The following is a 67,096-nucleotide window of genomic DNA, read 5'->3' on the forward strand; positions in this document are numbered from 1 at the left end:
CCGCCACCTTACCTCAGTGTATTCTCTGCTTTTTTGGGGGGGCCTTCCAACTCCTTTCTCTTCCATGGTCTTCTCTAGCTTCTCTTTCCCTTGAACTTCTTCAACTATAGCTCAAAGTTCACAAGCAAAAAGACTTTCTGGTGATTGCATTGTTAAATAAAAAGAGAAGATCTCTAAATAAGAATAAACCCCTTCATCAAACCTGCATTGAATCATTTAATGAACACTTAAGGTTTTTTTTTCCCTTAAAAAATTTTTGAGGCAACACACCCATCACCCATAAAATGGACTTGTGGATTGGGGCTCTCTCTACTCTCTACAGATGTACTTTGAATTGACAGATTTGATACCTTATAACAACTTATTCCCCAATGATTTGGCAATGTAGGACATTTTATAGTCCATGAATAATTACGATTGTTTTATTAAAAAACATTATCATTGATAAAAAAAAAGTTCAAATACCTTATTCCTATTAGATCTCTAATTTTGAGTTTTAGTAACATTCGTTAGGATTACACTTCTTTTCTTTATAATTATCTATCAAACAACATTAATCTCTCCTGCATCTTCATTATATTTGTGTAATTTTATTGGCCACAATCTTATACAAACTCAATATCAAAACACTTATAATCCCATTTAAATACTACTACATGAGAATTTTATTAAACTCCTAATACTATATGTAGAGTTTTTTCAATTATTTTCTTTATTTTTTTAATTTTATTATATTTTTATTTTATTATATTTTTATTTTATTTAAGATACATTAATTGTCAATAATCAATTAAATTTAGTTTTTCATTAATTTTTAATAATTTATTATTGCATAACAAGAATTTATTTTTAATATTAAATAATAGTAGTATATAACGGACTATTAAAAAGACAATTTTTTTGGTAATTATTTTTAAATATTAAGATAAGATTATAGAATTGTAGGAATTTTTTCTTTCTTTTTAATAACAAAACTTAAATTATTTTTTTGAATAATATAGTAAACGGATTTTCAAAATAAAATTTGAATTGAAAAAGGATTTATTTTGAGATTTTTTTCTAAATGAAATTAGGTACAAAAGATTGCCAAGGCAAGGCAGGAAAAGGAAAAAAAAAAAATCTATTTTCTATCTCCTTTCTTTTTTTCTAATTTATTTTAAATTTTTGTTTTAAAAAATTTATTTTAAACTTAGGCTTCTATTCAAATAGAAATTTGTAAATATTTAATAATTTATAAAGAATAATAAGATTTTATATTTCAATAAAAAAAATTATCCATTTATCAAAACTTTTAGCTTTTTTTAATTTAATATTTGAGAATATATTTATATTACTTTTCAAATTTTAATGGAATCATATTATAAAAATAAAACTTCAATCTATTATTTTTCTTTTTGTTTTAATTTTAGGATTTTCTTATTTTGTTTAAAATATATTAATTGAATTATATTTAGTCCTTCATTGTTATAATGCAAAAAAATAGGATTAAAAATTTTAAATTTATATAAATTATAAAATTAATTTAAAAATAAAAAATATAATTATAAATAATATAAATAATGAAAAGTACTTTTAGCAAGACTAATGTTCTCCATGATCCCACACTGATATATAGTATTTATAGATAAATTATAGATTAATTATATTTTTTATTTTTCACATACTAATTTCTTATTTTAGTTAATTACTTATTATAAAATTTTATATTTAATTAAAGTATAATACGACTAAAAATTTTAAATTTATATAAAATTTAAAATTAAAAATTTTTAATTTATATAATATTAAAATTAATTTAAATAATAAAAATATAATTATAATTAATTAAAAAATAAAAAATATTTTTAACAAAACTAATGTTCCCTTTCCCACATTTAGTATAGATAATCAATAACATTGACAACCCCAACATGGCACTAACTACAAGTTAATTGGACATTCCAAGTGAGTAATTATAAGAGCTCGTTATAATGCTCATCAATTTAAATGTCTGAAGCCCAATTTATATTCTTATTCTTGGTACTTAACACCATGTTTGGATCATGATTTGTTATTGTTTCATAATAACTGATGTAATTTCTCTTATTGTTTGAAATATTATTTCTTAGAAAAGTGATTTTTATTGTAAAATAATGATTTTTTAACCATCATTTTTTAACAGTTTTTCAACCCACTAATTTAATGGATTGAAATGGTTTAAAGTTCATATATTCATATTTTATTCTTATATAATTTATAAAATTCTAATTATATTATATCTTTTTATTTTTAGAAACCCTTCCTTTCTCGTCAAAATCATGATTGGTTCTTTATTTTTCATTAATTAAAATAAATTAAATAAAATATATTTATAACACATATTTAGTGATTAATTAAAAAAAAATATATCTTTTATTCTTATTATGATAATATTATATATAAATTAATATTTCATTTAAATAAGTATCTTTAAATTATTTATATATTTAAAACATTAAATTAAAAAATATTTCAATAATCTTTATATTTATTTTACTATATAGTACTATCTAAAAAAAATTATTATATCATCATATACTATATTATCTTTCTAAATATGTTAAAAATTAAAATTATATATTTATTAATAAATTATGCAGTATTCAATCTAAATAGGGTATGAAGTATTAATAAAAAAATTTGATTTAAATTAAAAAAAATTATTATTTTTTAATCTAACACGTGATTTTAAACTTATTTAATTTTTAATTAAAAGTACATAACTTATTTTATTTTTACCAAAAAGTTGGGCATTTCACATGCCTACCCACATGAAACGAAGGTCAAATCATAAGTGTTGGGAAGGTCTGAAATTGCATGGAGCTGCCAGGTTCGCCTCGTCAAAGCCGGTAAAGCACCACCATAAAGTTAGCAAAGCTACCAATAAGTGAAGGATGTCATAACTATTAAATATAAATATTAATTTATTAAAAAATTAAATAACTTTAATTATTTTTATATTAATAACTAATTAAAGAAAATATTTTCTCACGACTAGTTCAACTTTCTTAATTATTTAAGACTCGTTGACTATTTTGTCCAATGTGACTCAGTCAATCGCCAGAGTCTTTAATTTGTTAATCTTTCTAACACATAATTTATTACTTGTCCTTTTTTATGGTTGAAAAATTTAAAGGGTTAGCGTAATTGACAAATAAGTTTGTCTTCACTTTATTAATCAGAATTTAATTTCTAAAATTAATATCCAAAAATTCATTTCTATTTATAAATGTGGAGCAGCAAATGTACATTTCGATTAACATAGTAAAAAGATTTAATTTTAATTAAAAAATTAATTCGTGTGTATGTGTTTTTTTTATAAAAAAAAAACTAAAAAATCAATTATGAAAAATTATAAATTATGAGGTTTTTATTTTTTTAAGAAAAGAAATTGTATTGAGTTGTTAAATTCTAATTTATGGCGTTATCCAAAGTTTAGAAAAAAAAAATTTTTTTTCTTTATGGTCAAAATGTGAAAATGAGAGAAGTTTTTGTAAGGATTATAATTGAAAAATTAAATTGAATTGAATTATTTTAGTTTTATTTTTTTTAATTGGTTCAATTTGGTTTAATTACAATCTTTAAAAAGTTCAATTTTTTTATTTGAGTTTAGTTGTTTTAATAAAAAATAAAAAAATAAAACCTACTGATTTGTTCAATTTATGACTTTTTTTTTTTAAATTTTATGAGTTCTTACACAATACAATGTATAATTAATGGAATTTATAGTAAACTCAAAGAATAAAAATATAGAAATTAAAAAGGCTCAATAAAATAAACTCAAATTACTAAACCGAATGAAAAATTTTTAATTTGCTTTAGTTTAACCTGTATAACTCAGTTGGATTAATATTATTTCTTAATACAAATTTTCAGTTATTTCAATTTGATTTAATTTTAAATTAAACTAATTAATTATACGGTTATATTGTAAAGAAATTATTCGATGCACCAGAGCATGCGCTTTTCCTCTTAAATACATGTGAGTGTGACTCCCAATTGAAGATATACAGTGGAGGTAGTGGGGCACTTGCCCCCACTGGGCCTCTAAAATACCAATATATATATATATATATATATATATATATATATATATATATATAAGACACCCGCTATGATTTTAACTAAAATAGCTATTGATAATTGGTTGATTATGCATACTCGGATGTAGAGAAGAATTACTCATTGTATTTTTATTATTGCCCCACTGAAATAAAAAGGCTTACCCCCACTTTTCATTATCAACTCATTACTATCATGATCCATTGAAATGGAATGTGTAAGTTTACCCTCAATGTGTAAGTTTACCCTCTAAAACTATATCCTGTATACACCCCTATAAGTTCCATACTCCATATTTTAAAGAAAGACTAAAATTTTAAGAGTGTAAGATGCGCTATTTTCTCCCAATTTCTCATGGTTCAAGAACCCTAATTCCTCAATAGCTTCAAATCATGAAATCAAAGGGTATAAACATTATCTACACACTCAATCAAACTTGCCTACATATTTAATTGCATCCAAATCCATCAAATCCTATTCATCTCTAAGATGGCCAAAATTCATGGGTTGCTATACATGCATGACTTTAATTTGTTTCTATAATAATTCATCCACATGAACTCAACTTCAAGCATTTATACTAAAGAAAGAGATTTGATTGACTTACCTCAAATTGTGAATTTTCTACTTCTTCAAATCTCCTTTCTTTCCTCTTCTTTCACTTTCAACTATCAACCCAAGATGAAATTTCAATATTTAGTATTAAGGATTATAAAGATCATGAAGGAAAGTAAGGTTTTGTAAGCTTTTAAGGTGTGTTAATGGAGGAAAAAATGAGAGAGTTAGAAAGAGAAGATGGGGTGGCTTGAAGTGGCAAAGAAGAAGACCAAATTTTATAATTTTAATTGTTTTAATCTCTATTTAACTTATCATCAAATTTATAATTCAATAATTAAAGTTTTATTACATCAAGCTCACCTCATCAATGATGTTATAATTCTTTTTGAATTTAAATTTTTCCTTTTCTTTCCATTCACCTCTTCAATTCTAATATATTTTTCATAGCTTTAATTTCCTATATTTTATTGGACAATTATGCCAAAAGTCACCTCCAAGGGTAAATTAACTAAATTGCCCTTTACCGGTCTGATCCGTTTTTCCAGTAACATTTAATTGCTTTTGGAACCCTGGTTCAATTTTTCGAACTGGTTGTTGGTTCTTTTATGTGGTTTCCACATTTTACCTAACTTTGTAATAATTCTTAGGGCTGCGGTGTCACAATGCCCCATACAAAAATAGAGTCATAACTGACCTCGCAGTCACTTCCTAGTGCGGTCACCCATCGCTATAACCTCCGGCTCATTTATCCCATTATGATTTGTTTTCTTTATTTCCTTTTTAACTTCATGTAATTGCTATTTATTTTTGTTCAAGGCTTTTCTAGATGACTTCAATATAGTTCTAATCCTCTTAATTGTCCAGACCAACACCAGTCATCAGAACAGTAAAATGCACAGAACTATGCATATGGGGGTGTTACATGTATTCATTATTTTTAATTACTTAGTTTATTTTTATATATTATTGCATCACTAAGCGTTATGCTTAGTGCATGGATTTTTCCTCGCGTAGGGACTAGAGATAAAGCACAGTGGACATTAGACTATGATTTTTGGGAGTCCAGACCTGCAGCAAGTGTCCAGCATGTCACCTCACTCCGTAGTGCATTTTGATAGGGTCCACCAGGCCATAGTAGTTTATTTTTTTACATTGTAAATATTGATAAATTTTGTATTCTAAATTATGAATTTGTATAATAATTAATTTTATACACTATGTAAAGTTATAAAATTTGAAAATTTTAGGCATGAATTGAGTATGAGATTAATGTGAATGGAAATGATTATATGATTTGAATTAGAAAATGTTGATGAGATTATGAATTGGACTCATGATTATTGATGAGATTTTAAATAGGTAAATATGTTAACACGGCAAATATAAATAAAACAGGAGAGACTCTGTCAGTTTCTCCATTTAAATAATTGGATTTAAAATAACGATGGGAATAAAAATTAATATGGAATAAAGCAAGATAAGATAAGGTGCTCTGGCACAGAATGTAACATTCCTTGCTCTACTACACAGTAAATCGGGACAGGGGGGTTACACTTTCTTTTATTAATAAGTTTTTGTTAATTTTTTATAGGCTAATTGGTCAAAAAATGCTAAATATTTATGTTAATTCAAATTTATATCCATAACTTTTAATTTTGACTGAAATAGTTACACCTTTGAATTTTGTCATGAATATATCCAATGGAGTGAAATTGACTTTAAAAAGTTAATGATAAATTACAATATAGTATTAAAAGTTTTATTTGATTAATAAATAAAAGTTCTAGATATATTCGTGATTTAATATAAATATTTAGTATTTTTAGTCCATTAATTAAACTTAATATTTAAAAGTAAATTTTGTTTTATATTTATTTTTAATTGAAACTTTATAAAAAAATATTTTTATTAATTTTAATTAGTATAATTATCTTTTGAATCAAGTCAAATAAATCTATGTATCCGAATATAAAATATAAAATTAAATTTATATATTTTTACAAAACAATTTTGAAAAGAATATATAATTGAAAAGAATATATCCCACATGAATTATAAGATCTATTAAATAAAATGTGTATTTTATATATAGTCTACTTTAGTTAAGATATATATTTTATATAATGGATACTACAATTAATGATAAATTGATTTTAAATATGAATTTTTTGCACTGATTTGTTTTCTTGTTCTTTGTTTTTCCTTGTGAGAGAAGTGTATAATCATGAATATTATTGCAAAGAGTTTTTTTTTTTGTTCCTTTGAATTAGAATTTAAACTCATTGGTGAGTTTTTCAAAGAATCAGAGAGTAATAATTGGAAAAAAAAATTATATGTAAATCTAATTTATTATGTAGATCAAAATATATGATATATAATACTAAAGCATATAAATTATATAACTCATATAAGTTCTTCACAGTACAAATTTCGTAAAAATGAAAAAAAAAAATATACGAGTTCTTCACTAACTTTCATAGAATCATTTTTCTTTTCATTTTTTTAGTTTTTTATTTTTTTTTGAAGAGAATAATAAAATTGTAAAATCATGTATATATTTTTACATTGACTTTTTTTTTCTCTTCAATTAAAATTGGATCTCATTAATGGTTTTTCAAAAATTTAATAAAAAATCAATAAAAAAATTTATATTTGAACCGATTTATCATGAAATATAGCATGTATTAAATAAAACATATATATTAATTAGAGTAAACTATACATAAAATACACATTTTACTTAATGGATGCTACAATTCATAGATGATGTATTATTTTTAATTATATATTCTTTTTTCAAATTTATTTGGTAAAAATTTTTGAATTTTTTTTATATTTTACATTCAGATATATAAATTTATCTACCTTGATTCAAAAGATAATTACATAAATTGAAATTAATAAAAATATTTTTTTAGTATAAAGTTTTAATTAAAATAGTATAAAGTTTTAATTAAAAATAAATATAAAATAAATTTTATTTTTAAATATAAAGTTTAATCAATAGACTAAAAATGTCAAATGTTAATATTAAATTACTATCATATCTAAAAATTTTATTTGTTAATCAAATAAAACTTTTGATACTATATTGTAATTTACCATTAACTTTTTACATTCAATTTTACTCCATTGGATACAATTATGAGAAATCTCAAAGGTATGGCTATTTTAGCCAAAATTAAAAATTATGGATATAAATGTGAATTGACATAAACTTTTGGCTTTTTTGTGTAATTGGGCTTTTTATATATAATATAATATTATCATAGTAATAATAATTAATTAATTATTAAATTAATATTTAATTAAAATATAATTTATTTAATGATGATTGGTAAAAAAAAAAAAAAATCCAAACCTTTGCTTTGATTACTCATTTTATCCAAATATTTTAATTTTGGACAATTAAATTAAAATTTTTATGATTGAATAAATTTTATCCAACACTCTAATTAGAATTTGAGAATTTTGACCTTTATCATCTAAAATGTTTAAATTCTAATGACCTCTTCCTTAATGGCCCTCTCCCAAACTCCCACCCCTAATCTCCACATTAGAGCTATCATTATCTCACCCTCTCGTCCCTGTTCTGCCACTTGACTTCAGTTTACTCTCTGCTTTTTTCGGGGGGCCTTCCAACTCCTTTCCCTTCCATGCTCTTCTCTAGAATCTCTTTCCCTTGAACTTCTTCAACTATAGCTCAAAGTTCACAAGGAAAAAGATTTTCTAGTGATTGCATTGTTAAATAAAAAGAGAAGATCTCTAAATAAGAATAAACCCCATTGAATCATTTAATGAACACTTAAGGGTTTTTTTTCCCTAAAAAATTTTTGAGGCAACACACCCATCAACCATAAAATGGACTTGTGGATTGGGGCTCTCTCTACTCTCTACAGATGTACTTTGAATTGACAGATTTGATACCTTATAACAACTTATTCCCTAATGATTTGGCAACCTAGGACATTTTATAGTCCATGAATAATTACGATTGTTTTATTAAAAAACATTATCTTTGATAAAAAAAAGTTCAAATACCTTATTCCTATTACATCTCTAATTTTGAGTTTTAGTAACATTCGTTAGGATTACACTTCTTTTCTTTATAATTATCTATCAAACAACATTAATCTCTCCTGCATCTTCATTATATTTGTGTAATTTTATTGGCCACAATCTTATACAAACTCAATATCAAAACACTTATAATCCCATTTAAATACTACTACATGAGAATTCTATTAAACTCCTAATACTATATGTAGAGTTTTTTCAATTATTTTCTTTATTTTTTTTAATTTTATTATATTTTTATTTTATTTAAGATACATTAATTGTCAATAATCAATTAAATTTAGTTTTTCATTAATTTTTAATAATTTATTATTGCATAACAAGAATTTATTTTTAATATTAAATAATATTAGTATATAACGGACTATTAAAAAGACAATTTTTTGGTAATTATTTTTAAATATTAAGATAAGATTATAGAATTGTAGGAATTTTTTCTTTCTTTTTAATAACAAAACTTAAATTATTTTTTTGAATAATATAGTAAACGGATTTTCAAAATAAAATTTGAATTGAAAAAGTATTTATTTTGAGATTTTTTTCTAAATGAAATTAGGTACAAAAGATTTCCAAGGCAAGGCAGGAAAGGGAAAAAAAAATTCTATTTTCTATCTCCTTTCTTTTTTTCTAATTTATTTTAAATTTTTTGTTTTAAAAAATTTATTTTAAACTTAGGCTTCTATTCAAATAGAAATTTGTAAATATTTAATAATTTATAAAGAATAATAAGATTTTATATTTCAATAAAAAAATTATCCATTTATCAAAACTTTTAGCTTTTTTTAATTTAATATTTTAGAATATATTTATATTACTTTTCAAATTATAATGGAATCATATTATAAAAATAAAACTTCAATCTATTATTTTTCTTTTTGTTTTAATTTTAGGATTTTCTTATTTTGTTTAAAATATATTAATTGAATTATATTTAGTCCTTCATTGTTATAATGCAAAAAAATAGGATTAAAAATTTTAAATTTATATAAATTATAAAATTAATTTAAAAATAAAAAATATAATTATAAATAATATAAATAATGAAAAGTATTTTTAGCAAGACTAATGTTCTCCATGATCCCACACTGATATATATTATTTATAGATGAATTATAGATTAATTATATTTTTTATTTTTCACATACTAATTTCTTGTTTTAGTTAATTACTTATTATAAAATTTTATATTTAATTAAAGTATAATACGACTAAAAATTTTAAATTTATATAAATTTTAAAATTAAAAATTTTTAATTTGTACAATATTAAAATTAATTTAAATAATAAAAATATAATTATAATTAATTAAAAATAAAAAATATTTTTAACAAAACTAATGTTCCCTTTCCCACATTTAGTATAGATAATCAATAACATTGAAAACTCCAACATGGCAATAACTACAAGTTAATTGGACATTCCAAGTGAGTAATTATAAGAGCTCGTTATAATGCTCATCAATTTAAATGTCTGAAGCCCAATTTATATTCTTATTCTTGGTACTTAACACCATGTTTGGATCATGATTTGTTATTGTTTCATAATAACTGATGTAATTTCTCTTATTGTTTGAAATATTATTTCTTAAAAAAGTGATTTTTTATTGTAAAATAATGATTTTTTAACCATCATTTTATAACAGTTTTTCAACCCACTAATTTAATGGGTTGAAATGGTTTAAAGTTTATATATTCATATTTTATTCTTATATAATTTATAAAATTCTAATTATATTATATCCTTTTATTTTTAGAAACCCTTCCTTTCTCGTCAAAATCATGATTGATTCTTTATTTTTTATTAATTAAAATAAATTAAATAAAATATATTTATAACACATATTTAGTGATTAATTAAAAAAAAATATATCTTTTATTCTTATTATGATAATATTATATATAAATTAATATTTCATTTAAATAAGTATCTTTAAATTATTTATATATTTAAAACATTAAATTAAAAAATATTTCAATAATCTTTATATTTATTTTACTATATAGTACTATCTAAAAAAAATTATTATATCATCATATACTATATTATCTTTCTAAATATGTTAAAAATTAAAATTATATATTTATTAATAAATTATGCAGTATTCAATCTAAATAGGGTATGAAGTATTAATAAAAAAATTTGATTTAAATTAAAAAAAATTATTATTTTTTAATCTAACACGTGATTTTAAACTTATTTAATTTTTAATTAAAAGTACATAACTTATTTTATTTTTACCAAAAAGTTGGGCATTTCACATGCCTACCCACATGAAACGAAGGTCAAATCATAAGTGTTGGGAAGGTCTGAAATTGCATGGAGCTGCCAGGTTCGCCTCGTCAAAGCCGGTAAAGCACCACCATAAAGTTAGCAAAGCTACCAATAAGTGAAGGATGTCATAACTATTAAATATAAATATTAATTTATTAAAAAATTAAATAACTTTAATTATTTTTATATTAATAACTAATTAAAGAAAATATTTTCTCACGACTAGTTCAACTTTCTTAATTATTTAAGACTCGTTGACTATTTTGTCCAATGTGACTCAGTCAATCGCCAGAGTCTTTAATTTGTTAATCTTTCTAACACATAATTTATTACTTGTCCTTTTTTATGGTTGAAAAATTTAAAGGGTTAGCGTAATTGACAAATAAGTTTGTCTTCACTTTATTAATCAGAATTTAATTTCTAAAATTAATATCCAAAAATTCATTTCTATTTATAAATGTGGAGCAGCAAATGTACATTTCGATTAACATAGTAAAAAGATTTAATTTTAATTAAAAAATTAATTCGTGTGTATGTGTTTTTTTTATAAAAAAAAAACTAAAAAATCAATTATGAAAAATTATAAATTATGAGGTTTTTATTTTTTTAAGAAAAGAAATTGTATTGAGTTGTTAAATTCTAATTTATGGCGTTATCCAAAGTTTAGAAAAAAAAATTTTTTTTTCTTTATGGTCAAAATGTGAAAATGAGAGAAGTTTTTGTAAGGATTATAATTGAAAAATTAAATTGAATTGAATTATTTTAGTTTTATTTTTTTTAATTGGTTCAATTTGGTTTAATTACAATCTTTAAAAAGTTCAATTTTTTTATTTGAGTTTAGTTGTTTTAATAAAAAATAAAAAAATAAAACCTACTGATTTGTTCAATTTATGACTTTTTTTTTTTTAAATTTTATGAGTTCTTACACAATACAATGTATAATTAATGGAATTTATAGTAAACTCAAAGAATAAAAATATAGAAATTAAAAAGGCTCAATAAAATAAACTCAAATTACTAAACCGAATGAAAAATTTTTAATTTGCTTTAGTTTAACCTGTATAACTCAGTTGGATTAATATTATTTCTTAATACAAATTTTCAGTTATTTCAATTTGATTTAATTTTAAATTAAACTAATTAATTATACGGTTATATTGTAAAGAAATTATTCGATGCACCAGAGCATGCGCTTTTCCTCTTAAATACATGTGAGTGTGACTCCCAATTGAAGATATACAGTGGAGGTAGTGGGGCACTTGCCCCCACTGGGCCTCTAAAATACCAATATATATATATATATATATATATATATATATATATATATATATATATATATATATATATATAAGACACCCGCTATGATTTTAACTAAAATAGCTATTGATAATTGGTTGATTATGCATACTCGGATGTAGAGAAGAATTACTCATTGTATTTTTATTATTGCCCCACTGAAATAAAAAGGCTTACCCCCACTTTTCATTATCAACTCATTACTATCATGATCCATTGAAATGGAATGTGTAAGTTTACCCTCAATGTGTAAGTTTACCCTCTAAAACTATATCCTGTATACACCCCTATAAGTTCCATACTCCATATTTTAAAGAAAGACTAAAATTTTAAGAGTGTAAGATGCGCTATTTTCTCCCAATTTCTCATGGTTCAAGAACCCTAATTCCTCAATAGCTTCAAATCATGAAATCAAAGGGTATAAACATTATCTACACACTCAATCAAACTTGCCTACATATTTAATTGCATCCAAATCCATCAAATCCTATTCATCTCTAAGATGGCCAAAATTCATGGGTTGCTATACATGCATGACTTTAATTTGTTTCTATAATAATTCATCCACATGAACTCAACTTCAAGCATTTATACTAAAGAAAGAGATTTGATTGACTTACCTCAAATTGTGAATTTTCTACTTCTTCAAATCTCCTTTCTTTCCTCTTCTTTCACTTTCAACTATCAACCCAAGATGAAATTTCAATATTTAGTATTAAGGATTATAAAGATCATGAAGGAAAGTAAGGTTTTGTAAGCTTTTAAGGTGTGTTAATGGAGGAAAAAATGAGAGAGTTAGAAAGAGAAGATGGGGTGGCTTGAAGTGGCAAAGAAGAAGACCAAATTTTATAATTTTAATTGTTTTAATCTCTTTTTAACTTATCTTCAAATTTATAATTCAATAATTAAAGTTTTATTACATCAAGCTCACCTCATCAATGATGTTATAATTCTTTTTGAATTTAAATTTTTCCTTTTCTTTCCATTCACCTCTTCAATTCTAATATATTTTTCATAGCTTTAATTTCCTATATTTTATTGGACAATTATGCCAAAAGTCACCTCCAAGGGTAAATTAACTAAATTGCCCTTTACCGGTCTGATCCATTTTTCCAGTAACATTTAATTGCTTTTGGAACCCTGGTTCAATTTTTCGAACTGGTTGTTGGTTCTTTTATGTGGTTTCCACATTTTACCTAACTTTGTAATAATTCTTAGGGCTGCGGTGTCACAATGCCCCATACAAAAATAGAGTCATAACTGACCTCGCAGTCACTTCCTAGTGCGGTCACCCATCGCTATAACCTCCGGCTCATTTATCCCATTATGATTTGTTTTCTTTATTTCCTTTTTAACTTCATGTAATTGCTATTTATTTTTGTTCAAGGCTTTTCTAGATGACTTCAATATAGTTCTAATCCTCTTAATTGTCCAGACCAACACCAGTCATCAGAACAGTAAAATGCACAGAACTATGCATATGGGGGTGTTACATGTATTCATTATTTTTAATTACTTAGTTTATTTTTATATATTATTGCATCACTAAGCGTTATGCTTAGTGCATGGATTTTTCCTCGCGTAGGGACTAGAGATAAAGCGCAGTGGACATTAGACTATGATTTTTGGGAGTCCAGACCTGCAGCAAGTGTCCAGCATGTCACCTCACTCCGTAGTGCATTTTGATAGGGTCCACCAGGCCATAGTAGTTTATTTTTTTACATTGTAAATATTGATAAATTTTGTATTCTAAATTATGAATTTGTATAATAATTAATTTTATACACTATGTAAAGTTATAAAATTTGAAAATTTTAGGCATGAATTGAGTATGAGATTAATGTGAATGGAAATGATTATATGATTTGAATTAGAAAATGTTGATGAGATTATGAATTGGACTCATGATTATTGATGAGATTTTAAATAGGTAAATATGTTAACACGGCAAATATAAATAAAACAGGAGAGACTCTGTCAGTTTCTCCATTTAAATAATTGGATTTAAAATAACGATGGGAATAAAAATTAATATGGAATAAAGCAAGATAAGATAAGGTGCTCTGGCACAGAATGTAACATTCCTTGCTCTACTACACAGTAAATCGGGACAGGGGGGTTACACTTTCTTTTATTAATAAGTTTTTGTTAATTTTTTATAGGCTAATTGGTCAAAAAATGCTAAATATTTATGTTAATTCAAATTTATATCCATAACTTTTAATTTTGACTGAAATAGTTACACCTTTGAATTTTGTCATGAATATATCCAATGGAGTGAAATTGACTTTAAAAAGTTAATGATAAATTACAATATAGTATTAAAAGTTTTATTTGATTAATAAATAAAAGTTCTAGATATATTCGTGATTTAATATAAATATTTAGTATTTTTAGTCCATTAATTAAACTTAATATTTAAAAGTAAATTTTGTTTTATATTTATTTTTAATTGAAACTTTATAAAAAAATATTTTTATTAATTTTAATTAGTATAATTATCTTTTGAATCAAGTCAAATAAATCTATGTATCCGAATATAAAATATAAAATTAAATTTATATATTTTTACAAAACAATTTTGAAAAGAATATATAATTGAAAAGAATATATCCCACATGAATTATAAGATCTATTAAATAAAATGTGTATTTTATATATAGTCTACTTTAGTTAAGATATATATTTTATATAATGGATACTACAATTAATGATAAATTGATTTTAAATATGAATTTTTTGCACTGATTTGTTTTCTTGTTCTTTGTTTTTCCTTGTGAGAGAAGTGTATAATCATGAATATTATTGCAAAGAGTTTTTTTTTTTGTTCCTTTGAATTAGAATTTAAACTCATTGGTGAGTTTTTCAAAGAATCAGAGAGTAATAATTGGAAAAAAAAATTATATGTAAATCTAATTTATTATGTAGATCAAAATATATGATATATAATACTAAAGCATATAAATTATATAACTCATATAAGTTCTTCACAGTACAAATTTCGTAAAAATGAAAAAAAAAAATATACGAGTTCTTCACTAACTTTCATAGAATCATTTTTCTTTTCATTTTTTTAGTTTTTTATTTTTTTTTGAAGAGAATAATAAAATTGTAAAATCATGTATATATTTTTACATTGACTTTTTTTTTCTCTTCAATTAAAATTGGATCTCATTAATGGTTTTTCAAAAATTTAATAAAAAATCAATAAAAAAATTTATATTTGAACCGATTTATCATGAAATATAGCATGTATTAAATAAAACATATATATTAATTAGAGTAAACTATACATAAAATACACATTTTACTTAATGGATGCTACAATTCATAGATGATGTATTATTTTTAATTATATATTCTTTTTTCAAATTTATTTGGTAAAAATTTTTGAATTTTTTTTATATTTTACATTCAGATATATAAATTTATCTACCTTGATTCAAAAGATAATTACATAAATTGAAATTAATAAAAATATTTTTTTAGTATAAAGTTTTAATTAAAATAGTATAAAGTTTTAATTAAAAATAAATATAAAATAAATTTTATTTTTAAATATAAAGTTTAATCAATAGACTAAAAATGTCAAATGTTAATATTAAATTACTATCATATCTAAAAATTTTATTTGTTAATCAAATAAAACTTTTGATACTATATTGTAATTTACCATTAACTTTTTACATTCAATTTTACTCCATTGGATACAATTATGAGAAATCTCAAAGGTATGGCTATTTTAGCCAAAATTAAAAATTATGGATATAAATGTGAATTGACATAAACTTTTGGCTTTTTTGTGTAATTGGGCTTTTTATATATAATATAATATTATCATAGTAATAATAATTAATTAATTATTAAATTAATATTTAATTAAAATATAATTTATTTAATGATGATTGGTAAAAAAAAAAAAAAATCCAAACCTTTGCTTTGATTACTCATTTTATCCAAATATTTTAATTTTGGACAATTAAATTAAAATTTTTATGATTGAATAAATTTTATCCAACACTCTAATTAGAATTTGAGAATTTTGACCTTTATCATCTAAAATGTTTAAATTCTAATGACCTCTTCCTTAATGGCCCTCTCCCAAACTCCCACCCCTAATCTCCACATTAGAGCTATCATTATCTCACCCTCTCGTCCCTGTTCTGCCACTTGACTTCAGTTTACTCTCTGCTTTTTTCGGGGGGCCTTCCAACTCCTTTCCCTTCCATGCTCTTCTCTAGAATCTCTTTCCCTTGAACTTCTTCAACTATAGCTCAAAGTTCACAAGGAAAAAGATTTTCTAGTGATTGCATTGTTAAATAAAAAGAGAAGATCTCTAAATAAGAATAAACCCCATTGAATCATTTAATGAACACTTAAGGGTTTTTTTTCCCTAAAAAATTTTTGAGGCAACACACCCATCAACCATAAAATGGACTTGTGGATTGGGGCTCTCTCTACTCTCTACAGATGTACTTTGAATTGACAGATTTGATACCTTATAACAACTTATTCCCTAATGATTTGGCAACCTAGGACATTTTATAGTCCATGAATAATTACGATTGTTTTATTAAAAAACATTATCTTTGATAAAAAAAAAGTTCAAATACCTTATTCCTATTACATCTCTAATTTTGAGTTTTAGTAACATTCGTTAGGATTACACTTCTTTTCTTTATAATTATCTATCAAACAACATTAATCTCTCCTGCATCTTCATTATATTTGTGTAATTTTATTGGCCACAATCTTATACAAACTCAATATCAAAACACTTATAATCCCATTTAAATACTACTACATGAGAATTCTATTAAACTCCTAATACTATATGTAGAGTTTTTTCAATTATTTTCTTTATTTTTTTTAATTTTATTATATTTTTATTTTATTTAAGATACATTAATTGTCAATAATCAATTAAATTTAGTTTTTCATTAATTTTTAATAATTTATTATTGCATAACAAGAATTTATTTTTAATATTAAATAATATTAGTATATAACGGACTATTAAAAAGACAATTTTTTGGTAATTATTTTTAAATATTAAGATAAGATTATAGAATTGTAGGAATTTTTTCTTTCTTTTTAATAACAAAACTTAAATTATTTTTTTGAATAATATAGTAAACGGATTTTCAAAATAAAATTTGAATTGAAAAAGTATTTATTTTGAGATTTTTTTCTAAATGAAATTAGGTACAAAAGATTTCCAAGGCAAGGCAGGAAAGGGAAAAAAAAATTCTATTTTCTATCTCCTTTCTTTTTTTCTAATTTATTTTAAATTTTTTGTTTTAAAAAATTTATTTTAAACTTAGGCTTCTATTCAAATAGAAATTTGTAAATATTTAATAATTTATAAAGAATAATAAGATTTTATATTTCAATAAAAAAATTATCCATTTATCAAAACTTTTAGCTTTTTTTAATTTAATATTTTAGAATATATTTATATTACTTTTCAAATTATAATGGAATCATATTATAAAAATAAAACTTCAATCTATTATTTTTCTTTTTGTTTTAATTTTAGGATTTTCTTATTTTGTTTAAAATATATTAATTGAATTATATTTAGTCCTTCATTGTTATAATGCAAAAAAATAGGATTAAAAATTTTAAATTTATATAAATTATAAAATTAATTTAAAAATAAAAAATATAATTATAAATAATATAAATAATGAAAAGTATTTTTAGCAAGACTAATGTTCTCCATGATCCCACACTGATATATATTATTTATAGATGAATTATAGATTAATTATATTTTTTATTTTTCACATACTAATTTCTTGTTTTAGTTAATTACTTATTATAAAATTTTATATTTAATTAAAGTATAATACGACTAAAAATTTTAAATTTATATAAATTTTAAAATTAAAAATTTTTAATTTGTACAATATTAAAATTAATTTAAATAATAAAAATATAATTATAATTAATTAAAAAATAAAAAATATTTTTAACAAAACTAATGTTCCCTTTCCCACATTTAGTATAGATAATCAATAACATTGAAAACTCCAACATGGCAATAACTACAAGTTAATTGGACATTCCAAGTGAGTAATTATAAGAGCTCGTTATAATGCTCATCAATTTAAATGTCTGAAGCCCAATTTATATTCTTATTCTTGGTACTTAACACCATGTTTGGATCATGATTTGTTATTGTTTCATAATAACTGATGTAATTTCTCTTATTGTTTGAAATATTATTTCTTAAAAAAGTGATTTTTTATTGTAAAATAATGATTTTTTAACCATCATTTTATAACAGTTTTTCAACCCACTAATTTAATGGGTTGAAATGGTTTAAAGTTTATATATTCATATTTTATTCTTATATAATTTATAAAATTCTAATTATATTATATCCTTTTATTTTTAGAAACCCTTCCTTTCTCGTCAAAATCATGATTGATTCTTTATTTTTTATTAATTAAAATAAATTAAATAAAATATATTTATAACACATATTTAGTGATTAATTAAAAAAATATATATCTTTTATTCTTATTATGATAATATTATATATAAATTAATATTTCATTTAAATAAGTATCTTTAAGTTATTTATATATTTAAAACATTAAATTAAAAAATATTTCAATAATCTTTATATTTATTTTACTATATGGTACTATCTAAAAAAAATTATTATATCATCATATACTATATTATCTTTCTAAATATGTTAAAAATTAAAATTATATATTTATTAATAAATTATGCAGTATTCAATCTAAATAGGGTATGAAGTATTAATAAAAAAATTTGATTTAAATTAAAAAAAATTATTATTTTTTAATCTAACACGTGATTTTAAACTTTTTTAATTTTTAATTAAAAGTACATAACTTATTTTATTTTTACCAAAAAGTTGGGCATTTCACATGCCTACCCACATGAAACGAAGGTCAAATCATAAGTGTTGGGAAGGTCTGAAATTGCATGGAGCTGCCAGGTTCGCCTCGTCAAAGCCGGTAAAGCACCACCATAAAGTTAGCAAAGCTACCAATAAGTGAAGGATGTCATAACTATTAAATATAAATATTAATTTATTAAAAAATTAAATAACTTTAATTATTTTTATATTAATAACTAATTAAAGAAAATATTTTCTCACGACTAGTTCAACTTTCTTAATTATTTAAGACTCGTTGACTATTTTGTCCCAATGTGAATTAGTCAATCGCCAGAGTCTTTAATTTGTTAATCTTTCTAACACATAATTTATTACTTGTCCTTTTTTATGGTTGAAAAATTTAAAGGGTTAGCGTAATTGACAAATAAGTTTGTCTTCACTTTATTAATCAGAATTTAATTTCTAAAATTAATATCCAAAAATTCATTTCTATTTATAAATGTGGAGCAGCAAATGTACATTTCGATTAACATAACAAAAAGATTTAATTTTAATTAAAAAATTATTTCGTGTGTATGTGTTTTATTTATAAAAAAAATTAAAAAATCAATTATGAAAAATTATAAATTATGAGGTTTTTATTTTTTTAAGAAAAGAAATTGTATTGAGTTGTTAAATTCTAATTTATGGCGTTATCCAAAGTTTAGAAAAAATTTTTTTTTTCTTTATGGTCAAAATGTGAAAATGAGAGAAGTTTTTGTAAGGGTTATAATTGAAAAATTAAATTGAATTGAATTATTTTAGTTTTTTTTTAATTGGTTACAATCTTTAAAAAGTTCAATTTTTTATTTGAGTTTAGTTGTTTTAATAAAAAAATAAAAAAAATAAAACCTACTGATTTGTTCAATTTATGACTTTTTTTTTAATTTTATGAGTTCTTACACAATACAATGTATAATTAATGGAATTTATAGTAAACTCAAAGAATAAAAATATAGAAATTAAAAAGGCTCAATAAAATAAACTCAAATCAATAAACTGAACCGAATGAAAAAATTTTTATTTGCTTTAGTTTAACCTATATAACTCAGTTGGATTAATATAATTTCTTAATACAAATTTTCAGTTATTTTAATTTAATTTAATTTAAAATTAAACTAATTGATTATACGGTTATATTATAAAGAAATTATTCGATGCACCAGGAGCATTTGTTTTTCCTCTTAAATACATGTAAGTGTGAATCCCAATGGAAGATATATAGTGGAGGTAGTGGGGCACTTGCCCTCACTGGCCTCTAAAATCTCTCCGTGTTTATATTCTATTTGGAAATTTCTTATTTACACTAAGATGTATAATCACTCAACCAATAAAAAATTATATATATGTATTTTTATAAGATACCCATTATGATTTTAACTAAAATAACTATTAGCTGATTATATATACTCGGATGTAGAGAAGAATTAATCGTTGTATTTTCATTATTACCCCACTGAAATAAAAAGGCTTACCTGCACTTTTCATTATCAACCCATTACTATCATGATCCATTGAAATGGAATGTGTAAGTTTACCCTCAATGTGTAAGTTTACCCTCTAAAACTATATCCTGTATCCACCCCTATGAGTTCCAAACTCTATATTTTAAAGGACTAAAATTTTAAGAGTGTGAGATGCGCTATTTTCTAGTGCACGTGGAGTATTCTATAACGAGTCCATCTTGTTAGAGATGCGTATGACGGCAGCAAGCATACAACGTGGAGGCGTACGAGAGCCTAGTAAAATGCTGTGGTCCTCATAAATTGAAGCTGTCACTGGTAGGGGAGAGGATAGAACAAAATTTAAAGCTGGATGGCGAAATTTTATCTCCAAATTTTGCCACATCGAACCATTGTAGCCTCACACTTCGTGCACTCTTGTCCATTTCTACTCACTCCATTTTCATTCTAATTTTGAGCTCAATTAATCTCATCTTAACATTAGAGATTATATATATATATATATATATATATATATATATATATATATATATATATATATATATGATGGAACTATTGATTGGATAAAATGGAAACCAATTGGACGGTTCTCAATGCTTCCATATAAAAGAGAACGGCCATGATGCAAGCTTGTAAAGGCAAATTATTTTGCATATGGGGACGGTTGAGGCTTCCTATATATAATGAAACACTAACGTTATCAAAACTCTAGTAGAAACCAAACCATAAACAAAAAGAAGTAAGAACACAGAGACTGTTTAAACTATATTTTTTCTCGTTCAGTTTGTCAAAAATTCAAAGAAGCTCATCTGGGTTATGTCTTGGATGAGCGATGTTTTCATTTCTTATTGATCTCAACACCTGTGAGCAACTTTCTCTTGCTTTCTGTATTTTGTTTCTAGCTGCTATCCTTCTTTTTTTTGTCTGCATTACTGCGGTATAATTCTTAGATTCAAGGGATGTGAAGTTGTTTGAGTGATCTATAGCATATGATGCTACTAAGAAAGTTGATAAAATGTTTCTGTAAATACTTTCCATAGGTTTTGTACAACAAATGATGACTGCAAGTACACTTAACATTCTTTCTGCTTTCTATATTATCCAGTTTAACATATTTATTGATCTGCATACTTTTTTAGCAGCTACTTTTCTAGCATTTTTACATGGATATTGCAGATTTAGAATGTCAATTTATTTCAGTTTGTTTCCTTTCTTATTGAAAATATTTTCGATGTTGATCCATGGCTGTGTTCTTAGTTGTGAATTAGGGATACTGGTTATTATAGTGTAGTGAATTCTTTATTAAAATTTCTTTAAGTTGGATATAGATTATAATCAATTCCTTAGTTGTAAAACAATCTATTTTTGCGCTGGTATGATAGGCAGTCTCCTGTATTTGTTGTGAGAAGAGTTGAATCAGGGAGAAAGAGAGAGCAATGGATCAGGAGAATTTGAGTTTTAATGCCTCAAAATCATCTGCAAATGGTCAATCCATTTGCAGTAATTTTGTTGTTGGACAGCCTAATTCTACTAACAGTAGGAGTTATGGCATTGATACACAAGCCCGAGCAGAAGGAGGATCATCACAAACTCTTAGTTCTAGCAGCAGCAGCAAGGAGCCTGTGAACAAGTGGATGGCATTTGAAAGAGAAGATAAGACCAAGATCACTTCTTCTGCTTATGCAATAACAGAATTGAAGGGAAGTAATATGGCAGCAAAAGATGATGGAAGCTTCAATAATTTCAATGGACAATCCTCTTCCAACAAGATATTAACAGAAGCAAGCATAGCAGAAAGGACAGCAGAATGGGGACTTGTTGTTAAGTCAGATTTGGGGGAAGGTAGTTTCAAAGCAATAAAGATTTCATCTGGAGACGGAGATGGATGCAAATACCCATCGGAGAGATTCACAGCCAAGTCAACAAGGTCATCAGAGGAATCAGAAGCAAAATCCTTTCCTAGGGTATCACAAGAGTTGAAGGATGCTCTGGCAACCCTACAGCAAACATTTGTTGTGTCTGATGCCACAAAACCAGACTGTCCTATAATGTATGCCAGTAGTGGATTTTTAGAATGACTGGCTATACTTCAGAGGAGGTTATTGGAAGGAACTGGTAAGCATTATCCTTCTGCTTCAGTAGCTATGCTGATCAGTGCACAGCTAAGTTTACATAGAGAGTTAAGCCTTTTGTATTTGCAGCCGGTTTCTTCAGGGACCAGAAACAGACAGGCAAGAAGTGGCGAAGATACGAGATGCAGTGAAGAATGGGAGAAGCTACTGCGGTAGGCTTGTCAACTACAAGAAGGATGGCACTTCTTTCTGGAATCTGCTAACTGTCACCCCTATCAAAGATGACAGAGGCAATGCAATCAAATTCATTGGGTTAGTTAGTTAATTAACATATATATATTACTCTTTCTTGGAAAAAGCATTACATGACCAAATGTGAATTGACAATGAATTAGTAATCCTTCATCTTTGCCAACATGCAGAATGCAGGTGGAAGTCAGCAAATATACTGAAGGTATTAACGACAAGGCTTTACGCCCTAATGGATTGCCCAAGTCTTTAATCCGCTATGATGGTAAAAAAGAATGCATATTAATCTCGGTTTACTACTGTATGATATTTGAGAGATTTCATATTTCCAGCTTCTTTTATTTCATGTCAACTGTTATGTTTATATATATGTCATTCAGCTCGTCAGAAGGACAAGGCTTTAGGTTTCATCACAGAGGTTGTTCAAACTGTCAGAGACCCGAAATCTCACATTCGAGCAATGAGCCAAGACACACCCGACAGCCTTGATTATGTTCTGCCTAAATCTGTTGACTTTGATGCCATCAGTTCCAGTACACCTGGACAAACTCCTCAGTTGAACTCCATAGATGATGTTTCTCGGGAAGCTGACAAGAAAACTAGAAAATCAAGTCGCATTTCCTTGATGGGGTCAGTCTCTCTCCTCTTTGGATAAAATTTTCTGGATATTTTCACTAGTATATTGTCTAATTAATTCATATAATATCACTCTCAAGTCTCAACTATATTCTTGGATATATTTTAAATCCTTACACATTGCAGTAACCAAAAATTTTTTCCTATAGTAACTTCCTAAACATGAGCCTAAAAATTTATATGTAATAATAATAAGCTGTGTGATAATTCTCCTACAGGTTCAAACCAAGGTCTATAAGTTTTGCTGGAAAACGAGAAGCACCACCACCAACTGTTGAACCAGAGGTTTTGATGACCAAGGAGGTAAAACTCTCCGACAGTTGGGACCATGCTGATAGAGAAAGGGACATACGCCAAGGAATTGATTTGGCAACCACACTGGAGCGCATTGAAAAGAATTTTGTGATCACAGATCCTAGACTTCCTGATAACCCTATTGTAAGTCACAATTTCATGACCATTATGACATTCTTGTCAATCTCTGTCTCAATGCCAATGCATCTTGGACCGGCAAAAGTTCATGAACTAAGGATTGCCACCTAGTTTGCTTGTTTATAAGACCTTGCTTTCACACTAGAGGCTTGGATGCAACAGCTTTCTTCATTTTAACTTGCAAAATCTACTTATTTCCCATAAGCAGATTAATTTATTTGTGATGTGAAAAGATCTGTATCTTTCTGTTGTTTCCTTCCATGGCCTCCAATCACTTATAACGCGATCAGCTCTTGTCACAGCCAGCAAGTTTCTTGCATGTGTAAATTCATGGTCAATATGTGATAATAGAGCACACACCAAGTTTTTTGCAGTTATGGTCAATATTTCCATTCATGCCCGGTCGTTCAACTATGGAAGTGATCTTTCTCATTAGAAGCTTTATGGAGAAATATAGAGATGTGAAGAAAAATCTACATATGGTTTTTATTGATTTGGAGAAGGCTTATGATAGTGTTTCAAGAGAAGTCTTATGGAATGTGTTAGAACAAAAGAGGGTATCTATTAGGTACATACAAGTATTGAAAGATATGTATGAAGGAGCAACTACTATTGTGCGCACAGTGGGAGGGGACACAAGAGATTTTCCGATCTCAATTGGATTACACCAAGGATCAGCCATAAGCCCTTACCTTTTTACATTAGTTTTAGATGAACTGACGAAACATATACAAGAGAGTATTCCTTGGTGCATGATGTTTGCGGATGATATTGTTCTGATAGATGAGACACGAGAAGGAGTCAATAGGAAACTAGAACTTTGGAGAAGTACTCTAGAGTCAAAGGGTTTTAAGTTAAGTAGAACGAAGACAGAATACATGCATTGCAAGTTCAGTGAAGGCCAAACTGGTGATAGGGAAGGAGTTAGTTTGAATGGAGTGGTACTGTCCCAAAGTAATCACTTTAAATATCTAGGCTCAGTCCTTCAAGTAGATGGGGGATGTGAGGAGGATGTTAGTCATAGGATTAAAGCCGGATGGTTAAAGTGGAGACGTGCCACGGGAGTTTTATGTGATCGTAAGATTCCCAATAAATTAAAAGAAAAATTTTACCGTACAGCCATACGACCGGCTATGTTATATGGTAGTGAGTGTTGGGCACTGAAAGAGTCGTATGCATCTAAGATAAGAGTTGCAGAGATGAGAATGTTAAGGTGGATGAGTGGCCATACTAGACTAGATAAAATCCGTAATGAAAGTATTAGAGAAAAGGTAGGAGTGGTGCGAATTGAAGATAAGTTGAGAGAAGGGAGATTAAGGTGGTTTGGTCATGTGAAGCGTAGACATACGGAGGCTCCAGTTAGACAAGTAGAGCATATTAGGTTAGAGGATAGAAAGAAAAAAAGGGGTAGACCTAAATTGACTTGGAGGAGAGTAGTACAACAGGACTTAGAAGCATTACACATTTTTGAGGATTTAACCCAAAATCGTTCAGAGTGGAAAAAGCGAATCCATATAGCCGACCCCAAATTTTTGGGACAAAGGCTTAGTTGAGTTGAGTTGAGTTGAGTTTATGTTGAAACTATTACAAAGCTTGGAGTTCAATGTGATCACGGCAGCTAGTTTCTTGCATGTGTACTTTCCTGGCTAATATGTGATCATAGAGCACACACAGTTTTATGGAGTTATGATCAGTATTTCCATTTATGTTGAAACTATTTTCCAGCTTGGAGTTCAATTCTCTTCTGTGTCATAATGTGAAATATGTAGTCAGCACTAGCATCATACTTCAAGCTAGGAAGGTTGCAATGAGTTAAATAAGCAATTTAACATTATGAAGATTATGTTATTTGATGCCTTCTTTGCAGATATTTGCATCCGATAGCTTTCTTGAACTAACGGAATATACACGTGAAGAAATCTTGGGAAGAAACTGTCGGTATGAAATTTACTGTTTTCTATGTCTTCATTTTCAATTCTAGCCTTTTCAAGTACTAGAGCAGAGCTTTCTTGTTTCCATGACAAGTTACAGTTCCTATAAATGCAGTCCATTATTCAGTTCCTGTGTAAATTATATGCGATTCTAAGAGTTTCTTTATGTGTTAATCCTCTGCAAATCATAGAGGAAGATGCCCCCATGAAACTATAACTTCTAACTTCCATCTAATTATTTTGATATTGACAGTTTAATCATTTACAAGGGTAAGGAAAAAAGTTGAGTATGAAATTTCTTTGGATGTTATCAAAACATCAGAACTAGTCAAAGGGTGGATAGTTCAAATTTTCTGAGTAAAATTCTCAAGGCTGCAGTAGTGTAATAATGTTCTTGACTTACCATTTTCATGTTCTAAAGTAACCACAGTTGCTATGATAACTAATTTCATGTTTATGAATGAATTACAGGAAGCCAAAGTAAGAAAATTGTTAGTAATATCATTAATTTAACTAACCTTTCTGTAATTTCTAGGCACTTCAAACTTGAAAGTAATCTGTATTGTATAGGTTTCTTCAAGGACCTGAAACAGATCAAGCAACAGTCTCAAAGATAAGAGATGCTATTAGAAAGCAGCAGGAAATTACTGTTCAATTGATCAACTACACCAAAAGTGGTATGTGATTATTAATTTCCTATGATGCAAAATTAGTAAAAAACTACAAATAGTGCTTGTTCACCTATTTTACCTGAAAGCTAGAGAGAGAGAGAGAGAGAGTTTTAGCTGAAAGCTCCACATATGTATCAATTTTTTTATGTTCATTAAAAATGTAGTTTTTCAATTTTTTTCTATTAGTATTATGACTTTCTATGATTTCATGACTTGCAGGAAAGAAATTCTGGAACTTATTCCACCTGCAACCTATGCGTGACCAAAAGGTGGCTGTGCTATCCTAGACAATCATCTTCATTTTCAAGCTAACTATACTACATCTTCTCATTTTATCTATTCTCACAAGGTCCTTGTTATTTTTTTAGGGTGAGCTTCAATACTTCATTGGTGTTCAACTAGATGGAAGTGATCATGTGGAACCCCTTCGAAACCGCCTTTCTGAAAAGACTGAACTACAAAGTGCTAAGATGGTTTGTAATTTCCATCATTGTTTTTTATTTTTCTGCAGATATCAGAGCCTCTGTTAAATCTCTTAATAAATTAGCTAAAGCTCTAATTAATCGAAATAAGCAGCTGAAATCAAAGTAACTAGTGATACTGGAGCACTAAATATCTAAAAATATGCTCTTGCCCTCTTGTGCGCACTCATGGTAGCCTGCTCCAGTCCTTTATGAAACATTCGTTATTGGGTTAGCCATAGCCATACTCTTCACATGTTTCTAGTGATTCACAATGACAATCAAAATTCAGAACTCCGTTATAATGGTATAAGCCCAAAGAAAAAGAGGGAAATTTAAGGAGCACTGCTAAACATAATCATTAGCAGTGATGACATTTGTATTTGTATGCATGCTCAATGAATTTGAAAATTTTCATACAAGAATAGTACTTTTTTTTTATATATAGTAGTAATTATCAAAGGAGAAAATTTCAAAGCTGCACTTAATACTGGTTCTGTGTAGGCCTTGCCATGCAAATCCGTTAATTTCAATCATTTCATTCTGAATTCAAACATAACAACTTTATTTTTGCATTTATAACCATTTCAACATTTGGTTTTTTACCAGGTTAAAGCTACTGCTGAAAATGTTGACGAAGCTGTTAGAGAACTTCCTGACGCCAACTTGGTAAGGTACTCTTTCCACTCTATGTTAGGACTGTTAATTAGCTGATATTTTTCATTTTTTGAGCTTTTCAATTTTTGATGATAAATGGCTACAACCAAGGATAACATATCTAAATGCTTGGTCACTGAAATTTGATGACTGACAACTTCAAATTTCCCAAAAATAAATGAAATAAAATTTAGAGATGTTTAAAATATCTGGATATAAAGGCTTCAGAACTTTTACTGCATGAATATTAGACAGCAATTTACAGGAACCTTAATTAGTGCACCACACATGGATGTATAATGCAACTGTCAGTATGTATTGTGTTATATGTCATTTGCACATGTAAGTTCAGTTGATTTGATAGCTATATTCTTTCATCATTTCATGAGCAATAAAATTTTTCAGAACATTATGGCTTACAGTTAATTTATTCATTACTTTAATACTTCTTACTCCACAGAACTTATTGCCTTTGAATGATGAAAGTTTCTACCTTTTTAGCAATCTTATTGCACATAGCTCATGCAAACCTATATATAATGCTATTTTCCAGACACCAGAGGATTTGTGGGCATTGCATTCTCAGCCCGTCTTTCCACGGCCTCACAAAAGGGACAGTGCTTCATGGATAGCAATACAAAAGGTGCTAATTCTATAAGATGTTTATTTTGTTCCATGTTTGTTTCATTTCTTATAGTTGCATGTCTCCTTGAGTAATAAATCATGCTATTAAGGTTCACCATTGTCTCCACAGATCACTTCCAGTGGTGAGAAAATAGGATTACAACATTTCAAGCCCATAAAACCCTTGGGTTGCGGTGATACTGGCAGGTAGTGAAATACTTGTATTTATGTTATTGTCTTTATGTAAATAATTTAGTCAAATGGGTAATTTCTAAACATGAAACTTAACTATTTGTAACTTTCAATCCGTTGCTAGTGTGAAATATGCCATTATTGCTGTCGTATATTCCTTTTGACTTGCTAATGAGTTAAATATCTTGAGAATAAGCATTTGCATGCATATAGAATTGGATTTTCTTCAATGAAGTTTAATGGTTGGTGCCTGAGGAAACCCTTGGTGCCTGAGGAAACCTGACTTTAATCTGCAACTAGCCTTTGTTAATATCTGCAGTAGAAAGCGAAGGAGATAGGAAGGCCAAGAAGGTACAAAGCTAATGAAAGCAACACAGATGGAATAATAAGTTTAAACTTGAAAAGCATTTTGGGTTTAGATTGGTAGGTGGTTGTTGGATGATGATGTTCACAAAAATGATGGAAGAGGTAAAAGGCTCTTACTGTCACTCAGCCTACCTCATGTGGTTAGGGGCATAGGGGATTTGGGTAGAGAGTACACATTTGAGCCATAGTACCAAAAAGAGAAAAACAAGGAAAAACTCTTGCTTGGAGGCAGAATAGGGCACCCTGAAGAAGATGCTAGTCAAAATAACAACAATTCAAGTTCAAAAAGGAGTCAGAAGAAGATCCAGGGGAGATAAAACATAGCTTATTTAACTATCAAAATACAAAGCATAGCTTCAAAGTCCATCAAACATTCAAACATAAACCTCATGTGAAAGCAATTTAGCTTTGCCCCTCAACTGATAGTTTACCTCCCTTCTCCCTAGGGATTTAGCTTTTACATTGTAAGGTATAAAGGGAACTTTAATTGATGTCCCTGCATAACCCTTATCACTAGATTTCACGTCAACACCTTCTTCCTAACTAATCTCCATAATGCCAGGACTTGGAGCAAACATCTTTCACTGCACCAGTGCAGATGGAAGAGGGTGGCTACTTCTAGCTTCTGCCAGGATTAGATAATGAGACCTATGCATCACTTCTAATTTCTGATATTGTGAGGCCTCTTAAGGCAGTTTCTTGTTCCCTACTCCACACAGAATGCTACCACATGGAGCTTAAATTATCTCCTTTCAATATGATTCTTTGAAATCATAATAATTGCATAAGAACTTTTTATTTTCTGTTATATTTATGGTAGTTTATGCATAATGACAACTGATAGCGGAAGAAGGAAAAAGGCTATCCAATATGGTTCTTTTAAATCATTATAATTTCCTAAGAACTTTTTAGTTTCCAGTACATTTATATTAGTTTATGTAGATTGACAACAGAAAGCAGAAGAAAAAAAAGGGGCTATTTTGCTTCATTTTCAACCTCTCGTGTCTGCTTAGTTCATATTCTTGTGCTGCCACTCTCTCTCTACTATTGCTTCTTTATTTTATGCTTAGATGCTAGTCCTTGGTTTTTGATGTTATAGATCATTTACATTGCCTTTCTATTATTCTCATATTGATTGCAGTGTTCATCTAGTGGAACTGAAAGGTAGTGGCCAATTGTATGCGATGAAGGCAATGGAAAAATCTATGATGCTGCACCGTAATAAGGTTTGAATATCCCCAAAGAATTCTAGACATTATAACTTCCTTTTATGCAAGTCAAGTACACCACTGATATATGACTGCCTGAAACTCATGACTTCAGCTTCTATCTTTTTCACTTTCTTCTGTTTTTTACTTGTTCTTCTCTCTATGCTTGCTATATGAAATACAATTGATAGAGGATATATTTTCTTGGGAAAATTACAAAGTCCCTCTAAGGTTACAAATGATGTACTAAAACCATCCTGTGAAACTTGGAGATTGATTAAAGCTGACTGAAATTTGATTTTACGTTTTGTCACTAATGACAAAAAGTGTAGAAAGTGGAAAACTATAGAACTAATGAGTAAATCAACTAATTTACTATAGAACTCCCTAATGAGAAAATATGTAGAAAGTGGATATCTATAGATTTTCCCCTAATAAGGTAATAAATCTTGACTGAGGACCAATGACATAAAGGTCATTTAAAACTTTTCATTTTAATTACTATACAGGTTCACCGAGCATGCATTGAAAGAGAAATCATTTCGCTTCTGGATCATCCTTTCCTTCTCACGCTATACGCTTCCTTTCAGGTAATCTCATTGAAGATTTTTCATTAGGAGCTTCAAATCTATCTACTTGAAAATTCCCAACCGCTAGACTACTAGTTCAATGGCAATGGATGGAAACTTCAGTATTTCACAACTGCATATTATTAAGGTTGAAACTGCATAATTTGCTGCCGCTGCTGCTGCTGCAGCATCATTCATGATAGAAGACAACTGTATGAATTGAATAGTAGAATTTTTTGTAGATCTTTATAATTTATATGACATATACTTTCATTACTATGGTAAATAGTTTCACGAGGAGCTTTGTTCAGGCCTTGCTTAGGATGTTGGATTTCTTTTTTCTCGCAAATATGCAGGTTATGTAAATTTTAGTTAGACTTCAGCTAGGGTTTGGGCTCATTTGATCAAGCATTATATTTATAGTTCATTGTATTTGACATCATCATTGATGAAATATGAAGATGTTATTTGACTTGAAAACATTATGTTATCATTAAATGTCATAGTCTCTGATAGTTTATAGTAGAATATCAACTATCACTACAACAAATCTAAACTTTAACGATACTTTTTTAACATCATTTTGTACATAATGTTAAAGTAATAAATAACATCAAGATGACATATTTAGACATCAAGATAAGACATAAAGTAATAAATAATATATACAAGATCATGTACAAAAATGCTGTAAATTAATATAAAAGTACTGTTAAAGATTTTAAGTTACGGGATTTATGCACATCACTAAGTGTTTGCTGATAATTTTTATTAATAGCATATTTTAAATTTTTAACAGTATATAAAGCATATTGTTAAAGCCTAAATTTGTAGTGTATTTGAGCGCTTTCTATATTTTCTTTCTTGGAGAAATCCCATTTCAATATTTGCTTGTGTGTGATCTTTGTTCAGGAATTAATGTGAAGAAGGCCTCTCACCTAGTTTTTGGGTTCAATTCTTTCACTTTTATAAATATGTATAAGTACACATTTTTGTTTGTCTATGCATGTGTGCATGTTATGAGTACTTAAGTACTTAAGAGAACTTAAAAATACAATACTTGTAATTTTCCACTCAAAACTGAAATGCCTGTTGTTTGCTTGGTTTCTATTACCATATTCTACAAATATATACTATGGCATGCACTATCTTTAGTAAATCATTAGTTGATTTCGCCTTAATTTTATTAAGTTAACATGCTTGTTGATTAAATGACCTGAAATTTCTCCCTTTTCAATGGGATTTACTGATTGACTAATTTTGTGATGTTTCTTTATTTCCTCAGACTTCCACACATGTTTGTCTGATAACAGACTTTTGCCCTGGTGGAGAGCTATTTGCATTGCTTGACAAGCAACCTATGAAATTTTTTAAGGAGGAATCTGCAAGGTACTCTCAATTATTTCCTAAGTTACCTACATTCTGCCATTTAAAACTTATTTCCCTTATCATTGAAGGTCTTGTTTAGTTTCTTATTCCATCTGAAGTACTAACAGTGTCTTTCTCTTTCTGATATATTTCTGGACCCAAATTGGCCTGCCTAGAAATTTGAATTTTTAATGTATTTTATGATCAATATGAGTGGGCTAATATTTGGTAAATTTTTAGAATTATGGGTTGTTTTGGAGTCAATTTTGGAACAAAAGGGGATGAAAAGCACAGAGAGTTTGATTTAAACTCGACGTTGATTCAGAACCTGGTGAACAGTCTTAATCATTCTTCATGGAACTGAGAACTGTCTCATTTAATTTGATTGAAATGATGAAATCAATTGAAAGATTTGGTTTACACACATTTTGAAAGGTTTGAGCCTGATGTGAATTGTAATAGCATGCCCTTTAAGATCCGCATCCTCTTGTTAATTCTCTCACTTAATGCCATAAGACACAGTCATTTCCTTAATGAATCCTACAAAAGCTAGGGTTTTAGCTTAGTTGAATATTAAGAGTTGCCTTTTGCATCATAACCTCGTATAAATTAATTCTTTCTATTTCATTATTTATTGCAATTATGTCTTCAGGTTCTATGCAGCAGAGGTTGTCATTGGCTTGGAATACCTTCACTGTTTAGGTACTTTCATAAACTGAAAAGATACACCTTAACGTTTTTTTCTTGTTAGTGCTTATTTTTACCCTTTTCCTTAATATTTCACCAGGAATAATTTATCGAGACTTAAAGCCAGAAAATATTTTGATCCAGAAGGACGGTCATGTCGTTCTAACTGATTTCGATTTATCATTTATGGCATCCTGTAAACCACAAGTAAGTCATTTTCTTCCTGTTACAGAATCATATAATTCACTGTATTTTATTTTTTGGCTTAGGCTTCCTGACCTGGTGTTTTAGTTGCTTCGTTAAATATGTTAAAATTGTTTGCAGGTTCAACTTGACATGCTTTAATCATAAAAGAACACCAAAACAGGATTAAATATCTAATCTGTGATGAAATATGTTATGCAGATAATAAAGCACCCGCCTCCTAGTAAACGAAGAAGCTCTAGGAGTCAGCCACCACCAACATTTGTTGCAGAACCAGTAACACAATCAAATTCTTTTGTTGGAACTGAAGAATACATTGCTCCTGTATGTTGAATTATTGTTTGCTTTTAAATTTTTTTTTTATGTTCACTGTGGAGTTGTTTAATGTTAATTTACTGGGATGTGGTAGTTAAATTTAGAACAGTTTGGATCGGAGGGGTTAGATTAGAATGCCATAATTTCTGATTGGCTACTCAGATTTTAGGTTGCATAGACCTAATAAATTTTATGCCATTGGAGACTTTTTGTAACGGTAAAGTTACTCCATTTATGACTAGAGGTCACAAGTTTGAGCTATAAAAACAGCCTCTTTGCAAAGCAGGGTAAGGCTGCATACATCAACTCTCTCCAAAATCAAATGTGAAATGTTTTGTGAACTAAGTCACCCCTTCGTTCATCAAGGACGGATGCATGAGATTTTGGAAATATTCACCACATTTTTTTTTATCTATGTGCAACAGTTCTTACAGGTTTATTTGGTTTCAGGAAATAATCACAGGCACAGGCCACAGTAGTGCCATTGACTGGTGGGATCTTGGTAAGGATTCTTCTTCTTCTTCTTCTTCTTCTTCTTCTTCTTCCTTGCATATATTATTCAGTATTCTTCATTATCTGAAAATAATTTATTTGTTAATGACATGGAAATTTTATTTACATTTGGATTCAGGTATTTTGTTGTATGAGATGTTATACGGTCGTACACCTTTCAGGGGAAAGAACAGACAAAGGACATTTGCAAACATTTTGCACAAAGATCTAACCTTTCCAAGCAGCATTACTGTAAGATTTTCTTTACATGCTTACTGCAAATTTTCCAACAGTTAAAAATTTTATTTCTGATAACCATTATTAAATGATGTTACCAGGTTAGTCTTGCTGCTAGGCAATTGATTAATGCACTATTGAGCAGAGATCCTGACATCCGTTTAGGATCAAAGACTGGTGCAAATGAAATCAAACAACATCCTTTTTTCCGTGGAATTAATTGGCCTCTTATACGCTGCATGGTACTCTTCTTCTTCTTCCTCTTCTTCTTCTTTGTGTGTTTCTTTTATAGCAAGTAAACTTTAACTTTTGGATTGAAATTGAACATTTTGAGAAGCTCCTAGGAAGTAGTTTGTCTGACAATTTTGTCAAGGAAGCAAGTCAAAGACAAAGTTTTAACATTTTTAGTTATAAACAAGCAACAGAGGGGAAGGTTTTGGTGTAATTTGGGAGAAAGTAATTCCTAAACTTACAATGTTGAGGCAATGTATTTTTATTTAGTGCTTTGGAAATACCTAAAAGAAAATTGTGACACTTGGGGTTTGAACCCATAACCTCCTGCACTGCGAGGTAAGTACTTAACCACTGGGCTAGTAGCTCATGGCCAACATAGATTTTTTGTAATTAGCTATTTTTTTTTATGAGTGTAGCTAATTAGAAGCTTGTTCTTATTTAAGAATGAGCTTATCAATCATTAAATTAAATATTTGCATTTAAATTTGTACAATCATTATACACATTTTAATTGATTCTGCACACATTTCGATACAATGTGAGGTGGAGCTTATATTAGATGCACATTTTTTTTTAAAACACAATAATGTATTATAATTTTCAATTAGACAACATAAACATACATAAGTGAACTAAATCTAAATTTAAAGAAACTGTGTGGAACACCCATTCAAATAGATGAATTTCTAGAGACTAGTAGCAGCTGAGGAAGCACAAACAGGTATATTGAGGATAAATGAATCTTTTACCAAGTTAGTACATAATAATGTTTACCCAAGGTTACATGACATCCATTGGATGCTGTATATGTGCAGAGCCCACCACCTCTGGATGTTCCTCTCAAATTAATTGTAAAAGATCCGAAGGCCAAAGATGTTTCATGGGAAGATGATGGAGTGCTTGAATCGTCCATAGATATGGAGATTTTCTGAAGGTTTGTATGAATTACGACGTCAATTCAGAGCTGCATTATTTCTGATTAGCAATCCATAACTTTTCAGTGTCATTGATTTTCTTTTCTTTTGCGGAACTCATATTACAGACAAGTGCTGCTCCAAGTGACATCTCATGAAAGCATTGCTCTCTTATTTGTTTATATTATGTCCATTGTACCGGATTACTAAAAAGAGATTATGCAGCTTTATCAGTGTTTTGTATGTTCCGTTAAGGCATCGTATAGGTTTGCCTCAGCTTATAAAGCAAGAAACTGTAGTAACATGCGAGATTTAATAGACTATCCATCTACAAGCACATAAGTTTTATGGGAGTTGAAATGGATTTCCATTCAAGTAATAACCAGATAGCTCCCGTCAGCCGGGGACTGACTGTAATTCTGGAGCCATAGGCATCTGACTTCTATTTCTCAATAAAGTAAATATTCTAAATAATCAAATTTAGATGCTACCTAGCTGCATGTATCTATAATTAGACATTTTCATCTACTTTTTCTCAAACCATCATCCAACGTAATCTGTCATCAGACCTCACAGCTTCTGGACCTACATTCTGTAAGAGTAAACCAAACATTATAACCTCATTGACTGAATGACTCCAATGGCATAAACATCCTCATATTTGCCTTCTAGTCCTCACAGACAACCCAATAACATTGTTAAGAAACCAAAAAATAATTTAAAAGAAATAACAAAATAAACAGGAAAGTTAGTCTGGTAACCTAGTGTTGTCTCCCCCAGCCAGGCCAGGATATTCTATGTTAAATGACAGCTAAGCACCACATGCTCTTCAAGTTGCCAGGAAATGCTCTCAGGTAGTATAATGCCATTTTCCGGGCTCTTGGCAACACGATGTTATGCTGCTTAATCCCTTTTAAGACCAAAAGATACTGCTAGAAAAGAGCCACACTAAAGTACATCAATAGGTAAATAGATTCAGCCTTATTTTATATCCTTCGGAATCTGATGATGGGGTATTTTTGTGACCTACCCCAGCCAGGCAAGAATGACCTATATTACATTACAGCTGAAAGCATGCAATCCAACTTGCTTGGAAAAGTTCTGGGGAAAGCAACACAACACCATTCTTGGGCTCTCATCAGTAGGCTGTATACAGTTCTTGGGAGTCTTGAAACAAGGACTCGAACCAAATTAGCCTTATTTTATGTTTTGGTTCGCTGCTCATTTCATTCTTCTTTTTCTTTTCCACCGGAACCCTTATTTTGGCAACCATGATCGCGTCCGCTAGTGATTTGGGACACAAAAGTTCCGTAAATTGGAACATGCAGTGCAACTCGGATCATACTATCCAAGTGGTTGTTGTAGCTATGGTTTCTAATTCCCCATTTTGAGAATTAGTACAAAAAAAAAGTTTATCCAAGAGAAATTTTGACAGCTCATGCACCCTAGGGAATAAATGTTCCATCAATCTGTTAACAATGATGTAGAATCTACTGCATTAGTTGTTCTAGCATTTAATTACAATCACTGCCAACAACATCCACAGAACAATTGAGTTAATAATAAATTTCACTTGACAAAGGCCACAATCATATGAATCACATTGGACAGATTCTAGGTGAATCACAATAGCTATCCAGTGTGATAAAATTCTAGAATAACATATACTTCACATATCAACAAGGAAAATTGTAATAAACATCAACAGCTGACTGCACAGCACTTCAAAATCAACCAATGCAAAATACAATTGCTCTTTCGTATCTTACTTGGTGGCCTGGGCAATTATATTACTTATGGAACTGGCCTGCTCTTTTGCACTCTCCACCAGCGAATCCTACAGATCAATGAATAATGAACTCAGCAAACATAGAAGAATCTACAACTACAGTTACAACTTAAGACAAATGTGTGTGTAGGGTGGGGGGCAGGGCAAGAAAAGCTATACCTGTGCAGCTATTAGCCTGGCAACTGTTTTCTTGCTCGACTCTTGAAGCTCACCAGCAATCAAAAGCTCATCCAATATATAGTAAGCCTTCCATGTTAAGAGGAGCAAACAACTAAGCAAAGAAACATTTGTATTCATGTATACATAATAAATAACACCAATCTGCTTTAATAACTCAGGCATATTTGGATTAGCCAATTGCAGCATAAATTATCAATGACAATGGGAATACACCAAATTCAACTTTCAAATGCTAAGCTAAGCTAATGAAAAGGAGGTTAAATGAAACCATAATACAAAGAAGAAATCTCTACTGCAAGATGTACACATACCTTATGGAAGTTGAAGATCAAGTCCAACTCACAGACCTGGAAGCATAAATGAATTACCAAACAATCAATATATAGAAGGATTAAGACTCCATTTGTTTCACATATAATATTTTCTTTTCTCACTTTCTGGAGTTTAGGCACAGAAAAATTAATAAAAACAGCAATTTCCATGTCAACATGAAAACCAAGCCACTTTAAAAAATTAAAAAAGAAAAGCAATTTGTTTTCAAGAATTCTACATGCTCACAAAGATGTAAACAACTAAAAGATAAGCACATAAAAGAAGTCTAACAACCACATCAACCGTAGCTGGCTATTAGCAGCTGAGATCAGGGTCTATTAGACTAACAGAACCCACCATAATTAAACATGGCTCTCTTCTATTTTTTAAATAGATTAAAACCAAGAGCAAGAACATAGAGCACATAAAGGTCAACTATTCTCATTCTTTTTCATTTCGAGAAATTTAATGTTTTAGCTACACTCAGAACAGCAAATATATATGTAGCGTGTGTGTAAAAAATGTCATAACATAAATCATTTTCTCAAAAAAAAAAAAAAGAAAATCATATGTAAACCATTTTCCAGGAAGCAAACAGACCCTAAAAGAAAATACAGTGCCCACAGAGTTAGGTATACTCACACTGCCAAAATAACGGTCCAAAATCTCAACATAATGATGAATTATTTCAAGGACCTCTAATTCATTGTCATCCTGATCAATGCACATGCAGAAATAAAGACTAGCATACCTGCAAATAGCATTCAATGGAAGCAACACATTGATCATATCTATGATGACAAAAACACACCTCACAGATTCTCTATATAAAAATGAAGCTGCTGCCATATTCTTGCATTACCTTTTATAAACAACTTTATATCCTCTCCATTCAACGAAATTACAAAGCTTGGGCCCTCGACTCAGAATCACTCCACTTAGTTCACGAATAACCTTCTCAAAATGTGTTACCATAGACAAATAGACATTAGCAAAGTTAAGAAAGCACAATATTTTCAGAGAATTGTCAACATAAAACAGTACCACCAGAGACCAGCAATCTATCATCATTATGGCCTTACAAATATATATTTACTCAAAATCCTAAATCCATAACTGAAAGAGCTGAAAGAAGAGAAGTTCTGATAACTACCTTAGTTCTTTCCTTTTGTGAATAAGGCGAATACCATTTAGTCAACCTCACTTTCCCTTGTCGACTAATAAGAAGGACAAAGTGAATCTGGAACACAAAGTAACAGGAACCATTAATGTTTGTATTCACGTTACTAAATCAATGACAAGAGTTAAGTAAAGCATGTAGAGAGAATTAGAAGATATGAACAATTGGATTTCCTTCTTCTTACAATTTGTTGAACCAGAATGCACTATAGCAACAATTTTCGATACTGGAAAGCTCCTTCAGAGATTTAAACAATTTTCCATCAACCCATTTCAAGGCACACAATAAACAATCTCATTTGATTTGAAAATCTCCAAAATCATATTCACAAATCATAAAAAAGCCTCACCCAATCAGCCATGGTTTCTCTCAACAAAACTAGAATCAAACAGCGCACTAGTACCAGATCTAAAGAGAAAGACAGCCACAAAAAAACTGAAAAAGCTTACCATATTCTCTGTTGGTTAGAATCAAGATACCAGTACTCTATCGAAAACCACCTGCAGCTAAGCAGCATACCACCCGCTTTTGTTTTCTCCTTGACACGAATCTTCTGGAGTTAGAAAATTGAAACTTGAAAATTAAAGATCTTAAGACCGAACCGGCGGGTTGGACCGGTGAACCAGCCATCAAATTTGATTCGTTCGAATTTGTTATTCAACTAAACGCATAAGCAATATGGTGTGACCTGATCATCCGACCATTAAATTAATAAATTCTGTTAATCCGACCGATTTAATTACCCAATAAAATTAATATTTTTAGTATTAACAAGAGAATTAAATTTGAAATTTCATAAAAAAAATCTTTATAATCAAAATTAAATAAATAGCTTAGAAAGTTTATGTTTGTAATTTTAAAATATATATTATTCTATAATATAATAAATTTTATAAAGTAATTTATTTATTTATTTATTTTTTAAAATTTTATAAAGTAATATAAAAAAATAATTATATATTCGTTAAAACTTTTTATGTATTATATTACAGGAATATGATTTATTTTTATATATATAATTTAAAAAAATTGTGTATTAATTAATTAATAAATCTTAAAATATTTTAAGATACATGAAAGAAGAAAAAATTATGTAAATTGTGGTGGCATTTTTTTTTTTAGATTTTAATATTTAAATAAAATTTTATGTATAAATAATAGATAAAATATGATTCTTACGTATGGACTAAGAATGGAATTTAAAAAAAGTTATGTTAAAAATACAAAAATTCTTTAATTATTATAAAATAGAACTCTAAAAAAATAAAATTATGTTAAAAATACTAAAATTCTTTTACTATTAAAATTTGATACTATTATAATTATATATTTTTATAAATATAAATTAAAATTATATTTTAATTACATAAATTATATTATTATTATTATTATTATTATTATTATTATTATTATTATTATTATTATTATTAAAACAGAACATATTCTTATCCTTCCTTTCTTTCAAAATTTTAGGCCACCCAATTTTCTACTTTGAATTGTTATGTTTAAATTCATTAGCCTTTGTCTCTACGTGGCAAAAGACTATGAAATTACATAGTCATCCAGTTGAACGGAAAGTTGCATTTGGCTTCTCAGAATTTTTTTTTTTTTTTCACTCTAAATATTATTAATTTATTTATATATTCATGCCTGCCATTGTTATTTCTTTTTCTAATCAAAAATTACTTTTTTTTAATCAAAAAATGTTAACTAAAAATAAAAATGAGATGATATTACAATAGTTTTTAGTATATATATTTTATAGTTATAAAAAATTAAAATTTTTAATTTTAATAATTTTATACTTAACCAAAATTTAAAATAAACAATAAAAATGAAATGTGCAAAAATAATATATGAATATCACCTGTGATTATTTAATTTTATCAATGACTTGATTTTAATTCATTAAGATAAAAAAATTCTAATTTTTTATTTTATTTAATAAAATTAATATTATCAAATTTTAATATATATTTTTAATGTAAAATAGATTTTAAAAAATATTTAACTACTATGTCAAAAATTTAAATAAATTATTATTATAATATAAAATATATATACTAAAAGAGCAGCACTTTCATTGTTTCTAAAAGCAATAAAAATGACATTAAGGTAAAATGTCAATCCATCTCTAATTATGATAAATCTTATGAATGGTTCATTCTATTTACACTTTCTTCTACTTCTACTCCTACTTTTTTTCTTCAACAACTTATGAAATATAGTGTGATCACATAATCTCTTACTTTTATATATTTAAATATAATAAAATTTTAGTTGTTATTTTATGAAAAATAAGGATGAAATTTATTCAGCAACACAAAAATAACTATATTATTGTTGTTATAATAGATATGACTACATTAAGTTCTACTTCTGTTAGCCCAAGGACTAAGCCTAAAGAAATTTCTGACTATACTTATCCCATCTGGTAAGATTCTCAAGACTCTACTAAGTTGGACACCGCAACAACAATAGGAGAACACAAAGCAGCCACATTTGAAGGTCACAGTAGAACATGGTACAAAAATTTTTATGGAGATATTAGTCCAACCAAAATTACACAGAGCAACCAAGCATTGCAATGTGTATAATCTGTCTCTTGAATAAATTCATCAACTCACACTTGAAACATTAGAGAGAGGATACAAAACAAATCATTAATGAGTTGATTGAAAAAAAAAATTAAAATATTTTTTAATTTTAAAAATTAATAATTGAAACTCAACAAAATTCTAAAGAAATAAGTGTTTAATATTTTTTTATATAAAATATATTTATTCTAACTATATTTATATCACCGTAAGAGTTTATATTTATTTTTTAATTAATTTTATATTTAGTGAAAAAAAAGGAAAAAAATTTCTAAAAATTGAACTTAAAATTAACTAAATAATGTATTTATCCAAGATTCAGTAAAAAGAATTAGTAACTCTTATTCAATCAAATTTTTTATTCTCTTCTTTCTAGCCTTGAGATATTAATTCAAGATGATTTTTTTTTTTAATTTTCTTCTTATTATCATTATATATATATATATAGATATAGTTGATCTTGATTTGACATTAAAAGTATATTGATTTTTCATCAATAACCGAATACTTTTATCTGTAAATATTGCATATTTGATTCTGTCTATAAATCTATTTTCTTCCATGTGAATTCTAGTCTCAATAAGAATACTAGTTCTTACTGTTCATATGTTATAATATAAATATATCACACCAATTCGTTATGTATGGATAATAAAATTCCATTAATATAGAGTCAATTCTAATAGACTTATTGGAGAGTCTCATTGATGTGCATCCAGTAAGAATTATATATATATATATATATATATATATATATATATATATATATATATATATATATTGTATTAATCCGCAGTTAGCTATGGGTAACTGTGTTATTATTATATTATACTAAAACATACAATATATTTGCTATTTCTAAGGAGCAAAAAAAATCAATTTTATCTTAACTCTGCCTAAGTAGTTTGCGCTTAGCCGGTCCCAAGCCCGGATAAAGGAGGAGGGTTGCGATAGGTGACAACCAGCGTAAAAATTTCGTCACACCCTATGATATGGATTCAAATGATATAAACGTTGGAGCGTCCTCTACTAACGATGCTCTACATCGGAGCCCAGGTGTAGTGATAAATATGCAAGGGTGTAGGGCGTTCACCGAAAGCGACGCGCCATGCCGGCGCCCGGGTGTGGTGTTAAGTGAGCAAGGGTTCCCACATCATGGACGGGTGTGGGTAAAGAAGTTAGTCCATAGGACAGATAGTAGAACAAATAGTGGAACAGAACACAAGATAGACATAGAAAACAATAGAAGATATCATAGAAGAATACCAATTAGGAAGGAGCAGGATAGGAGGAGGATCAGGGTTGGTACGTGGAATGTTGGATCACTTACAGGAAAATTAATGGAGCTTGTGGATACCTTGAAAAGGAGAAGGGTGAATATTGCTTGCATTCAGGAGACTAAATGGGTAGAAGAGAAAAATAAGGAAGTGGGTAATTCAGGGTGCAAATTGTGATTTACTGGAAAGGAGAGAAACAAGAACGGAGTGGGTATAATCATAGACAGAACATTGAAAGACGCAGTAGTAGCTGTGAAAAGAGTAGGAGATAGAATTATACTAGTAAAGCTAGTACTAGAAGGAGAAACAATAAATATAGTTAGTGCTTATGCCCCACAAATAGGACTAGATAATAAGAGTAAACAAAGGTTTTGGGAAGATATGGATGATTTAATGCAAAGCATACCGAATGAAGAGAATGTTTTCATTGGTGGAGATTTGAATAGACATGTAGGAAGTGATAGACAAGGTTATGAGAATGTTCATGGAGGTTTTGGTTTTGGCAGTCGAAATGAGGAGGGAAAAAGCATCCTGGATTTTGCTATGGCATACGACCTAATACTAGCAAATACCTACTTTATAAAAAGAGAGTCACATTTAGTAACTTTCAAAAGTGGGCAACATAGAAGCCAAATTGACTTCCTCTTAACCAGGAAGACAAATAGAGCTCTATGCAAGGATTGCAAGGTCATTCCAGGAGAGGCTTTAACAAGTCAACATAGGTTGGTGGTCTTGGATGTCAAGTTTAGGAACAATTCAAGTAAGGTCAGAAGAAATAGTGTAGCTCGAACAAAGTGGTGGGAGTTCAAAGGAGTAAAGCAAGTGAAGTTCAAAAATAAGCTTCTCGAGTCTAAAGTATGGAAGCTAGATATGGAGGCTAATGATATGTGGATACAGATGGCATCAAAGATTAGAGAAGTAGCTAGAAAAGTACTTGGAGAGTCTAAAAGACATGGACCACCCTCAAAAGAGAGATGGTGGTGGAATGAGGAAGTACAAAAGGCAGTGAAGTACAAAAGGCAGTGAAGAGAAAAAGGGAATGGTATAAGAAATTACCTAAATGTGATAATAATGAGGCATATGAATAGTACAAGATAGCAAAGAAAGAGGCAAAAAAGGCAGTTAGTCAAGCAAGAGCATAGGCCTTTGAAAAGTTATATGAGAAACTTGGAACTAAAGAAGGGGAGAAAGATATTTATAGATTAGCAAGGAGTAGAGAAAGGAAATGTCAAGATCTCAATCAAGTTAGGTGCATTAAGGATAAAGAAGAAAAAGTGTTGGTGAAAGATGAGGACATTAAAGAAAGATGGAGAAATTATTTTAATGATCTCTTTAATAATAGTCAAAATGGTAATAGCGTGAATATAGATTATAGAACAATAGAAAAGAATGTAAATTATACTAGAAGGATTCGATCTTTAGAAGTAAAGGAAGCACTTAAGAGAATGAAAGTGGGTAAAGCCTGTGGACCCGATGAAATACCAATTGAAGTGTGGAAGTATTTGAGAGATATAGGAGTGGCATGGTTAACTAAATTATTTAATAAGATCCTAAACTCAAAGAAAATGCCTGATGAATGGAGGAAGAGTATTTTAGTACCTATTTTTAAAAATAAGGGAGACATACAGAGTTGCTCAAACTATAGTGGAATTAAACTCATGAGCCATACTATGAAGTTGTGGGAGAGAGTTGTGGAGCATCGACTATGTCATGATACTTCTATCTCTCTCAATCAATTTGGTTTCATGCCCGGTCGTTCAACTATGGAAGCGATCTTTCTCATTAGAAGCTTGATGGAGAAATATAGAGATGTGAAGAAAGATCTATACATGGTTTTTATTGATTTGGAGAAGGCTTATGATAGTGTTTCAAGAGAGGTCTTATGGAATGTGTTAGAACAAAAGAGGGTATCTATTAGGTACATACAAGTATTGAAAAATATGTATGAAGGAGCAACTACTATTGTGCGCATAGTGGGAGGGGACACAAGAGATTTTCCGATCTCAATTGGATTACACTAAGGATCAGCCATAAGCCCTTACCTTTTTACATTAGTTTTAGATGAACTGACGAAACATATACAAGAGAGTATTTCTTGGTGTATGATGTTTGCGGATGATATTGTTCTGATAGATGAGACACGGGAAGGAGTCAATAGAAAGCTAGAACTTTGGAGAAGTACTCTAGAGTCAAAGGGTTTTAAGTTAAGTAGAACGAAGACAGAATACATGCATTGCAAGTTTAGTGAAGGCCAAACTGTTGAGAGGGAAGGAGTTAGTTTGAATGGAGTGGTACTGTTACAAAGTAATCACTTTAAATATCTAGGCTCAGTCCTTCAAGTAGATGGGGGATGTGAGGAGGATGTTAGTCATAGGATTAAAGCCGGATGGTTGAAGTGGAGACGTGCCACGGGAGTTTTATGTGATCGTAAGATTCCTAATAAATTGAAAGGAAAATTTTACCGTACAGCCATACGACCGGCTATGTTATATGGTAGTGAGTGTTGGGCACTGAAAGAGTCGTATGCATCTAAGATAAGAGTTGCAGAGATGAGAATGTTAAGGTGGATGAGTGGCCATACTAGACTAGATAAAGTCCGTAATGAGAGTATTAGAGAAAAGGTAGGAGTGGTGCCAATTGAAGATAAGTTGAGAGAAGAGAGATTGAGGTGGTTTGGTCATGCGAATCGTAGACATACGGAGGCTCCAGTTAGACAAGTAGAGCACATTAGGTTAGAGGATAGAAAGAAAAAAAGGGGTAGACCTAAATTGACTTGGAGGAGAGTAGTACAACATGACTTAGAAGCATTAGACATTTCTGAGGATTTAACTCAAAATCGTTCAGAGTGGAAAAAGAGAATCCATATAGCCCACTCCAAATTTTTGGGATAAAGGCTTAGTTGAGTTGAGTTGAGTTGAGTTACTTTTTTTCCCTCATAAAATCTCCTCGCCAATCCTTCTACAATTTTTTCCCCTTTTTACTGTGCCAATCTTTCTACAATTTTCTTTCAACCCGTTCTATACTCTTCTTCCTTCATTATTATTGAAAATGGAGCCTTCTTCTACCTTTTATTAGAAAGAAAGTGCTGGGAAAAAAGAAAAAAAGTGTTAGGGAAAAAGAGAAAGAAATAATTCTTTAAGCTCTCTTTCATCATCATAGCTCCGATTAAGGTATTTTTCCTCACTTTTTTTCTTAGCTTTCTTTATTTATCATTAAGTAAATTAATAGCCCATTATTTATATTTTAATTTATCTCTCATTTAAATTTTTTTTAGAGAGATATTTTTTATTTTTTAGTATCAAAATATAGATTTCAAATGTTTCTTAAAATGATTGAATGGAGGGAAAAAATACTGGGTGAATTTGTTCTAAAGTTGTTTTATTGGTTTATGAAAAGCTCATGTCTTTTTCAATTTGGTTATTAATGTCAAGATGATTTTGAAACCTAAGATTGATATTGATTATTGAGGAAGAATTTGTTCATGGAGGAATTCACATGGCATTTCTTGGTTGTTTAAATATCTCTTAATTAGTTTTGCCTTTCTTTAGCATGGGGATTTACTGTGGAATCATTTTAATGTCCAAATTGAGATTGAGATTCTTATAATATGTGTTTGATGAGATTATATCTAATTTTTTTTTCCTCCTATGAGGTAGAAGGGATAAGTTATTTAGAAATGTTGATATTTTTGAGCTTCAATGATTATTTAATATAAATTTATTTTAGGGATGAGCTCAATTTCATTTTATAAGATAATTTATGAATTTTCTTTTTACAACAAATAATTTGAAAATATTAATTATTATGGTTATTATTATATCAAGAGAAGTAAAATATAGGAAATAGAAATAATACATATTTGAGGGCATATTAGTTAACATATAAAAATACAAGAAGATATTAATGTTAACATATAACATTAGGTATGATTATGAAGTAAGTAATTTTATTTATAAACAAAAGGAAGAATAAAATAAAATTTAAAAAATAGGGAAAATTTTGAATTTTAATATGGAAAGTTTTGAACCAACAAAAAGGAGGACTCATGAATCCAATTCCTTTCAATGTCCCACAAGTTAGTCTTTGTCAAAAGCCCAACTTTTTATTATTATTATTATTATTATTAGAAAGAAAAAAAAAGTTCATTAGCTATGGGGTTTGGGTCATTAAGCTCAATATTCAATCCATGCTTTTTTTAAACATTATTTTTATTTTTTTAATGTGAAATGTTTTAGTAATATCTCATGCTTATTGTATAAACAACTTCAAGCAAATTTTAATATTGATATATTTTTAATTTTATAGTTTAAAACTGTTTGAATTAAACTATATCTAAAAAATAATTTTAAAATATTAACCAAACATTATTAAAAATTAATTTAAAATTATATTTAATATATTTTAAGTAATGATTTCTAAAATTATTAAACAATCTGTTAAAATTATTTTTTAAATAATTATATATATATATATATATATATATATATATATATATATTAATTTCTCAATCTCAATTTGATAAAAGATTTTGAAATTATGATTAGAATTAATGAAAAAACACTTTATTAAATAATAAATTTTTTAAAGATAAATAATATAAATGCTTCTTATCTATAATATTTGCTTGATTACAAGCTAAATATATAAAGCATGTTAAATGGATTTTTTTTAATATCATATTATCAAATATATTTTTTGATTTATAGATAATATGGATAGTGAATTTACATCATTTCACAATTTTGCTTACAATTATATAATAAAAAAAATTAACCTTTTTTTTTAATTATAAAAATTATATTGATTTTTCTTTATATTCACAAGAATTATTTTTTATCTTACTTTTTCAACTAACCAATTTTTTCTTTTGTTATTTTTATGTTTCAGATGCTGGCGCGACATCCATTGACAAAAAATATTGTCACTGAATTTTTTTTTATATCATATTGTCAAATATAGTTGTTGATTTATAGATAATATGGATAATGAATTTACATCATTTTACAAATTTGCTTACAATTACATAATAAAAAAAAATAACCTTCTTTTTCGAAATTATAAAAATTATATTGATTTTTCTTCATATTCACAAGGATTCTTTTTTTTTTTTTAAGTAATAAATATTTCCTTTTGTTATTTTTATATTTTAAATGCTAACTCGATATCCATTGACAAAGCATATTAAAATTTTCAGGTGTATAACACATTCAATTTGTGTAAATTTTGTATTTTCATTTTTTTTCAACACCAAATTTTTCTCCAAATTTTGATAAATAAGTTCATTATATATTGACAATTATTTCTGTTTATTCTATGCGATCTAATATAGGATTCTGGTAAAGATAGTATGTTCGTCAATAAACATTTAGCAAATCTTTTTGCAACACAACAACAGGTTGGTAGCATTTTTAAATTTGAATATTCCAATTTATATTTAGTAAAAGTATTAGTTGATTAGCATAAATATCTTAATTTTCTTTATGTTGTCTACGTGTTTTTTGAATTTGGAAAATTATAAAATGACAATGATTGTGATGACTTATTCATTGGTGCACATTTTTCTTTCCCCTATTCTTTTTTATATTTTAATTTATTTTAAATATTGTGATAAATAATTTATAATTCTATATGAAATACAGCTACAATAGCTGGAAGGAAGAACCTACAATATATTTTATTATTGCTACATCAATGAAACAAAAAGTTATTAATGATAACGTATAGTCTGGGAAGTCTAAAAGGTATGCAACCTTCTTTGATTTACAAATAACCATCACCTGCTTCTTCAAGGATCTTCAAGCATCTCTCAATCACAAACTGAAAGTTTGCCCATTGAATCAAATCCTTTTGGAGTTCTAGCTAATAACGAAGAATATATTTATTTTAGAGATAGGTCATCTGTTTGTACACATTGTGGTGCTTTATACTGGAAAGAGGAATGTGTTTAAAAATTATCTAAGCAAAAGTATACCTTATGTTATCAAAATAGAAAAATATCATTACCCTTGCCTAGGGAGACACCACATTATCTTGATGTGTCACAAAGGTTTTGCAGTCGCCAAACGATTCTCAACAAAGTGAAAAAAGTGAGCAGTCGCCACTTTAATTTTAAGGAAAATTAAAGAAAACTATTTGTAAAAAAATTTTACAAAAACCACTTCGAAAACAAAGATTCTAGGTTCAGGGTCCATGCACGGGTGGGGAAGGTGTTAGGCACCCCACCTTGTCCCTCAAATGAGATAAGTAGATTTAACGATGTGCTCTTCATAATTTAAGATCAATAATTTTTGGGTTTAGAATTACGATGTTGGTCCCTGTTATTGATCAAAGGAACTTGGGTTTCTCATCTTGGGTTTCCCAGGAACACAAGTATATGGAATGACCCTATAGTGAATTGATGTTGTATTTATTTAATTAGTTATGTATTTGTTAAATTCCTCTCTCCTTGAATTAGGACTCTAATTTCAAAGAGGTGTTATTTGGTCTCTAAAGACTCATAATGAGTAAGGAGGACTCTCAGCTTACATATTATATATCTCATCATCGGCATTCAGATAACTAAGGGTGTGGTGTATGTAATGGGTATACAAGAAATGATATGGGTATAGATTTTCATTCCTTTTAATTAGGACTCTAATTTAAAAGGGTTGTCTTAATGAAAACCTAGAGAATTCTCTTCATTAATGAGGACTATCAGTTAATGAACGAAGGTCTCATTATCGGTATAATTATCCATAAAATCTTTACCTATATCATTTCTTATTAACTTGTTTGATATTTCTTAATAATGGTATTTCATTTGACTAAACCAAACTGAAGGGAGGAGTCTCCCCTTAGCAATATAAGTATGAGGACCTTGAGAAAGACTCTCCATCAGGTCTCACTATAAGGTTCGTGGTTCTAGGAAGGACCCTCCCACGAACCAATTATCAGAACATGTAATTTTTTAATAAAAATGTCGAGGCTACCAAGGAAAGGATTATTTCTCGATCTCCCCAATTTTATACAAAAACAGTTTTATTAGAAGTGTAACTATGGGAATTGTAGACACTATATTTTGGCCGACCTTCGAAGGCAAGGTTCTTTTAAAATCGAAACTTTATTATCCGTTCTTGACAGATGTCCCGATCACAAGTAGCTTTTCCAAACTCACCAATGGCTCGTCTCTGGAACAAATCGATCTCACACTCAAGTTAGATTGCTTTTCGATCCCTTGGTCTTTATCAGATGAGTTCGAGTCAATATTGGATCTTCGGACCATCCAATCTTGCCTGCTATTGTTCTCCGATCTCTCTATGTACAAATATCACAAAATTCCATTTGACTAATGTTGTGATCGGGTTTCTTGCTCGAATTGCCCAGATATTCTTCAAAATGAAGTTAAGGTTTTTATCCAGTCTAATAATGGTTCTGACCTTAAAAGTTCAAGTCAGTGTCAAATCTTTACAATTCTAATATTCTAAAGTTCCGTTCGATATTTGATCATGGCTCCGTCTGATCTCATGTTCGCGTGTAACATTTTTCCAATCTCTTGGAGTAATTTGATATCTTTTGATTAATAGTCGCTCTCAGGTTTAATGTTCAACTGTATTCAATTAATTAAGTACTCAGACAATTTGGTTTGGATGCTTTCCGATCTCATCAAGGAATTGAACACAAAAGACTTCAATTCACTTTAAAAACAAAAAATATATACAAGTCAATTAGCAAGGGACTCTTCTTTGCCCTGCTCCCTAGTTACATTCCCCTCTCTGTCCTCACCCTCGTGCTCCTCATCGCTGTCCTCTTCGGCTGCTGGGATGAGCTTATCCATCCAGGAAAAGTCATCCTCAGGATAACGCTTCTTTAGTTTGGACAGGAGGTCGTTATGGGCGTTTACATATGCCCCAGCCTCTTTTGTAGTGCTCTCCTCCTCCTTTGCTTGGAGCTCCTCCTACTTTGCCCGAAGTTCCTCAGAAAAATGAGCGAGATCGGTAGATCGACCAGTCTGAGAGACTTCAAGTTCTCGCTCCACTTTAGTTATCCTCTCTTCGTAATACTTCACCCGATCTTCCAGTTTGACGATGTAATCATTGGTAGTAGAGAGCTGAGCCTTTGCAGTTGATGCATCTTAGACCACCTTAAGAATCTTCGTCCTTAAGACATGGGCTTTTTCTCTGATCACGTGTTGGTTTGCAATAGCCTCCAAGCCCAAACTCATTGTCTGAGTTAGAATATCATCAATACTTTCCTCAGGCAACCGGTTTCGATCTTCTTGGAAGCAGATGGAAGTGCCCATGAACTTAGCTAGACCAGGATTCCCTCGGGTAGAGTAGTTTCTTTCCATCGATTCGATAAAAAGTTGAGCTCCTCGGGAGAGCGTTCTAACCGTAGGGCCAGAAGACTCCCTTTCTACATTAGAAGAGATCAGAGGGGGTGGACATTCAATCTACTGAGGTGGAGAGATGATGACACTATTTCAGAGGTTGGCTGCTCCTAAGGTCAAGGAAGGGAGCTCGAAACTTCTACCAAGTCTCGTCGAGGTGTCTGAACAGCGGTGGCAGTGGCCTTTTTCATCACTCATACCTTTCGAGAGACCTCCCTCTTTCGCTTGTGGCTCTCTTTGGAAGCATCACCACTCGCCATACCTGTATAAAGAAGAAGTCAGTGAGTTCGCTAAGATTGAGAGACTAGAGATCTGGATTGTACCGATAGCAGGATCGAGGTCAGAAAGCTGAAGCTCGTAATCTTCATGGGAGATCAGCCGCATCATCCATCATTTCAGTTCGGCCATGACTGCATCTAAGCATGAATATTTATGGGTAGCTGCCTGAGTTTTTAGTTCTTTCACCATGGCATCTTCGTCTTTATTTTAAAGTAAGCTTCTTAGGGACTTGGGGGACCAAATAATTCCAATTACGTGGGATCCCCTCAAAGCCATTTCGATCCTTGCTCCTAAGGATGAAAAATCGATCCTTTTAGTTCTTCAGCAAAGAAGGGAGATCGATGAAAAGCCCGCAGTTCGACTTTGCCTGAAAGAACCAAAATTCATCATCCTTTCTTCGGGCAAGACTATGCAGCTCGGCAAAGACCCAAACCATGGGCTCCAGTCTCTTGGCTCGGCAAAGACCTCTGAAGGCTACTAAAGTCCGCCAGGAGTTCGGATGCACTTGAGCTACTGAGACATGGTGGAATTTTAGGACGGCTTTGTAAAATCCATCCAAGGGAAAACGGAGCCCAAACTTCAGCTACTCCTCATACATTATGATGAGATCACCTTCTTTAAAGAAGTGATCGACCCAAAGATCGCCATGGCATCTGATAAGTTCAAAAGAGTTGATCCGCAAATTGTATTCTTGACTTATGGATTGGAGATCAGTTTCTCTAAGGACTGATGGTAGTTCATCAACTGGCAGGTTCTCCTTTCTCGAAGACATTCCTTGCTTCGGTCTGGTAGCTAGACCAGTAAATGGAATGATGGCTGTGTTGGATCGTCCGCTTGGTCTAATCACGTCGCCTTCTTCTGAGGTCCACGAAATATGGATGAAAGGCGGGCTCACAGCTCTCTGACCCTTGGTACCACCCATTTTCACAAAATAAAAAGGAAAATTAATAGAGAAAATATCAAAACCCTTGCAATAGCTTGGCGACTCCACTGGGGATTTATCACCTTAACCCTAGTTTAGAGGTCCAAAAGCAGATTTAATTTTATGTTCATGTAAAACCGTAATTAAGGGGCTTAACTTACAAAAGTCAAAAGTCTTAATATATTGATTATTGTTATTCTCTCTAACCATTTTGCTTATTTTGATTATCTTATTTATTACAGCAATCTTCGTCTAAAACTCCCCCCATATAGGGAAGAGGTAAATATGTCCCTTTACATAATGATTACTTACACGATGTCCTCACACACTTCAGCCCTATACCTGGGCTTTCTTACCCTTTTAGGGAATAGGAGGGAGTCATGTAGCGGTACCCATGGGTTTTACCCCATTAGTATCCGTGAAGGCTTCTGCTCAGATTGAAACTTGTTCCATCTACTGTGATACCCGTGGAATTCTCCCGTTAGTATTATGGTGGTGGAATGAGGCCTTGCTGTATACAGTAGGGACAATTTGGAACCTTTGAGCTTTTAGAACTCAACCTAAACTATCACATTAGCTGAAAGCCATAGCAAACTACCTCGTAAGATAGAACTATCCAATTAGATAGTACTTACCCGGTATTAGGACTCTCCCTATTCGTAGGACAAAAGAGACATAATTACTCTTACTCCACTCCCTCGTTTACTTTTTAATTTTCTTATGTAATTTAAAGATAATTTTGAATTATGTTGATAAGATAATCTGTACACCTTCCTACCTTGATAGGTGTAAAGATATCATCACCTTAATTCAAAATTACCTAAGTTTATTTTGCTGACCTACTCTCTATAGGTATTGTAAACTGGAGTCTATAAAGGATAAACAGAAACTTTAAAATGGCATCCTCGAGTCAGTCAACTGAAGGAGTTTCAAGGCAGGAACAAAATGCTAGACAATGATTTAAACTAATTCATTGTTCAAAGTCCCTACAGATTGATGACATAGGGGCAGACATTGGCTCATTACCTCTATTGGATCCAAGTAAGGTTGAGGTTAAAATGACTGGTCTTAAGGATTTATCCAGCAGTTGGAAATCACTTCCCGATCATGTCAAAGTAAAGTTTGAGAAAAACTATGGGAGGATTGCAACTTTGATACGGGTCAGAGTACAAGTTCCTGCATTAAAAGCCATGCTATCAACTTGGAATCCCAGGTATATGGTGTTCTCCTTCAACGATATTGATACAATTCCCACTATAGAGAAATATCAGGCACTGCTAGAAATCCCTTATGTGGCGCAGAATCGGATTTATATACACCTCGAGCATAGGCAGACCTGGAAACGGTTCTTGCATATACTTGGAATCTCTGCAAAGGAAGAAAAGGCAAAGGAAACCGTCAAGGGAAGCACACATGGGTGGTATTGGACTTACATCAAAAAGCATTTGGATATGCATATTCAGAGCAACCAATGGAAACAGGCTTCATTGGCACTAGCTTTGGGAATTTACAGCCTGATCTTGTTTCCTGAGCCTTTGGGAGTTATAACTTACAGCGTCACGGAGTTGTTTTGGGTGGTAGAGAAGCAAAATGTCAATCCAATACCTGCCATCCTAGCGGAGACATTTTTTACTCTAATGTATTGCTGACGATAGGGTAAAGGAATCATCAATTGTTGTTCCCAATTACTACATCTTTGGATCCTCAACCACATCTGTCCTTTGGAAACTAAGGGATTAACTTGGTATCCCGACCAGCCTCTCATCGAAAAGATGGCTAAATTGGCAATAAGTTCAAAGAATGAACTACAATGGCAAGAGCAGATTCTAAGCTTCAACAGTCACAACTATTGCTAGAGGAAGTTATGGACTATGGGCCAGCCCATTTTGTTCAATATAGGGGATAATCACTTGGTACTTTTGATAGGACTGACCGGGTGCACAAGTTACATCCCAGCTTTGGTAATGAGGCAATTTGATTCAACCCAGTTCACGCCCAATGTTGAAGGGTTTCATCAAGCTCATTTCTATCATGAACCCAGCAGAGAGGCAGAACTGAAAGCATTTTGCAAATCCTAGGAAAAGGTCACCATGATTGAACAGTCACCTAAAGAGCCAAGCACCATAAAAGATTATCTCAGATGGAGAACAAGCAGAGACCAGGGATATCAAGTTTCCGAACTAGCAGAGCCTAAGGGAAGCACCCCTCATCGAGAAGTTCTTTCAGAAAAAGTTAGTGCCAAGTTGGTCAGCTCTCTACAGAATTCGAGCGCTGAGAACCAGCAATTGTAAGAACGTATAAGGCAGTTGGAAGACCAATAGCAACTCCTGAAAAATGAGGTAAAAAGGCTCAGGGAAGAAGTAATAGCAGGAAAAGTAGAATTTGAGGGACAGGAAATACAGTGGGAGAAAGAAAAGACCTCACTTCAAAGTGCAGTGAGAGAGGCAGGAGTCCAGATGGCAAATTACAGGAGAAACTGGAATATCAGGAAATACTTATGGAAGAATATAAACAGGAAAGCAAAAAGAAGAAGCTTGAATTGAAGGAGCAGGCACAACTTATTAATGACATTTTGAAAGAATGTGCCAAAGAAAGGAAAGAAAAAGAAAGGCAAGCAACCCTTCATCAAGAGCTGAGAGAAAATGTTAACCAGTTAAAAAGAATGATAGCACAAGAGAAACAAGAACTACTGCCAGAATCTGAGTACACCTTGAAGACATTCAATCCTACTAGATAAGAAGAAAGACTCTATGAGTGCCTCAAAAGATGTCATTGTATTTTAAAGAGTCTTCCTGAACCTAAGCAATAGCAAAAAATGCTATGTATGAACATATTGTTAATGAATTGTTTGAACCATGTTTAGCAAAATATGAATGAATAGTGTAACTCCCGTGGAAACTATCCTCGTTAGGGTTATATGGAAAGACGAATGAGTCATATAGACAAGTATCATAGACATGCATACGATCCCGTCATTCACTGTTGGACTATCGAGTGATGCCATGATAAAGTTGACACAATTCGCCTTCTGCAGACTCCATTTTGGCAATCATCTGCCACTGTATCCTTTGTCTAGTTAGGATCTTTAACTCTAACAAAATTTAAAACTAATAAAAAACTTTCCACAGGAAATGAACATTGCTTCAAACAAAGCAAACCCGATCGAGTAAGTAGTTTAACCAAAAAGAGTGTACTTAACAAGGTCCCGAGCAAAGAAGATAATGGAAGATCAAGAACAAGTGCAGAACCTATAAGAACAAGTTTCGAAATTGAGAGACCAAGTCTCAGAGTTGATGAAACTAATGAGGGAGATGTTCCAGAGTAAAGAAACCATTCGACCTACACCAGAATCAAATCTACTAGTAATTCCCCCACTCACAACGATGGTTGATTCCCATCAAGCTTCAACCTCTTTTACTTTTCAAGCCCCTATTCCTGATCCGACAATCACTGTCAGTCCAACATTCCCAAATAATACTTACCCATTTCTTATCATCCGACTGTCTCAAACGCCGAATTTCACCCTTCCATACCAATCCCTTCAGTTTACCCTGTAATTAATTTCCCAACCAGAGGCATGGCTTATGTAGCAGGGGGTGAAAATAAGGAAAAAGAAAATGAGAATTTGTCTGCTCTAGAGGAAAGACTAAGAGCTATAGAAGGTCTGAACATGTATGGCTCAGTTGATGTATCTTCACTGAGATTAGTATCGGATGTAGTGGTACCACCTAAGTTTAAAGTCTCAGACTTTGACAAATATACTAGAAATTTAGATCCTCGCATCCATTTGGCCACTTACATAGCCAAAATGTTCAGCCTCATGAAAGATGACAGACTTCTAGTCCATTTCTTTCATGAAAGCCTCTTCGGGGCAGCTTTACAATGGTGCATACAGCTGGATAGGAGAAAACTACTCTCTTGGAAAGATTTGGCTGATGCTTTGCTCAAGCAGTACAAATTCATTTACGATGTTGCCTCGACACGAAGAGACCTTCAAAATCTACTGCAGAAGGAGAAGGAGAGCTTTAAGGAATATGCACAGAGATGGAGTGAGAAGGCAATTGAGGTATATCCTCCAATTACTGATAATGAGCTTTACTCTCTATTCATCGAAACCCTGAAGGCCCCATATTTCAATTTAATGATCGGAAATACGTCCAATAGCTTTTCCGACATTATCCAGGCTGGCGAAAGAATTGAAGCTAACCTCAGGTTAGAAAGGTTACAGGAATTGACTGGAGAAAACCCTGCAAAGAAAACTGCTAGTTTCAGGAAAAAGAAGAAAGGTGATGTACACTCTATCACCAGACAAGCTCAACCACCACTCCCTCAAAATAACTTTCGACCATACCCTCCAATTCAGGGTCCAATAATAGCAAATGTTCTGCCCCCTTTTTCAAATTATCCTCACCCTCGCCCACAATATCCACCTCAAGCTGCTTACCACCCCAAACCTCCTGCTCAACCTATTCAGTTAAGACTACCTGCTCCTCAAACCAACCCAAGACCACCAAGGAATCTTGATCTGCCTCTCCCCTTTTCGCTCAGTGAAATTTACCGATACCTATTGGGTATAAATCAGATAGTGCCCATCCCCCTTGACCTGGTTTAGCCACCATATCCTACGTGGTATGATGCTAATGCCCGATGCAAATATCATGGTGGGGCAGTGGGGCATTCAAGCGATACTTGTGGAGCTCTTCTGGAAAGAGTACAGGCCTTGATTAGAAACGAATGGTTAAAAATTGAGGGAAATGGCTCTCTTCCCAACGTCACTTCAAACCCATTACCTAATCATGGTACAGGCAATGGTGTGAATGTGATATAACCTTGGGATGAAAGATCAATGTTGGAGGTAAATCGGCTAATTCTGCATTTCAAGGAGATTTTTGTAATTACGGTAAGAGAGGGATATCTATGCCCACAGGGATTTGGGTCGGGAAGTAATCAGCATAATTCAAGATGCCCCTACCACGCAGGAGCGACCGATCATGAGTTGCACAATTGTGATGAATTTAGGCAGGAAGTTCGGAGAATGCTATCACTCAAAATTTTGAGATATCAGCGGAGGTCGAGGATAAAGGATGAAGTGAACACAGCCAGGTTTGGCCGAGATGCCTCTAACCCCAATCCAAGAATAGTCTTTTCTGCTCCTAACACACCAACACCACTAGTACCACCAATAACGATCATCCGAACCCCACCTCAACTCCCAGTCACTAATACCCATACAATGCCTTGGAATTACAATCTCCAAGTGTTTACTCAGAATGCATCCAGTAGCACTTCAATTCCTACCCTCAACCATACCTACACTCAACCCATCACCTCTCCTAAGCCATGCTTCACCCCACATGAGCATTTCAAGATGACCTATACAGGACCCTCTAACAATATTACTTCCCAACCAAACCTAAAACCTGTCACAACTAGTAACTCGCTCCCACAAGATCAAGAAGTAGAATTTATAACCAGGAGTGGGAGATGTTACGAAAATGATGAAGCAGAAAAGAAGAAGGGGAAAGTAAAAATGGGAGAGCCACAAGAAAATATGGAGGAAGGGGCTGTAAGGGTTGAGAAAGGGGAACCTAGTGAAAAGAAAGAAGAAGAGGAACTGCTATTACAGATCATGAAACAAAGTGAATATGACATCATCGAGCAATTAGGAAAGACACCCGCTCGAATTTCCTTACTGTAATTGATTTTAAGCTCGGAAGTGCATCACCATGCCTTGCAAAAGTTCTGGACCAGACCTTTGTGACCCCCGATATCACACCGGGGCAATCTGAGAAAATAGTTGGGCAAATTCAGGCATCCAATTTTGTCACTTTCTCGGAAGATGAAGTAGACTCGGCTGGCTTGAAGCTTACCAAAGCTCTACATGTGACAGTCAAGTGTAAGGGATGCATAGTCACTAAAGTTCTGATTGATAATGGATTTGCCCTCAATGTCTTGCCTAATGCCACCTTGGCAAAACTACCTGTTGATCCATCAGCCATGCTCCAAAGTGCCATGGTAGTAAGAGCCTTTGATGGTACAAAGAGAAAGGTACTAGGGGACATTGATTTGCCACTTCAGATCGGGGCATGCACTTTTAACATTACGTTCCAAGTAATGGATATTGAGCCAGCATACACCATGTTGTTGGGGAGACCCTGGATCCATTCGATAAATGCGATACCTTCAACTTTGCATTAGAGGATCAAATACATCATGAGCGGCAAAATCATCATAGTAAGAGGGGAGGAAGCCATGCTAGTCACTAAGCCTCAATCGGTTCCTTATGTGGAAATAACCAAAAGATCCTTGGAAAGTTCTTTCCAAGCACTGGAGTTATAAGGAACTACTCCGAAGGATGAAGGAGCTGTGACAATGGTTGCAAAGGTGATGTTGAAGAGTGGCTATGAAAAAGGCAAGGGATTAGGCAGCGCATTACAGGGGATTATCGAACTTGTACCGACTATTCAGAAGATCAGTCGCCTTGGCTTGGGTTATGAAGAAGATGCTTTAGTGGATAGAAGATTCTGGATGAGGAATATGCTAAGGGCTCAAATGTTTGACAGAACATTCGGGAAAGTGAAAGTTGTCCTGAAAATCAAAAATGTTTTCACTAAACCAATCATCGAGAATCTAGAAGAAAGTGAATAGTCTCCTTTATAACCATCCATCAATGTCATACAGCTAGACTCCATGTCCGAGGCACTGATTTCACCAAACGCTGAAGGACAAAAGCTTGATAATTGGGAAGCAGAAGATATCCCTGTGCTTAATCTCGAGTAAACTACATTTTGTTATCAACACTTGATCATTCTGTCTATGGTGACAAGTGTAATGCTGTAAATGGACCCTTTTTTTTATGATAGAAGTATTAATAAATTAATAGCGCATTTTGTGTCCAATTCTCTTTTCCTTTCGCCATTAAAATCCATTTTTTTAATATACTCCACTTTCATTTCTCCAAAACCATTGACCAATCCAGACTTAATAATTCAATTGACTCTGAAACTCCATATGTTAACTTTGAAACTCCCATAACTGCCATTGGTTCGAGTGATTCCGAAGAAGAGTCTGTAGAAGAATAGGGCGAAAGAGATAAACCTTCCCTGGTGCCTTGTGGGGATAAAATGCACACCATAAATCTAGGGACTGTGGAAATGAAGAGGGAACTTAAGGTCGTGAATAACGGAGAATTATAGAGTATGGTCAGTTTGCTCAAGGAATTCATTGATGTATTCTTGTGGAGCTATGATGACATGAGAGGATTGGATCCTCAGATAGTAATGCATAAAATCCCTATGATTCTGAGGCGATTTGATAAAATAGAAGTTGAGAAGAATGAACCTCGACACGCTGCTCAAAGTTAGGGATGAAGTCAAAAAGTAGTATGATGTAGATTCCTAGAAGTGGTGAAATACCCTTAGTGGATAGCTAATGTTGTCCCTATAATGAAGAAGGATGGAACAGTAAGGGCATGTGTTGATTACAGGGATCTCAATAAGGCAAGCTTGAAGGATGATTTTCCTCTCCCACACATAGATGTGCTGATAGAAAATGCTGTAGGGCTGGGAAGATGTTCATGTATCGACGGGGCATCGGGGTATAACCAAATCCCCATGGATGAGGAGGACAAAGACAAAACTGCTTTTATCACCTAGTGGGGGGTATTTTGCTATCTAGTGATGCCCTTTGGATTAAAGAATGCCGGAGCTACCTACCAACGCGCCATGATCACATTATTCCATGACATGATGCACAAAGAAGTAGAAGTGTAAGTGGATGATATGATCATCAAATCCAGAGGGGCAGAAAGTCATGTACAGGTGTTGAGAAAGGTGTTCGAAAGTCCCAGGAAGTATCAACTGAAGCTGAACCCGACTAAGTGTGTGTTTGGCGCCAGTGCAGTAAGCTATTGGGATTCATAATAGCGAGAAGGGAATAGAAGTAGATCCGGACAAAGTTCGAGCCATTCAAGAAATGCCATCCCCAAAGACAAAAGGAGGTGCATAGTTTCTGGAAAAGCGAATCGAATGGACCCAATCAAGTATGTATTTGAAAGCTTTGTTCATGCCAAAGAGGATAGCAAAATGGCAGTCATACTTTCTACATATGACATTGTCTACATGACTAGAAAGGCAGTGAAAGGAAAAGTGATTACTGATCTCCTAGCAGAAAACCCGATGCAGCATTATGAAGCCTTGGATTTCGAATTCCCTGATGAGTATATTAATGAAGTCAGCAGTGATAACAAAGAACCGAATGACGTATGGGAAATGTATCTCGATGGAGCAGTCAATTTGTCAGGTAATGGGATTGCAGTAGTTTTGATGTCCCCAAATGGAAAATACTTCCCAATAGCTATCAAGCTAAGGTTCAACTGCACCAACAATGTTGCAGAATATGAAGCCTGTGTGATAGGTTTACAAGCTGCCATCAAAATGAAGATCAAGAAATTAAAGGTGTATGGAGATCCGACCTTGATCATTTACCAAGTTAAAGGGGAATGGCAAACTAAAGACCCAAAACTAGTCCCGTATTAAAAGTGTCTCCTAGAATTGATTAAGAAATTCGAAGAGATTTCCGTCACTTACCTCAACCATGAAAAGAACCAATTTTCTAATGCCTTAGCCACTCTAGCTATCATGACTCAGATGGAAGAAGGACAGACGACACAGGTGTTACAAATTAAAGCAAAGAGTGAGTCGGCGTACTGCTTCATGCTCGAAGAAGAAATAAATGGTAAACCCTGGTATCATGACATCCAGGTCTATATCAAAACCAGGGAATACCCTCTCGGGGCAAGCAAAAATGAAAGAAGAATGATAAGAAGATTAGCACTAGGATACTTCCCCAGTGATGAAATTTTGTACAAAAGGAGCTCCAATGGTGAATTGTTGAGGTGCGTGGATGCAAAAAAAGCAAGGAGGATCCTTTTTGAAACTCGTGAGGGGAATTGTGCTACTTACACCAATGGGCATATGATGGCCAAGCAAATCATGAGACGAGGATACTTCTGGGCTACTTTGTAAAAAGACCGCATTGAGTACTTTCGGAAGTGTCATAAATGTCAAATTTATGCTGATCCGATAAATGTCCCACCTCATCAGTTTTTTAATCTTGTCTCACCTTGGCCTTTTGCAATGTGGGGCATCGATGTAATCGGTCCTATTAATCCCAAAGCATCCAATGGGCACAGGTTCATCTTGATGGCTATTGACTACTTTTCCAAATGGGTTGAGGTAACATCATTTGCTCATATCACGCAAAATACATTCCTCAAATTTTTCAAGAATAATGTTATCTGCCAATATGGCCTTTCTAGTGAGATTTTCACCGATAATGCTAAGAATCTGAATGGCCCAAAGATCCAAAATTTATGTGACCAGTACAAAATCCGGCATCTCAATTCATCACCATACCGTCTCCAAATGAACGGAGCGGTAGAAGCTGCTAATAAAAATCTCAAGAGAATAATCAGGAAAATGACCGTCACTTATAAAGATTGGCATGATATACTTTCCTTTGCCTTTCATGCTTATCAGACCTCTATAAGGACATCGACTGGGGCAACTCCATATTCATTGGTCTACGGAATGGAAGTTGTTCTACCTATAGAGGTGGAAATTCCCTCCCTGAGAATTCTAAAAGAGTCGGGACTCGACGAGTCAGAATGGATTCAATCGAGGCTAGATCATCTGAATTTAATAGATGAGAGAAGACTAACAGCGGTGTGTCATGGCCAATTATATCAAAGGAGAATGGCTAAAGCATTTAATAAAGGCGTTCGCCCGCGGGAATTCTAATCGAGAGATCTGGTTTTGAAAAAGATCCCCCCAAATCAAAATGATCCTCGGGGCAAATGGTTACCACTTTACGAGGGACCCTATGTGGTTAAAAAAGTATTTTCTAGCAGTGCACTGATCTTGACTCATATGGATAGGGAAGAATTCCCAAGATCTGTAAATGCAGATGCTGTAAAAAGATATTATGCCTAAAAAAAAATGATGTAGGAGTGAAAATCAGAAAGGGCGCTCCTAGCAAAATGTGTGAAAGAGGGCGAAAACCCACAAGGGCACTTTCTACAAAATGAGTAAGGGGTGAAAACCTAAAAGGGCGCTCCTAGGACCAGAAAACGGAGAAATAAGGAAGGGGGCCTGAGACCAGAAGAGGTAATAAGTCACCACAGCATGAATGGTCGTCGGAAGATTAGTTGAAATGGTGGCAGTTAAGGGAGTTCAAAGTTAGCTAAAAGGAATTTGTGAGATCTATTCTTGTACCTTTTTCCTTTGAAATTGTACCTTTGTTTTTAAGCCATAATAAAATTATTCCTTCACTCTAATCTGTTTTTTTTTTATACCTTGATTTATGCTCCATTAATTCGTTAAAACTTTATTATAAGATCAGGATTTGAATATTGGTAACCTCATATACTTTGCTATGAGATTTGCAGGGGATAAAAGATGGCCGGGTTATTGGCAAAAAAAAAAAATGTAGGAGTGAAAACCCGAAGGGGCGCTCCTAGCAAAATGTGTGAAAGAGGGTGAAAACCCGCAAGGGCGCTTTCTGCAAAATGAGTAAGGAGTGAAAAACCCGAAAGGGCATCCTGAAATGTGAGTAAAAGGAGGAAATTGGAGGCCAAGCCTTAGGACTCATTCTGAATCTCTCTATTAATCATCTATCTTAGGGACCTTGTTAAGTACACTTTGATTGGAGGAACATCATGTGTCAGGTTTGCTTTGTGATCATTAAAGGTACAAACACAACATTTCATACCCTCAACCTCTTAGTTGATTTTATTTTCCTATTATCAACTTCTGGGTTCAAGATCCAAGTTTATTTTAATTTTCAACATTTATTTTCCTATTATCAACCTCTGAATTTAAGATCCAAGTTGATTTTAACTTTCAACATTTAATTTCCTATTATCAACCTCTGAATTCTAGATCTAAGTTGATTTTAACTTTCAGCATTTAATTTCCTATTATCAACCTCTGGATTCAAGATTCAAATTGATTTTAACTTTCAGCATTTATTTTTCTATTATCAACCTCTGGATTCAAGATCCAAGTTGATTTTAAGTTTCAGTATTTAATTTTCTATTATCAATCTATGGGTTCAAGATCCAAGTTGATTTTAATTTTTAGTATTTAATTTCCTGTTATCAACATATGGGTTCAAGATCCAAGTTGATTTTAATTTTCAGCATTTTAATTTCCTGTCATCAACCTCTGGATTCAAGATCCAAGTTGATTTTAATTTTCGGCATTTTAATTTCCTGTCATCAACCTCTGGATTCAAGATCCAAGTTGATTTTAATTTTCAGCATTTTAATTTCCTGTCATCAACCTCTGGATTCAAGATCTAAGTTGATTTTAATTTTCAGCATTTAATTTCCTATCATCAACCTCTGGGTTTAAGATCCAAGTTGATTTTAATTTCAGCATTTAATTTCTTGTCATCAACCTCTGGGTTCAATACCCAAGTTGATTTTAATTTTCATCATTTAATTTCTTATTGATCTTTGGTTCTAATATCCCAACCGCCCAAAATATCGTTCTAAATCTTTACATGATTCCTATAAAAGAGAATTTCATTCTCTTTAATAGAAATTATGCAAAGAGGGGCAGCTGTAGACACCGTATTTTGGTCGACCTTCGAAGGCAAGGTTCTTTTAAAATCGAAACTTTATTATCCATTATCGACCAATGTCCCGATCACAGGTAGTTTTTCCGAACTCACCAAGGGCTCGTCTCTGCAACAAATCAATCTCACGCTCATGTTAGATTACTTTCCGATCCCTTGGTCTTTATCAGATGAGTTCGAGTCAATATTGGATCTCCAGACCATCCAATCTTGCCTGCTGTTGTTCTCCGATCTCTCTATGTACAAATATCACAAAATTCCATTTGACTAATGTTGTGATCGAGCTTATCGCTCGAATTGCCTAGATATTCCTCAAAATGAAGTTAAAGTTTTTATTCAATCTAATAATGGTTCCGACCTTAAAAGTTCAAGTCATTGTTCTTTGCAATTCTAATATTCTAAAGTTCCATCTGATATTTGATCATGGCTCCATCTGATCTCATGGTTGCGTGTAACATTTTTTCGATCTCTTGGGGTAATTTGATATCTTTTGATTAATAGTCGCTCTCAGGTTTAATGTTCAACTGCATTCAATCAATTAAGTACTCAGACAATTTAATTTGGATGCTTTTCGATCTCATCAAGAAATTGAACATAAAAGACTTCAATTCACTTCAAATATATATATATATATATATATATACAAGTCAATTAGCAAGGGGGGTCTTCTCCGCCCTATGCCCCAGTTACATTCCTCTCTCTCTCCTCACCCTCGTGCTCCTTATTGCTATCCTCTTCGACCGCTGGGATGAGCTTATCCATCCAGGAAAAGTCCTCCTCAGGATAACTCTTCTTTAGTTCGGACAGGAGGTCGTTATGGGCATTCACATATGCCCCAGCCTCTTTTGTAGTGCTCTCCTCCTCCTTTGTTTGGAGCTCCTCCTCCTTTGCCCGAAGTTCTTGAGAAAAGCAGCGAGATTGGTGAATCGACCAGCCAGAGACTTTAAGTTCTCGTTCCACCTCGATTATCTTCGCAATACTTCACTGATCTTCGGTTTGTGATGTAATTGTTGGTAGTGGAGAGCTGAGCCTTTGCAGTTGATGCATCCTGGACCACCTTAAGAATCTCCTTCTTTAAGACATGGGCTTTTTCTTTGATCACGTATTGGTTTGCAATAGCCTCCAAGCCCAAACTCATTGTTTGAGTTAGAATATCATCAATACTCTCCTCAGCCAACCAGTTCCGATCTTTTTGGAAGCAAATGGAAGCGCCCATGACCTTGGCTAGACTAGGATTCTCTCGAGTAGAGTGGTTTATTTCCAGCGATTGGATAAGGAGTTGAGCTCCTTAGGAGAGCATTCTAATAGTAGGGCCAGAAGACTCCCCTTCTACATTGGAAAAGATCGGAAGAGGCGGACATTCAATCTGCTGAGGAGGAGAGACGACGACCTCTACTTCTGAGGTTGGCTGCTCCTGAGGTCAAGGAGGGGAGCTCGGTACTTTTACTAAGTCTCATCGAGGTGTCTGAGCAGCGGTGGTAGTAGCCTCTTTCATCGCTCGTACCTTTCAGGAGACCTCCCTCTTTCACTTGTGGCTCTCTTTGGAAGCGTCACCACCCGCCATACCTGTACAAATAAGAAGTCAGTGAGTTCGCTAAGATTGAGAGACTAGAGATCTGGATTGTACTGGTAGCAGGAATGAGGTCAGAAAGCTGAAGCTCGTAATCTTCATGGGAGATCAGCCGCATCATCCACCATTTCAGTTTGGCTTTGACAGCATCTAAGCACGAATATTTATGGGTGGCTGACTGAGTTTTTAGTTCTTTCACCATGGCATTTTCATCTTTATTTAAAGTAAGCTTCTTAGGGACTTGGGGGACCAATTAATTCCAATTACGTGGGATCCCTTTAAAGCCGTTTCGATCCTTGCTCCTAAGGATGAAAAATCGATCCTTCCAGTTCTTTAGTGAAGAAGGGAGATCGGTGAAAAGCCCGCAGTTCAGCTTTGCCTGAAAGAACCAGAATTCATCATCCTTTCTTCGGGCAAGCCTATGCAGCTCGGCAAAAACCCTAACCGTGAGCTCCAGTCTCTTGGCTTGACAGAGACCTCTAAAGGCTACTAAAGTCTACTAGGAGTTCGGATGCACTTAAGCTACCGAGACATGGTGGAATTTTAGGATGGCCTTGTAAAATCCATCCAAGGGAAAATGGAGCTCGGACTTCAGCTGCTCCTCGTACACTATGATAAGATCGCCTTCTTCAAAGAAGTGATCGGCCCGAAGATCGCCATGGCATCTGATCAGTTCAAAAGAGTCGATCCACAGATTGTATTCTTGACTTATGGATTGGAGATCAGTTTCTCTAAGGACTGATGGCAGTTCATCAACTAGCAGGTTCTCCTTTCTCGAAGACATTCCTCTTGGTCAGGTAGCTCGACCAGTAACTGGAATGATGGCTGTGCTAGATCGTCTGCTTGGTCTAATTGCGTAGCCTTCTTTCGAGGTCCATGAAATATGGATGAAAGGCGGGCTCGCAGCTCTTTGACTCTCGATACCACTCATTTTCACAAAATGAAAAGGAAAATTAACCGAGAAAAGATCAAAACCCTTACCGGAGTGTGAATCAGTGCCTGAAAACTTTAGAAAGTGAAAGGAAGTGTTGAAATCGCTAGGGGAAGGTCTGAAAATGACATAAGGAAACAAATGACTCACCTTTCCCCCTATTTATACCCATTTGAGCATTAAATGCTCACGAAGTCCCAAGTGACATCGGTTAGCAGAACTTGGCTGCCTCTTTGACACGTCACAAGAAGGTTCTAGAAACGTAGTAAAAATTGGATAAATGATATTGGTCAACTGAGGTCATCGTATTGAACAAATTTTCAAACCCATGGAATGGCGAATGGCAATTCATCTAGGGATCAGATCGGGTACACTTATCAGAGATCGAAAAAATAACCAATGCAATAACAAAACAAAAACATTCAAGTAAAAGTTTCATTTCATTTCCAAAAGATCAGATTACATCATTTGGGTGATCTCAAAAGATCATATTACATCAGTTGGGTGATCTCAAAAGATCATATTACATCATTTAAGCGATCTCAAAAGATCAGATTACATCATTTGGGCGAGCTCTCAAAATCAGCACTACATTTTACCTAGCTTAAGACTACTCCGAAGCCCAGAATGCTAGCCTATGTCAAAGCCTAGTCTTGTGGCTGAATCAAATGATGTGTTTGATCAGAAAGCCAACAATAAATACTGGGCAGATGTACAGCTCAGGTGGGATGATTATGACTCTCATGATATTGAGCCGCATCATTGTTGATATCATCGACCAAAACCAAGCTGTAATCATGACCCTCGAGATGGTAAGGAACCAAGTGAACTTCAAGAGGCGGTCACTGATATTAAGATTGAAATTAGCGAT

General features: G+C 31.6%; 3 protein-coding genes across 4 annotated transcripts; 2 read left to right on the plus strand and 1 right to left on the minus strand.

The window, feature by feature from the left end:
- The first annotated feature begins 21,351 nt into the window (after positions 1–21,351).
- Positions 21,352–35,543, plus strand: LOC110642401 (phototropin-2). The gene is given in 25 exon segments (XM_021794459.2): positions 21,352–21,527; positions 22,047–22,734; positions 22,737–22,779; positions 22,866–23,048; positions 23,159–23,250; positions 23,366–23,615; positions 23,840–24,059; positions 25,921–25,991; positions 26,555–26,661; positions 26,875–26,924; positions 27,024–27,128; positions 27,726–27,785; positions 28,327–28,416; positions 28,528–28,604; positions 30,097–30,181; positions 30,673–30,753; positions 32,018–32,121; positions 32,753–32,802; positions 32,888–32,994; positions 33,193–33,315; positions 33,757–33,808; positions 33,938–34,050; positions 34,137–34,277; positions 35,085–35,203; positions 35,312–35,543. Coding segments are annotated over 23 exon segments (2,955 nt in total). The 5' UTR covers positions 21,352–21,527; positions 22,047–22,100; the 3' UTR covers positions 35,202–35,203; positions 35,312–35,543.
- A 1,191-nt stretch (positions 35,544–36,734) lies between these two features.
- On the minus strand, positions 36,735–39,236 carry LOC131179283 (AP-1 complex subunit sigma-2). Of its 2 annotated transcripts, XM_058145707.1 has the most exons (8): positions 39,094–39,180; positions 38,818–38,881; positions 38,618–38,704; positions 38,327–38,418; positions 38,107–38,215; positions 37,464–37,499; positions 37,132–37,218; positions 36,735–37,020 (listed from the first exon to the last, which is right to left on the minus strand). In XM_058145707.1, the coding sequence occupies exons 1-8, from the start codon at positions 39,159–39,161 to the stop codon at positions 36,949–36,951; spliced, it is 615 nt and encodes a 204-aa protein (XP_058001690.1). In that variant the 5' UTR covers positions 39,162–39,180; the 3' UTR covers positions 36,735–36,948. The 2 variants fall into 2 exon arrangements, with proteins under 2 accessions (XP_058001690.1, XP_058001691.1); XM_058145708.1 differs by lacking the exon at positions 38,818–38,881 and having other exon boundaries at positions 39,094–39,236.
- A 20,875-nt stretch (positions 39,237–60,111) lies between these two features.
- On the plus strand, positions 60,112–60,621 carry LOC131179455 (uncharacterized). The gene has a single exon (XM_058146303.1). The coding sequence runs from the start codon at positions 60,112–60,114 to the stop codon at positions 60,619–60,621; it is 510 nt and encodes a 169-aa protein (XP_058002286.1).
- The last annotated feature ends 6,475 nt before the right edge of the window (positions 60,622–67,096 follow it).

Source organism: Hevea brasiliensis, chromosome 4 (genome assembly GCF_030052815.1).
Source record: "Hevea brasiliensis isolate MT/VB/25A 57/8 chromosome 4, ASM3005281v1, whole genome shotgun sequence".
NCBI classification, from domain to species: domain Eukaryota; kingdom Viridiplantae; phylum Streptophyta; class Magnoliopsida; order Malpighiales; family Euphorbiaceae; genus Hevea; species Hevea brasiliensis.

Bases quoted from the DNA above. Each gene is read 5' to 3' on its own strand.
- LOC131179455 (XM_058146303.1), top strand. From the start codon at position 60,112: ATGGACCCAATCAAGTATGTATTTGAAAGCTTTGTTCATGCCAAAGAG.
- LOC131179283 (XM_058145707.1), bottom strand. From the start codon at position 39,161: ATGCTGCTTAGCTGCAGGTGGTTTTCGATAGAGTACTGGTATCTTGAT. The intron at 37,219-37,463 runs GTATGTGTACAT...TTAACATGGAAG, and splicing joins TGATCTTCAACTTCCATAAG to GCTTACTATATATTGGATGA. The intron at 37,021-37,131 runs GTATAGCTTTTC...ATTGATCTGTAG, and splicing joins CCAGGCTAATAGCTGCACAG to GATTCGCTGGTGGAGAGTGC.